We start from the raw sequence: 72,089 nt of genomic DNA, 5'->3' as shown, positions 1-72,089 counted from the left end.
CAGCTAAAAATTATTGGAGCATTTAGAGAATCCCTGTTAGCTTGGGAATCATTAACAGAACCGAAGATGTAAGAGGTAGCAAAAATGCCGATAATGCTGTGCCTTTGCAAAAAAAATTAAAACAAGAAAAACACTTGCTTTTCCATAGAATGTAGTTTCAGTCTTTCATCTATTGTGTGTTCTCTGCTGGCAGGAGTGTGGTGTATAGACATTGAATGGATTTCCTTCTTTATGGTGACTTGCACCTGATGGTTCTGCAAAAGGATAGGGCTGAGCTAAAATGCTCCCCATTCGCTGCACCAATCCTGGCTGAAAGAATGGCATCTTTCTGGATTTCAGAGGTGGGTGCACAATTTGTGGGTAGCTGGCAGAAGTCTTGTCCTAGAGGCTGCAAGCTAGTGGCTGCTATCCCCAAACAAGTGACACTAAATTAGGTATAATAAACCTCAGGTCCATCCAGGTGTCTCTGTTTGACCCAGTTCACACATCTGCCTAAGCCACACACTAATAATAATAATAATAATAATAATAATAATAATAATAATAATATATTATTTATACCCCGCCCATCTGGCTGGGTTTCCAACCACTCTGGGCGGCTTCCAACAGAAATATTAAAATACACTAATTTCTTAAAGATTTGCACCTTCCTTGTGTGTTTCTGCCAGGCTGGAATGTGTCCTTGAACTCTGGTGATACACCTTACTTGTTTGGATTGGAGGACAGAGAGGGACACAAGCATCTATAGAAATAATCCTACTGTAAGGAGGTAAAATCTTTGCTGTGCCCAATCCCTACACTGGCACATGGCCCTTGAGCTGAAAAAAGTTTTATTATTATTACTTTACTACATTCATATCCCACCTTTTTCTCCAAAGAGCTCAAGGTGGCACATGTGGCTCTCCCCATACTCATTTAATCCCCGCAATAATCCTGTGAAGTAGGTTAGGCTGAGAGGCAGTGACCGGCCCAAGGCCATAGCTTCATGGCTGAGTGGGGATTTGAGGTGACGCTGTGGGTTAAACCACAGAGCCTAGGGCTTGCCAATCAGAAGGTTGGCGGTTCGAATCCCCGCGACGGGGTGAGCTCCCATTGCTCGGTCCCAGCTCCTGCCCACCTAGCAGTTTGAAAGCACGTCAAAGTGCAAGTAGATAAATAGGTACCGCTACAGCGGGAAGGTAAACGGTGTTTCTGTGTGCTGCTCTGGTTCGCCAGAAGTGGCTTTGTCATGCTGGCCACATGACCTGGAAGCTGTACGCCAGCTCCCTTGGCCAATAACGCAAGATGAGCGCCTCAACCCCAGAGTCGGTCACGACTAGACCTAATGGCCAGGGGTACCTTTACCTCACAGGTTCTAGTCTGACACTCTGACCACTGCACCACACAAACTGAAAAAGGCTGTCACTGTGTGATGGTGTCTTAGGGTTATTCTGCTTCCAGTGCGAGACGTTTATTGCCAACCAACAGCACCGAGTACCTCTCCCCACATTTAACAGGTTTATTGGACCAAAAAGACTGGCTGATCCCACTTGCTGAAGCTTCATATTTTCTGTAGCTGGGTGGGAGTCGTTGCTTTCATCTGCATGCAAGGTTAGCAGCATCTCTTTCATCTTGGCACACCACCAAGCCTTCTGGGTAGGTCTGCCTTGAATATGAAGCTATTTGAGCATCACCTGTTCCCACACAGTCCCCCTTGATTTCCTTGTTTGGCAGGGAACCTATGGTCCTCCAGATGTTGCTGGACTCCAACTCCCACCATCCCACCATTGGCCTCAGTACTGCTGCATGGGGCATACCTGCCAAGTTGCTGTCAGAGAAATAAGGGACCAGGCCGGAAATAGCAGACTGGAAGTAGCGCTGCCGCCATTTTGGAACTGGGCGGAGCATGCTCAGAAGTGACTTTTGATGCTGCTTTGCCCAGTTCCAAAATGGCCGTCGCGCCAGAAGTCGCACTGCAGCCATTTTGGAACTGGGCAGAGAAGCATCAAAAGTCGCTTCTGAGCATGCTCAGCCCAGTTCCAAAATGGCTGTCGCGCCAGAATAAACCGGGGAAAAAACAAAAAAAATCTGTTTTTCAGCTAGGAACAGCTGGGAAAATGGGGATTTCCCGGGGAAAACGGGAAACTTGGCAGCTATGGCATGGGGTACCATTATTAGGAAGTGTGGCCTTGCTAGCCAGACTGCACTACTTTATTGAATCGTGTGATATTTCTGAAAAGGTAGTTTGGCTCTTAGCCCCAAGAAGCAGATTTAGTTTGCCAGCAGTATCTTCTAGGCCTGGCAGTAGACACATTGAAGCACCTGAAGATGTAAAATGGGTGTGCTAGGGCACTTCTCTAGATGACCTATTTGTTGAGCATTTTTCTTGATTGCACAACACTTTTGCAGAGGTTTGATTACCGTATTTTTTCGCTCCATAAGACACACTTTTTTCCTCCTAAAAAGTAAGAGGAATTGTATGTGCGTCTTATGGAGTGAATGCGTGGTCCCTGGAGCCGAATTGCCCAGGGGCGAATAGCAGATTGTGCTTTTTTTTAAAAAAGAAAGAGCTAAAGGCTAACAAGAGGGAAAGAGAACCTGCTCAGCAGCTGATTGCAAGAGATCGGGAGGGAGATAAGAGAAGGGAGCTCCCTTTCCGGCCTCACCCCCTTGCCCAGGCCTCAATTGTTGTGTTTCCCCAGCGACATGTGACTGGCTGATTAGATTATCGGTCTGGAAACTGCAGAAATGACTCCCTTTCCTTTCCTTTCCTTTCCTAAGGAAGCTGCAGAACTGTGAGTTGAACTCCATAAAAACAGGATTCCCCCCCCCTTTGCAAGGTAAGTTGCACAACTTTGAGCTGATGCTCAAAAAATGGAGCTTTCCCCCTTTACAAAAAAGCTGCACAACTGTGAGCTGATCCCAAAAAAACAGGGCTCTCCCCCTTTCTTCCTCTAAAAAATTAGGTGCGTCTTTTGGTCAGATGAGTCTTATGGAGCTAAAATTATGGTATACCTGACCTTTATCAAGCATTTATCCTAATTTGGTTGTGGTGTGTTTAGAAGTCTTCTTGTTGATCACATCCATTCCAGAAATTTGAGCTCATTTCCTCATCATTTCCCCCAACCACAAAAAAGTCCATTTCCTTTAAAAAGTGGATTTGTAGTGCTAGGGCAACAGAGCACTTTAATACACTTCTATTGTGCAAACCTGAATTTCCTGGTAGCATAGCTGCCAAGTTATCCCTTTTTTAAAGGGATTTTCCCTTATGCTGAATAGGCTTCCTTGCGAGAAAAGGGAAAACTTGGCAGCTATGCCTGGTAGGCACTCGAATCTCTCCTACATCATGCTGACAGTCCTAAGGTGCCCACAGTTCTTCAAAAACAACAAATGAGGACAAACTAAGGTAGCCTCCCTAGGGGCTGTTGTAGCACTTCAGAAGGGATTTTTCCCTTCAGCTTGAACTCTTTCCTTTCCCAAGCAAAGCATTTAAGGTTCAAATCTCAGCAAGGAGCATATTTTGAAACTCTAAAAGAAACTCACTGGAGAGACTAAATGCCCCTGCTTCGAGAGTGATGAAATAAAATGAAATAACTGCTTCTCAAGGGATGCCTGGTGTGTGTGTGTGTGTGTGTGTGTGTGTGTGTGTGTGTGTGTGTGAAGAAGCTTTTGCAAACTGTAAAAAAAGTAAAAAGGTGGCAGCTTTGTACGTCTCATGGCATTGGAAAGAAAGGAAGTGTGAGTCATACTTCTGCCCTCTCTGCTTCCAGATCTTGTGAGAAGACCAAAGATGAAGGAAAAAACTGTTCACTCCGCATTTTAAAGTGAGGCAACCTAGTGGCAAAGCATCTGTTTTGCATGCAGAAGGTTGCAAGTTCAATTCCTGGCATCTCTAGATAGGGCTAGGAAAGACTCTGGGCTTATCCATACTTAGCTTTTGCCTCATGCTTTCTAGGTACAAGTGTTGGAGAGCTCCCCTCCCCGCTTTATCCAAGAAAAAGCACTCTTTTGTGCTGAATCAGAACAAATGACAATTCAGGCTTTCTGTGGATTGCCCTTTGCTCTGATTAAGAGGTAAAGAGCAGGTTATCATGGGGAAAGCACTGGGGCAAAACAAACACACAGAAAGCACTTGGACAGCCAGTTTCAAATCACAGAAATGTGCCTAGAAATGTGGAGCCCTCCATGCTATTTTCCTGGGAGAATAATGGGAGAACAGAAGCACACATGAGCATGAAGTGGGTGGCGGTGGTGGAGGGACATGCCCAACAATGTTCACTTTCACTAGCATTATAACCAGGAAAACTAACACAACAGTCCCCAATGTCAGAATGCATCCTTTGTATAAATTCTGCTATTAAAAGTTCACCAGAAAGTAAATACAGCTCACTCAGAGGTGAAGGAAGGAGAACCAACAACTGATGCGGGTGTCAGGGGTTTGTGGTTTGTGGATGGTGCCGCTCGAGTGCCGTACGGACGACGGTGGGGTGAGCCCCCTGTGGGGTGCCTTGGCACCATAGCTGCCAAGTTTTCCCTTTTCTCGCGAGGAAGCCTATTCAGCATAAGGGAAAATCCCTGTAAAAAAGGGATAACTTGGCAGCTATGCTTGGCACCCCCCTCAGAGATGGCACCTGGGGCATACCGCCCCCGCCCCCTTCCTCCACCACTGAGCTCACCTGGATTAGGATGAGATGGAACTTCAGCCCGATCCAACAACCATATTCTCCTATTATTAATAGTATTACAGTGCATGATTTGCTGCCCCATAAACAGTCATTACCATTTACACCTAAAGGACTGTAGGCAGCTGGTGATGGAGAAGATCCCTCTGCCTGAGATGGTGGAGCGCTGGTGCCCATCAGACCTGGCAGTGCTGGAAAATATGGATACGTAATCTGATTTATGAGAAGGCAGCTGCAGAGGTGTCATTTTTAGTTCTTCCAGCCTTGATACTGTACCTACACCCCAGCTGCAGTATACATTTAAAGCAGTATCGTACCACTTTGAGCAGTGGTGTCTTTCCCCCACAAAATCCTGGAAACTATAGTTTGCTAAAGTTGCTGGGTGGTGTTAGGAGGCCCCTATTCCCTTCACAGAGCTACAGTTCCCAGAGTTTTTTTTTCAGAAGAAGGATTGACTGTTGAACAAACCATGGTTCCCAGGATTTTGTTTGTTTGTTTAGAAGCCATGAAAGTTTGAAGTAGACATGTGTGCGAGAAGGTGTGTTTTGAAAACTCACTTTTTATGGCTGGAATACAGATTACTGTGCCAAGCAAGAGCCAAATCTGTTGCTTCTCCCACTTTCTGTCTCTGGCCCCACCATAGCTGTCAAGTTTTCCCTTTTCTCACGAGGAAGCCTATTCAGCATAAGGGAATTCCCCTTTAAAAAAGGGAGAACTTGACACCACTGGAATGTGCCCCCCCCCAGTATCTGCAAAGTTGTAAACATGGTTTGCCTGTTTGCAAGTGTTTTTTTCTTTTTCTGTTTATATATATTTATGCAAATGCGTGCATCTCCCATCCTAGCAGAGAAGAAAACAGCAAGCAAGAATTCAGCTAGGAGCAACTGCACCCTGCCAAGTAATTGAAGAGTGATTAATTATTTGTAGGAAGAACCTCTATGCTGGAGATGCCTGTCCCTGCTCTCAGGTGACTGACCCTCCCATGGAGATAAAAGGAGCAATCTCATTAGTTTAAGACAGCAGGGACTCTGTTAAACTCAAGCTCACAATCCCTCACAATCATGTTTTCCCACCTGTTAAGCCAGAGAACGTTATTCAGAAGGTCAGAACCAAAACCCTCATATTGAGCTCAGAATATGGTGATCTTTCCATACAAATAGGCACAGCTGGAACTCAGAACAAGCTTAGGGAGCCGACACGCAATATATTACCTGCAGAGAAAGAGAGGGAGCGAGAATGAATTATTTCATCAGCCATGCATGCCCTGTGCTCTTCCTGCCCAACAGATCACTAGACTGAAAAGAGACACAGCAGGAAGAAGCAAGGTAGGCCAGTGGCCATGGAGAGACATCACCAGTGAAGAGGTACACTTGGTTTTGATCTCCTTTGTCATCCATCAGAAGCAAAATGGGTCTCATTATGATGAGGACATGCAAAAGATGGGGTATGGAATGAAGATAGAGAGTGGAAGGCAGGAGCAGACCACAATAGGTGAGTGCTCCAGGTGGACAGGTCTCTCATGCACCATTAGGAATGGATGGACCTGCTAGTTTCAGTTATCCCAGCTTCTCACTTTTCCAATCTTTAATTCAGTTCTCCTCATTTCTGCAGCAATTCACAATTCTTAATTAACCATAATCATAATTTTTATTCTCACATATTTTCTCCAAGGATCTTGAGGTGGCATACGGACTTCTCCCCCTCATGACAACCTTGTGGGGCAGGATAGTCTGAGAGGAAGTGTTTGGCCCAGGTAGGTTTATGGATGAGTGGAGATTTGAAACCTAGTTTCCCAGGTCCTAGTCCAGTGGAATAACCCTAATACCACACTGGCTCTCATAAAAATTAATCAGCATTATAGTGCAAATTTCTCCACATAAACACACTTTTTATCTGCAATTTTGCTTAATATGTAAGGTAAAGGTAAAGGGACACCTGACCATTAGGTCCAGTCACGACCAACTCTGGGGTTGCGGCACTCATCTCATGTTATTGGCCAAGGGAACTGGCATACAGCTTCCAGGTCATGTGGCCAGCATGACAAAGCCGCTTCTGGTGAACCAGAGCAGCACATGGAAATGCTGTTTACCTTCCTGCTTGGAGCAGTACCTATTTATCTACTTGCACTTTGATGTGCTTTTGAACTGCTAGGTTGGCAGGAGCTGGGACTGAGAAATGGGAGCTCACCCCGTCGCAGGGATTCAAACCTCCGACCTTCTGATCAGCAAGCCCTAGGCTCTGTGGTTTAACCCACAGCACCACCTGCATCCCACTTAATATGTACTTTCCCTCAAATTAATATATCCCAACATGTTTGCACATTACTTTTGAGGAAACAGTTTGCTGCTTCTGGAGTAGTTTGTCTACCTTTGGTCCCCATCCTGCACTCAGCTCTCACCTAAGACTCCTAGAACTTGCAGCATGTGACAGCTGCCACACTCAGGGAAAGGCTTCAACAGGCTGGCTTAACAAGGTGAGGGTAGTCAATGGGTCTCAAACCCTTGGTGAGTTAGGGACTTACCCTGCATGCAAATACAGGCTCTGGTGGATTGAACAGACAAGACCGATCATGGGTCCAAGGGTCAATAAGGCACTTACTGCACATGCTGTAGAGGGAAGCAAGGGGAAGATGGGGCTCGTCCACCTGGGAAGGTAGCCCCTCTAGAAGAAGGAAAACTCTGATTCTAAACCTCCGCTGCCTTGTGAGAAATCTTTGTTAGAAGAAAAGGCTAAGGAGTAAACCCTACACAAATCAGGAGTCCCTAAGATGTTTGGGTGGCACCTTGTGCGTCTCCTCCTGGCAACTCCTGAAGCCAAGCTGGTGCCAAATGGATTGCACTGCTTTCATTTGGACCACATCAACAAGGCCAAAGAGGGGGGGGTTATCATCTGGACATCCCAGAACTTGGGTTACAAATGCTTCGGGTTACAAACACTTCAGGTTACAGACTCTGCTAACCCGGAAGTAGTACCTTGGGTTAAGAACTTTACCTCAGGATGAGAACAGAAATCGGGCAGCAGTGGCAGCACAGCAGCAGTGGGAGGCCCCATTAGCTGAAGTGGTACCTCAGGTTAAGAACGGTTTCAGGTTAAAAACGGACCTCCAGAACGAATTAAGTTCTTAACCCGAGGTACCACTGTACTGCCCAGGCTTGCACCCTGGGGAGGTCACTTCAGTGCTGCCAAAGCAGAAGTTTGACTTCACCCCTGGAGGCCCACTTCATTATCTCTCAAGACAGATGAGTGCCAACAACAACTTATTTTTGTGAACAAAAAAGGACACCTCCCCAAGTACATTACTTGGCTGAAGTTCTGCGCTGCAAAATGTGGAGAAATAGGATTTTTTAAAGGACATCTATGTGTGGCTTCAGATATTGTTTCAGAAAGTGTGAATTTAAAAGCCAACTGAATAGTATTTCCCCCTATCCCCGTCTACCACAGGGTCATTTATCTGCAAGTGGCCTGTGGGGAGGAACAGGAGGAAGAAGCAGCTCCAGGTGAAGGTGATTCCTGATGCTGCTCATGCCCCAGTAAGGGATAGAGAAGTAATTTGTTCATCTTAATTCTTGAACCAACAGGTAGACCAAAACACAGTTGCCCTTTGAAATCTCTACTTCTTTCAGTTTTGTAATACGGCCCCCTATTTTAAAATGCCTAAATTAATGAAAATATCATTCAAAAGTGAAATTCTATTAGGGAAAATTGCTTGCAAAAATGTATCTGCTGAGGGAAAATGTGTGAGAAAATGAATTCCCATGCAGCCTGTTAACAAAACAAAACAAAATCAAATAATTAGCTGATGCATAGATGGGGTAAACTGAATGTAAGATGGAGAAAATGGGAAACAGAGAGAACCCAGAACTGACAGATTCATCCATTCCGACATCTTGATGTCACTGAGTATTGAAAGTTTGGAGATACAGATATCTGTTAAATTAAATCAATGCATCTCTTCATTGAATAATTGCTCATTGATTCATTTATTTATATTTAATCAATGACTCCCTTAAAAGACAGAGGATTAATCAATGGGCAATTCTTTAATCACTTGACAGTCTGGAGAGCCTATTCCTCCACCATAGGTGTCATCTATCACCACCTGCCCTGTGGGAAGGAACAGGAGAAGCAGGGAGGGGCAGATGGAGGAAAAAAACTAGATTGAATTTGTGGTGCTGTGTGTCTACTTTTAATGAAACTTTTGCGTTTTGCACATGCAGTTGCGTTCAGGACTCCTTTCAAAAAGCAAGACATTGATCTGTTAAATTCTGGGCATATAGAGGCAACCAATAGCTGGGATTAAGCAGACCGGTATTAAACATGTTTGAAGGAACATGCAGGGGTGGAGAAAGGGGTGTGTGGTGTGTGTGGTCCGCCCTGGGTGTCACCACTGAGGGGGGTGACAAAATGCTGGGTGGCACTCACCGCAGGGCCTGCAGCATGCCTGAGCCATGTGCCTCTCCTAGGAGAGACACCGGTGGCTTGGACGCACGCAGGATACGCACTGCCCAAACGGTCTGCCCACTGCCTCCCCCCGAGCTGCAGGGCAGCTGAGTGGGAGGAGGCAGGCAGACTCTGGAGGCCCCTGCTATGGGCAGCTCGCTCCAGGTGCCCAGGCGGCTTCCTGCACAGCTGGGAACATGGTAGAATCAAGCTGTTTGTTATCTTCAATGAGACTGAGATTGGCATGGACAGCCAGCTGGGACTGACCATTTCAGCTCACGCAGGAGTTGCTCCTGATGAATTTTGAGGGAGAGAGGTGCTAGGTTGGCCCACAACTGAGCCACTTGAAATTACTGGTTGTATCATCCATTCATTTGTCACAGACAGTTCCCCCCCCCCCAATTTGTAAGCTGCTCAAACTTGAGAGTAGCTTGTTATTTTGCTTCAACACAATCAAGCTGGCCTCTCTGGTCATTTTCTAATACATGCTGATGGTCCTCCCCAAACATACCCATACATTCATTTTCAATTTTTCCATTCATTTCAACAGTGACTCCCTCTTCTGGTTTTCTGCTGCCTGTCTTTTGTTCACATGGCTTGAAATTCACTGGCTTTGTAATACTCCCCCAGGGCATCAGACCGCTCAAAGACAGGCTGGAAAAAATGAATGAATGAATTCACATTTACTTGCAAAAATATGTGGCAGCACTCACACTTTCGAACTCCTTGCCTATCGACAACAGGCAGATCCCTTTACAGTACTCTTTTCATCACTTGATGAAACCATTTTTGTTTAGTCAACCCAATCCTGATAGGTAGAAGATTTACATGTGTTTTAAACTTATAATTGATTTTAATTATTTTTGAAGGTTTTAAATTGTATGGTGTTTTTTTTTAAAAAAAAACCTTCTCTCTCTCTCTCTCTCTCTCTCTCTCTCTCTCTCTCTCTCTCACTGATAATTGCATTGTTTTATTCCTTTGAGGTTTGTTTTTTGCACTCAAGTAGTATAAAATTTTAATGAAATAAATAAATTTGTTCCTGTTGTTCCTGTAAAATTCTGTCCCCCCACCCTTTCTATGCACATTTATTTTAACTGACACTTTTGTTCCTGCTGGGAGTCATTACTTACCAAAACATATTAGATTTGGGGTAATTATTCTCTCCACTGATAAAGTAGTTGTGTTGTGATAATGTTTGTGTTGTCAACCTTAAAAAGCAAAGAAGGGAAAGGGAGTGAAAGTCTATTTATATCACAAATCCTTTTTTAGTATTCAGGAAAGAAATGGGATTGGATCCATTACTTAATGTAATTAATTGTTGGTGTCACAAAGCCTAGACAAAGATTTACTCAGCCCAGAAGCGTACTTGAAACTTCTGATTGTGTCTAGATCTGTAAATAGAAATCTTTTAGCAAACCCAAAAGTAATTATAAGAGAGAAGTTAGTCAGCTAACGTTGATGGAAACTCAGTTGGTGGGATTTTAAATCACTAAGCCATCTCGCCAATGGAAACTTTGCTTTGAAGATCTTAAAGCTCTTGCCAATGAATAACATTTGACCAACAGATAGTTTCTTTTCGGCAAGTTTTGATAAGAAATATGGAAATAGCTTGGTGGTCACTGGCTTTATCAATGGGTTGCACTTCCATTTGCCTTGTATAGTAAAACTGTCCTACTGTGGTTAAAAGATACATGTAAACTGTATAAACCAATAAACTGACAACTAAAACAGCAACAATTACAACACAGAAGCCATGTTTTCATACATGTATGGCCTGTTGTTGGACTTTCTGCTGCCAGCATGATCAACAGAGGACAAGATTTTGGGATCCTTGCAAATTATTTTTATCATGGAACATTGGTATGGCTTAATTTGTATATGATCTACTTGGATCAGGACAGGATGGGGGGGGGGGGAATCACAGGAAAGAACCACAGCAACACGTGGCCGGGTCAGCTAGTAGGATGATAAATATCCTACATTACATGTAAGCCCTATAAGATATCATTATCAGTATGGGCTACAGAAAAATAATTAAAGCATAGGAAAACCTCTCTTGAATTGGAATTGGACTCATATGCTCTTACAAGGTCTGGGACCCCATCTTCTCAGTCATATTTGATAGGAAGATATAAAATCTTCCTGTGGGCCTACTTCCTTGCTTCCCACACCAGCTGGCATGCTACGAGTAATTTCAGGCAACTCTCGTAAAGAAATATAGAATGGTTTTCAGTAATAAAATGTGAATCAAGGCACCTGTAATATTAAAGCACTGTTTGCCTGCACAGGGATGGCTACATCGACAGGAACTGCCAAGCTGCATTAGGATTAATGTTAAAAAAGTAGAAAGAAAACACCCCTCAGTAAGGTATATGGTTTTCCCTGTGCATCTTCATTTTAAGCAGCAGAATTGCAGGTGTTGGCCTCATAAGAGACATAAAAGAAAAACTGAAAATTTATCACATTAGAGGGAACACTTTGAAGTCTGAAATCTCTGGAATTTTCTTCAAAGTATCATTGCAAACTGCCCTGGCATAATATTCTCCCTCTGTTACAAATCTATACACTTCATCAGGCAAAACAATTCTAGACAGATTCCTCTTCTCAAATGTCCATTACTTCTAATAGCTTTGTGCATTAAACATTTTTTGCGTTTACTACGTTATTCAAGAGAAAATGCTATAGATGCCTTAGAGAAAGAAGATAGGATTTCCCCTGTCCTCCCTAATCAGTAATGTTTCTCACGCTTAGCACCTTGGCTCTGAATAGCTGGGGGTTTTCATGGGGTCTGTTAACTAACTGAGAGCAAAAGGGTAGCGTTATCAGCTCTATCCATGCCTCTGGTTCCAGGTGGGCTCAGAAGCCCAAGTGGTCTTCCTCAAGGAGTTTGGTTGCCCCCTTTCATACCAGGACAGTGCTCTGTTTTGTTTTACATATAAGATTTTCTCTCCTGTCTGTCTCCCCTCACTTTCTCTATCTCAGTTTTAGATATCTTTCTTCCTTTATAGATATCTTAATCTCTCAACTTTCCTGTAGTTTCCTCTCCTGCCTGTGTTTTCACTTCCTTCTTCTTTTTGGTTGATGCCCCAGACTCTTCCATCCTATTATTCTTCCTGTTACCCCTCCTTAGTTGTCCTCAAGGAGGCAACACAAATTCACTTTGCAGTTCATTTCTTTTCACTTGACTTCCTCTGCTTTCTTCCCTTGTAGATCTCTCCTTGTCTTCCAAACCATCTTGGTTCTTTTGCCTATTTTGTCTTCCTTCTCTGTTGCCCCTGTCCTTGTCTCTGTCCTCCTCCCTACCAGGACCTGGTCCAGGAACTCCTACGTATCAACCTCTTAAGAGATGCTGGGCACTCTCTGAGTTCTCGTGACTTGCAGCATTTCCACCCATCCGGATTCTGTCCCAACATTCATTCTGCCACAGCTCTTTACAATAATTAGTGGACTAAGTTATACATTACTTTTCATTTGTGTTCATTGTAAATCACCTTGCAGCTCCGTATGGCGGAAAGAGTCTCTAAAATATAATAAATAAAATAAGTACATATGAAAGTCACTACTAACGGAAGACTGACAGGAGCATCTGGGCATGATAGCTGATGTAACCCAAGGAATTTATTTTAGTGCATCTTATCAACTGTAAAACCATACAATTCCATTCATTGATCCCTTTAGCAAATTGAGAACCATTCATCCCCCTCCCACACTTGGTACTGTTAATACAAATCAAAAATGCTGCTTTCAATTCATGGTTGATGTCTTAACTTAATTTTCCATATGACACAAGTAGTCACAGTTTAAAAAACACTGACTTTATCTTCTCTGCTAGGAAAGCTACTTAGTTCCATTGTCAGTTAATTCGTCTCTAAATCCATTTGTGATGTGAGCTGTAACAGGAATTTTCAGTTACAGGTAGGTAGCCGTGTTGGTTTGCCGTAGTCGAAACAAAATAAAAAAGTTCCTTCCAGTAGCACCTTAGAGACCAACTTAGTTTGTCATTGGTATGAGCTTTCGTGTGCATGCACACTGAAAAAGTATCTGAAGAAGTGTACCAATGACAAACTTAGTTGGTCTCTAAGGTGCTACTGGAAGGATTTTTTAAATATTTTGTTAGGAATTTTCAGGAATGCTTTATCCCAAGGAGACTAGCACAGCTGAATTGTGGGTGGTCATGTGGTGAGAATCTGAGGAGTTGAAAGTCATGAAATAGCATTAGGGATGAGTGATCTTACCTTACAGTCCTGTGGAAGGGCTGTAGCTCAAAGTTAGAGTATCTGCCTTGCATGCAAAGGGTCCTTGGTTCAATATTATAACTGTAATTGATTAAATTTCCATACCACCCTTCATCTGAGGATCACAAATCACAAAAAATGCTTAACATAGTAAGAAACAATCCCTCCACACATAGTTTAAAAGGCCACAGGGCATGTAATTTGCCAAAGGTCCGGGAGACAAGGAATTATTTTGCCTGGCACCTAAAGATATGTAACAAGGGCAGCAGGTGAGCCTCCCTAGGGACAGCATTCTATAAGTGGGGAGCCACCTCAGAAAAGGCTCACGTTGCCTCTTCTGATGCCAGAACCTCTGAGGAGGGAGGATATTGAAGTCTAGTTCAGAGGACACATTCTCCTCCCAGTCCAATATGTTCTATAAATCCATAGCCATCATCCCTGAGGCAAGGAGGTCTACAGTAGGTGGAGTCAGAGCCAATGATTGGCAGAGCCAATCAGTTATGGTTTATGTCCCCATCTTCCTCCCTACAAAAGCAACATGGAGAATGAGGGGGAGGAAGCTGATTGGACTTCCTGGACTAGATGTAATTAAAGAAGGCAGGAAAGTTGGTAGGTGAAGGCAGGCTGAGATTTGTGGCTCTCTGCCTCATTTACCCTAACCCTAACTAACAGAACAGCCTCCACTGTCATTTGGTGCTATCCAAGGTGCTACTCATCACACTTATTTGCCTTTTGACATTGACCTCTGCTTTGCCTTCCCTTGTTTAGCCAGAGTTGCTCTCTGCTGCATTTGACTCTGCCCCCCTGGAATCTGACCTATTCCTGGCCTGCCTCCTCCCCATGGATTTGGAACTGGTGCTAGCGTTATGTGTTTCAACATTCTTAGACTCTAAACATAGCAAAATCCCCCACTTGTTCAATTTTGTTAAAAACAATAGAACAATAATTACAAAAATAGATAGATGTAAAATGGTGCACATTTCTCAAAGTATCACCGGGGTCATTTTAGTCAATCTGTTGCTTCAGATACATTTGCCTGGTTTGTGTGTCACTGAACTCTTTTGTTTGTGCCATTTCCCCAGCTGTTAAAGTATAGTTGTTATTGACACATTTGATTTTAATCTATCAGAAGTTGGTTTTATCACTAACAGTGGCAAATTAGCAGCCCTGTTGCTGCTTGAATCATTGATCCCCAGTTAATGGAAGGATTAGCACTATTTTAGCAGCTAGTGTTAGGGACCCAGGTGGCGCTGTGGTTAAACCACTGAGCCTAGGGCTTGCTGATCAGAAGGTTGGCGGTTTGAATCCCTGTGACGGGGTGAGCTCCCGTTGCTTGGTCCCAGCTCCTGCCAACCTAGCAGTTCGAAAGCACGTCAAAATGCAAGTAGATAAATAGGAACCGCTACAGCGGGAAGGTAAACAGCGTTTCCATGTGCTGCTCTGGTTCGCCAGAAGCGGCTTTGTCATGCTGGCCACATGACCTGGAAGCTGTACGCCGGCTCCCTCGGCCAATAATGTGAGATGAGCGCGCAACCCCAGAGTCGGTCACGACTGGACCTAATGGTCAGGGGTCCCTTTACCTTTAGCAGCAAGTGTTAATGTGTTAAAAAGAACAAACAAGGTGTTCACTCTAATCTGAATTTTCAGTTTCATGGCATGTGCAATACAAATGGTTGTTCAGTAAATCTAGAGCGTCTTATGGAACAGATGGCTCTCAAGACAATGGCAGAGGGATGCATTTTGAACATCATTTCAGAATGTCGTTTGCCAAAGTGTTAACCTAGCAATTATGTCTTTCAACAGTGGTAAAAAGTGAGGCATGGCTGGGTTTGTAGGCTAAATGAAACTGTTTGGAAAGCTGGACCTGCAGTAGCTTCTTGTAAACACATAGAGAACCAAGTAGTAATTTGGATCTTTGGGGCTAGAGGCCATCAGTTTGCTCATGCCACTCCACACAATTTCTCCATAAAATCTGAATCAGGAGAGGCTGTTTAGGTCCTGGACAGTTGCCTGTATGAAACAATGGGCTGGATGAGGGTAGAGGGAACTGAGCTGGAATCTGGGCAGTGCACAAGCTCTGTAGGTTAGTGGCTCTTATGTCTGGGAGAATGGCCAATTGCCTGCTCTAGGTGAGATTTATCTCCATCTGAAGAATGATGCATGAAGCTTGGGGGTCAAGATTTTCCACTGGAGGCTTAGATGGCCTAGTGCAGAATGCTGTTGCATGATTGCTGACAATAAATATTAGTGAAAATAATGTACAAAAAGTGCAATATATTACAGAAAATCCATTGAAAAAATGTGCACATTGAACAAAATTGCAAATAAAAATGTGCATATAAGGAAATGAATACCTTCAGGTCGTTTCACACCCAGCAGCTTTTTCTTTGTTTAAAAGCAGGATTCCCTTGCCGGAAGAAAGCAGCAAGAGGAGGGGCTTGCCTGTCTTGCAGGAGGGGGCATGAGGGCTCTGACAGGCTCCTAAAGCCCACCCACCACCTTCCAAAAGCACTAACAAGGCTTTGGGAAGGAGCCCTCATGCCTCTTTCTCAGTGCCTCAGTCGTGGCCCCCATCTGCTGGCTGGGGAAAATCAGGGTGCCCTGGGATCAAGGCAGAATCCATGGTGCCTTTCTGGAAATCATGGCGGCCCCAGCCAAAATGGGACTGTTGAGCGGTATGCTACAGTTTTAGATTACCTCTAAATAAAAGTAACCAGTTTCACTTAAAAATAATTATAATAATAACAATTCTGGAATATATTTTAAACCAGTGGATGGTGTGGAAAAAAGGAGAAGAGGCTGAAGTAGTACATGAAAAATAATTGTTTTGGAAGATTTTTGGCTGTCTCCAGGGGATGATTCAATTTGCAGAGCCTTTGGACAGCCATTTAAATGTGAAGCTGAATAGCTTAATTAGCAAAACATATTGCACGGCTGGTCTAGACTTGCTTGAAGAACTTGATGTTCCTGCGCTCCTTTTAAAATAATATTAGTTCCTTAATTAAAACAGGCCTACTGGTAAGTGTTCCATCTTAGTCGAAAAGGCCAGAGAGATGCAGCTGAACAGATATATTGTATTTCTTGCAAAGCAGCTTTTCTTTATCATTGGCATACATTGTGTTGTTTGGTTGCAGGAGTCAAAAATTAATGTGCTTGGGGTTTAATTTATATAAAAAAATAATTTCCCAAGTGGAATTTATATGGTTGGATTTAACTGAAAAACTTCAAAGCAGGGAAAACATAATCCTGTCAAATCAATTGGTTATCTGAAATTCTAAGGTGCCCAGTCTTTAACTATGAAGCTAGACCACAAAGCACTATTCCTTTTAAATTTTTGCAAGTGCTGTTGTTATGCCAGGCAGAATTCTACTTCCTGATTTATGGCTGCTACCCCAAAAGAACAGAAGAGACAATACACTGATTCTCAGGGGGAAAGCCTGCTTCAGTAGAAAATAGCAACTGAACAAAGCTACCACGTTTTAGTAAGCAGAATGTTGGAGCTGAGCCGGGATGGGATGTCTGTGTTCCTCCAGATGTTGTTGGATCCCAATTCCTAATATCCCCACCTGGCAAGGCCAATGATCAGAGATGATGGAAAGAGTAACCCAGGCCTGAAGTAGCTCAGCTGGTAGAGCATGATTCTCTTAATGCCCCACAATGGTGGTGGGGGTGGAATGCTTGCATTTCAGAGGACTGGACTAGATGACCCTTATGGTCCCTTCCAACTCTACAATTCCTGTTTCTATAATATATCTGTAGGAATTGTATTACAGAACATAAAAAGAGCCTGCTGGAACAGGCCAGCGGCCCATCTAGTCCAGCATCCTGTTCTCTCAGTGGCCAGCCAGATGCCTCTGGGGAGCTTGCAAGCAAGACTGGAGGGCAACAACACTACCCCTGCTTGGAGTTAACAGCAACTGGTGCTCATAAGCATTATGCCTCTGACAGTGAAGATAGAACATAGTGTCACACAGCAGTAAATTAATCAATGCAGAGTCTTCTTTATAAATCGGGTTCTCCCTTAAAGAGGGCACATGTTGTGGTGAGACCTAGCAACCAAACCCTTGTGTTGTGGGTGGGTATGTTCTCGAAGCTAGCAACATGAGTTTGACCAAACTGCGGGAGGCAGTGGAAGACAGGAGTGCCTGGCGTGCTCTGGTCCATGGGGTCACGAAGAGTCGGACACGACTAAACGACTAAACAACAACAACAACATGATTGGATAGCTACAACACCAGATTGGTAGGTCCCTTGATGCTGGGTTCAATCAGGCCAATGGGACGCAGGCTAATCGGATCAAGGGACCTACATATACCTATGTACGTGACCCAGAGCTTCCTCTTTTGGCATTTTGCATCGGAACACCCGCCCACCTCTCCCTACTTTTAGGGCTTGTGTGCTTGACCTTGCTATGCCATCGTGTGTCATCTGTCATTGGGACAGGGGCACAGCAGGAATTTTCCCCTTGGCTGGTGCCATTTGGGTTTCGCCTGCCACATAGCAAATCATCACAACTTGTAAGGTTGTGGATAGGCTCTGGTGCAGGTGCTAGGGATGGGGGAACAATCTTACCATCCCTATGTGAAGGGTATTCTGTTATAAGAACCCAGGGACCCAATGGTTTGGTCAACCTTGAGAGGGGTCATGCCCATGCCTGAGTCGAGGGGGACATCTGGTTTGTGGACATAGCATGTCCTCGGCTTTCTGCCTATCCGAGTGTTCACCCTAGACCTATGCTGGAACCCTGGGTCAGCGCTACGTGCAATGGTGCAGGGAGCTAGTTGAACCAGAGCCTATGCAACCACTCACTTGCTGTAATCAATAAAGTTTTGGCCTAAATTCTGCCAAAAACCAAACCAAAATTTGAGTCTTGTCTGAATTTATTTAAGGGGGAGGTTTAAAGGTCGTTACACGTAAACAGAATAAAACTTTTACTGAAGAAAATAAAGTTGTTCAGAAACAGCATAGTTAAAGAGCATACACAGAGTGCTTATAGCAGCTACCTGACTCTTGATAGATGCATAGTTACTGATTAACTAGAGTCCTGGAGCCACTCTGTCTGCAACAATACACATATTGGCTGAGACACACCACTGACTGACACTGGGGCCCACAGAGAGGCTGGCTGCTTTTATAGGGAAAATTGAGTCATCACCCAAGTCACAGTGACTTTGCAGTTTGCTGTTAACAGTTACAAACAGCAGGTTTGAATGATTGTGTAGGCCTTGTAGGCCTTCCCTTACTGCTTCTGCTCTTAAGAACCTTCGTCTCATGACACATAGAACTCAGTCAGGGTCAGCCTTTATCTCCATTATAAGAACAGGCCCTAACAACGAAAGGGATTTGGTATGTGTGGGAATTTCCTGAGGGTCTCACTTTTACATTTAAAGACAGAAGGAAAACTATAAAGAGTGTAGAAGACGCAGAAGCCTTTTTGGAGAGATCAGGGAAAGAATTGCTGGGAGGGGGTGAGGAGGAAGAGAACTAAGATTGAAGTTAATTGACAAGAAAAGGTTTGCAACTGAATGTAATCCTTATTGATGGGTGGAGGTGAGGTGATTATAATATTGAATTATAGAAGTTTGTGTAATAAGTTTATGTACTAAGTTTTCTTTATCCTTCTTATTGAAATAATAAAAGTCGACAATCTTAAGAAAAAGAAGCAAATTATTAAAAGGAATATCTATATGTATACGTAAGTAGGTATACATATAGATATATAGAACGACAGCAACTTTAATAGTATAAAAGTAATTATGGAATTAAATATAGTGTCATGGAACATAAATGGGTTGAACTGTAAGAGGAAAAGAAATAGAGTGGAACATGTTTTGAAAAAAGGAAATTGGAATGTGATATGTTTACAGGAAACCCACGTGGTAAAAAAACACGAAAGAGTCTTAAGGAACGAACGATTGGGGATAGAATATGTATCAGCTGACAAGAAGAAGAAAAAAAGGAGGAGTAGTAATATATGTAAAAGGGAATTTAAAATCAGAAAAGGTATTTCAGGATGAAGAGGGGAGGGTGGTAGGGGTGAGAATCTACACTCCGAGAGGGAAAATAATAGTGATAAATATATACGCACCCAATGGATGTAAATCCAACTTTTTTCAAAAAATTGAACAAAATCTAAATGAGGTTATCGATGGGGAGGAGATAATATTTGTGGGGGATTTTAATGGTGTTGTATCACCAAATTTAGATAGATCAAGCAATACTAAAAAAGGAGGTAAGCTGCCGAAAACATTCTTTCAAATAATTGAGAATTACGAGTTAAAAGATATGTGGAGACTTAAGCAACCAACGGAAAGAAAATATACGTTCTTCTCCGAAGCTAAACAATCAGCTTCAAGGATAGATATAATTTGGGTCTCCACAGGTCTAACGACATTGGTTAAAAGATGTGAGATTATGGCCAAATCGGTAACGGACCATAACCCAGTGATGGTGCAGATTAAAGAAGTGAGGGAAAGTATTAAAAGGTGGAGAATGGACGATAGGATGCTGGAAGATGAGGTCTTTGCCAGAAAATTGAAAGAATCGGTTAAGGAATTTTTTCAACTCAACATATCGCCAGAGGTAAACATAACATCTGTATGGGATGCTAGTAAGGCCTTTATTCGAGGATTGTATATAGAACAAAAAAGTAGATATAAAAGGGATAAACAGGCAAAATTAGAGAAACTAAAATTAGAGATAGAACTCAAAGAAAAGGAATTGGGGAGAAATCCGAAAAATGTTGATATAAAGACACAAGTTAAAATGCTACAGAATAATTTAAAACAGTTAATGGATGAGGAGATAGAGAATAGAATTATGTGGGCAAAACAAAGAACTTTTGAATTTGGAAATAGATCTGGCAAATTATTGGCCTGGCAATTAAGGAAAAGACGAAGTCAACAGCAAATTATAGCTATAAAGGATGGGGGTAAAATTAAGACCAACCCGGATGAAATACAAGATTGTTTTGTGAAGTATTATAGTAAATTGTATAAAGGGGAAAATATTAATAAAAAGAAATTAGAAAAATATTTAGACAAATTTAATGGAATTAGTATTAGGTCAGAAGAATTGGAGAATTTAAATAAGCCAATATCATATCAAGAAATAGAAGAAGAGATAAATAAACTCAAATTGGGGAAATCACCAGGCACGGATGGCCTTTCAGGAAAACATTATAAAGTGCTGCAGGAGGAATTAAAAGAAGTGTATAAGATAATGGTAGATGGGATTTTAGAGGGAGGTGAATTTCCAAGAACATGGCAAGATACATATATTACCCTGATACCCAAGGATATAGAGAGAAAAGAGGAAATAGGGAATTACAGGCCAATTTCATTGTTAAATATTGATTATAAAGTTTTTGCCGGAATTCTGGCCAATAGGATTAAGTGTGTTTTAAACAGAATAATAGGGAAGGAACAACAAGGATTTTTGCCCCAAAGGAAGATGTCAACCAATATTAGGATTCTGTTGGATATGTTTGAATATGTGGAATGGAATCCTAGTAAGAAGGCTGCCTTTATATTTTTAGACGCCGAAAAGGCATTTGATAATTTGGCGTGGGAATTTATGAAGGGGGCGTTGGAAAAATTAGGAATCAAAGGAAGATTTATGGAAGGAATAAAGGCCATATATAGCAAACAAGTGGCGAGGTTGATTATTAACGGGGACATAACAAATGAATTTGAAATAACTAAAGGAACGCGGCAAGGATGCCCATTGTCCCCGCTACTATTTATATGGGCCCTAGAATTCTTAATAAAAGATATTCAAATGGACAAAGACCTCAAGGGTATATCGGTCGGGAGAACTGAGTTCAAAATACGAGCCTTCGCTGACGACTTGATAATAATGTTGGAAGACCCAGTGGAGACCCTACCTAAATTGAAAAGAAAGTTATTGGATTATGGGAAAGTAGCTGGATTAAAAGTTAACAATCAAAAAACTAAATTGATGATTAAAAATATAAGAAAAGAAGAAGGAGATGAAATACAAAAGATCAGTGGGTGGGAGATAGTGAAGAAAATCAAATATTTGGGAATCAATATTTCTAACAATAAAGTGGAATTATTTGATAACAACTACGCTAAAATTTGGAGGAAAATAAAAGAAGATATGGATAATTGGAAGGGTTTGAATCTAACACTTTCTGGCAGGATTGCCGCAATTAAAATGATGGTTCTACCGAAATTGATATTTTTATTTCAAATGCTGCCAATAAAATTAAAAAAAGAAACATTTGACACTTGGAAGAAAGATCTAAATAATTTTATTTGGCAAGGAAAGAAGGCAAGAGTACAATATAGATTATTAACGGATGCAAGAGAAAGAGGTGGGTTAGGAGTTCCGAATCTCAAACTGTATTATGCTGCATCTTGCCTGTGTTGGATGCGGGAATGGTTCATGTTGGATGACTTGGAGCTACTCAAATTGGAAGGTTTCAAAAACATTGGAGGTTGGCATGCACATCTACTAAAAGAAAAAAGAGGTGAATACACATCATTTACAAACCATGTATTTAAAAAACCCCTACTAGATATATGGGAGGAATTTAGATGCCTATTGGAGCCCAAAATTCCATGGTGGGCCTCACCTGTAGAAATGTCAGCAACAAGTAAGGAACCCAAAGGGAGTAACTGGCCGACATATAAAGAACTGCTTAGAAAAGTAAATGACCAATATGAGCTAAAACCATACAACCAAATCGAACAATATTGCCAAAGTTGGTTGCATTATCTTCAATTGCAATCGATTTTTAAAGGACATAAAGTAATTGGATTTGAGGACAAAAGATCAAAATTACAAGAATTATTATTGGAAAATCAGGGAAAACCATTGGCAAAAATTTACAAATTTTTATTAGAATGGGACATGAAAGATGAGATAGTAAAAGATGTAATGATAAAATGGGCTAAAGATATAGGGAGGGTAATCTATGTTAAACAGTGGGAGAAGTTATGGACTGAGGATATAAATTTTACAGCATGTATGACAATAAGGGAAAATATTTGGAAGCTGGTTTATAGGTATCACCTTACACCAGCAAAATTGGCAAAAATCTACAGAAACAATCAAGATAAATGCTGGAAATGTAAGGAGAAGTTGGGAGACTTCTTCCACTGCTGGTGGAGTTGTAGTAAGATTAGCTCATATTGGTCAAGTATATATGAAGAACTGAAAAAAATGTTGAGATTTACATTCGAGAAAAAACCCGAGACCATGCTGTTAAGCATGATCCCGGAGAACATACCATCGGATAGGAGGAATATACTACTCTATGCGTGTGCAGCAGCTAGGATGCTGATCGCCCCAAATTGGAGAGGAGATAAGATCCCAACCATTCAAGATTGGTATTTGAAATTGACTGAATACATGACACTAGCAAAGTTAACCGCAGCGATTAGAAGGATATCCAAACAAAAAGTCAAAGAGGAATGGAAATATGTGGATGAATATTTTTATAAACAAAAAATAAGCACAAAATTAGTGATATGTTTAGATTGAGAGACACAAGAGAATAAGAAATAAGGTGATGGGAATAGAATAAGATATTTAATTAAAAAGAAAAGGAAAAGCTTAATAGAATATAATAATGAGAGGGAACCGATGACAAGTGTTTGGAAGTCATATCTTTACTCTACTTTACATCATACTTACCTTTACTTTCCTTACTTTTACCTTTCCCGCTCTCTTTCCTCCTCCCCCCCTCCTCCCCCTGTCTTCCCTCCCCTTTTATTCTATCCTACCCCCCCTTGTCTTACCCCCTCCTCTCCTTCCCTTATCATTGCCTTACCTGGGATCTTCTCCCCCCCCCTCCTTCCCCTGTCTTCCCTCCCCTTTTATTCTATCCTATCCCCCCTTGTCTTACCCCCTCCTTTCCTTCCCCTATCATTGCCTTACCTGGGATCTTTCCTCTCCTCTTTCTTTCCGCTCCTGCTTTCTTCTTATTTGGCTTTTATATTTCGAGCCTCTTGGTTCAAGATTATAAAAAAAAAAAACTGTAAAGATCAAATCTCAACCATCGAGATTCGGAGGCCGACCTTATAACGGTACAATTCGAAAATACTGTTTATTTGTTATATGTATTTTGCTTTGTTTTTGTAACTGAATAATATGTGCTTTGTATGTATTTTCTTATGTATTTTACCTTATGTAATTTTATAAGTAAATAAAGGTTTTTCAAAAAAAAAAAAGAACAGGTCCTGGAGGGTCATGGGTGCCCCTGTCCTTAAGCACATCCAGCTCCATGGCACAAAGGTCCCTCCAGCGCCCCCTCCCTTTCCCAAAATTTAGTCTGGGGCGGAAACCATGTGTTGGACACCCACACTAGTCTCAGGCGATCTCCGCACTGCAGTCGGTCCCTCGGCCTTCTTTCTGGCAAAGATGGCCTTATCAGCTCACACAAGCGAAAGAAACTTCCCCAAGCCAAGAGAGACCGAGGAGGAGCCATTTCCCATGTGTAAGGAGATGCCTTCAAGTGGCCACGGTGGCAGCCCAACAGCGCCGCGTCCACCAGGGCCACCCGTCAGGAGGAAAGGGGAGCTTGGCGCCCGTCCCGCGCTCGCTTCCACACGGAGCCTGCCGCTTTCCGGGTTCGCACCTGGGAAATGCCACCGAGGGAGAGGCGGCCTGAGCACCTGCTGCGAGCACAGCCAACCCCCGTCGCTGCTAAGCAGCAGCAGCACGGAAGCAAGTCCTGAGCCTTCAGGGACGTTTCCGCAAGTCCTGTCAGGGGCGCTTCTTCCCACCGCGGCCCCGGGAGCCCCCCAGAGCCACCATCCTCACCTCCTCATCCTTCCCACCAGGCTCCTCCTCACACACAGACTTGCATCCCCCTCGCAGCACCCGGCGGCCCCGGCTCCTCCTCTCCGCGGCCATGAGCGCGGCTGAAAGAAGGCGGAGGCGGAGTGGGACACCTTCACGAGAAGAAGCCTCACACCTTTGGGACTGCCTGATTCCCGCAGCCAAGGGAGAGGAGGTGGCAGAGGAGGAGCCATAGGGCTTAGTGGCTCATTGTACCCCACCAATGCTGGGGCACCCCTGAGATGCCTGGCACCCTGGTGAAATGAGCCACTAGCCCCTATGGGAAGGACGCCTCTGCCTCTGTCCCTGAAATGGCTTGCGAATGATGTACGGCCAGCCTGTATTCCTTTCAATGTTTTGGGATGGATACTGGACTTGTGGGTTGTCAGATGATAGGCTCACAAGGGCTATGAATGCTAGAAAGCTTTTATCAACCAGGGTGGTCATGTATCCTACTTTACAAGGGGCAGCCATGTATTTGAAGATGCTCACTGTTGAAAGGCTGTCCAGTCCAATTCTGGTTTACAGATGAAGAATTGCAAGAAGGGAGAGCAGAAGCCTTGATATTGCCCATAAATAATTAGCACCTGGAAATCAGACTGCAAAGGCAGAGAGGTCACCAGGGCAGTCTTTTTCGCTATGGTGAGATGCATTTCTGTTTAACAAAGATAATTATCTCTAAATATCTAGCCTTATATTAGCATATGTAAATTTTATGTAAATATGCGACCTCTTCTGCACCACCCATTTTTCTGGTGATCATTACATGCAACCCTATTTCCGACTGAATCAATATACCAAATCAGAGATTTATGTGACCAAGGTGGTTGTTCTCCCCTACATGGTGCCCACAGTTGGACCACAACTCCCATCACTCCCAATCCATTAGCTATGCTGGCTAGGGTTAGTGGAAGTTGGGAGCTTGTTGAAATCACCTGGTCTAGGGATTCTGGATAGAAATCTCAGAGGTTTGTGTGAAGTCCCAGAGGAAATGAGAAAATGATGGTGGCAATTAACTCTCTGATTACCCCAAAAGTTTGAAAACTAGGAGAGAATGCTAAGCTATTCTCCTAGATTCAACATTCCTCTATAAATTCTCCAACCAGCCCTTTCCCAGTCAACAGCTATAAAATTCAGTTGTCTCTCCATGGCACCCCCGGCCCCCACACCCCTGTTTTTCAGTTGCCATCTAATAATGTTCTGTTTGCTCTCCCTTGCTTTAAGTGAAAGTCACCTCTTTCTCTTCCCTCGGTCAGCTATATAACCCGCTCATTTAGTAGGAAAATAAGTCCTGTTGCTTGTCTTTTGCATGTGCAAAGCAGCTTTTGCAGAAGGAAAGCTGTTCTTAGTTGTATACCAGTCTGTTTTCGCATTGGTGCCGAAATTGAAAAGCAGATGGTAAGAATGCCTCCCAGGGTTTATTCTACAAAATCACTGTTCCCCTAACACACCTTGATATAAAATGACAGTTCAAACATCACTGATCAGGCCTCCCCATCCTTCCATGGTGGCCTCTCCTGCTGCTTTACCTAGGTTTTATGTAACAGCTGATACCCAGTGGATCACATTACTCATACTGAAGGTGTTTTGAACTGGTGCCTACACAACCAGGTGTCTGGTTCCATGTCAGGTGCCCATATCATGGATAGTATGGAATGGAATGGAATGTTTTAATGACTAGAGGAACTTCAGGTGCTCCTTCTTAGCCCATCTTTGGATGGTTGTTGTTGTTGTTGTTGTTGATTCCAGCCAGCTTATAATGTTTGATCTGCTCTTTTAAACCTTAAATACTGTTTGCCCAAGTTCATGTGCATTTCCATTTATTAGCACTTTAACTGTTGTCTGATCATTACTGTTTATTTTTAAATTTAATTGCTATCCTTTTACGTTTTCCCATTCTACTCATTTTGTATCTTCTTTTTCTACCTACCTGCTGCATTTGTTTGTTTGTTACACAACACCGGTATTAAACTAAACTAAACTAAGCTACACTACCCAAGGATTCCAGACCTCCCTGTTCCTTTGAGATCACCCTGGAAGGCTTAATTTGGCTTAATATTGGACTGGTATGGGATGTGTATTGTTTGTTTATTTATTCACCTCACAACTTCCTCCTCCCATCTTTCAGACATCAAATGCCACAGGAGCATTTTAAAATGTCTTCTGAAAGTCAATAATGAGAGAGAGAGAGAGATGCACTCAGTAGGGAAAGCATTCCACAAATGGGAACTGCCACTGAAAAGGCCCTGCCATGGGTCAATGCCAACAAGGAAGCCCATGGTGGTGGTAAGTCATAACCTGTCAAATGTAGAGCCTAAGATTTAACCAAAGCCTGAATTTATCAGTTAGCCAAAAAGAAGGAGGTTTGCACTGATACTCACAAATAGCTGGGTGTGTTATATACACTCTGCAACATACATATCATTCCCCCTTGTCCAGTCACTGCTGTTAGATTAGATTAGACTGGTGATTGTGGCCAGTCAGACTGAATTGTTGATGAATGCCACTGCTGTATAACGTCCAAGCGTCCTGATTTTGCTAGGATAGTTCTGGAATTCATGAAGCTATTCTGGCTTCTAACATGATCATGGAATGCCTGCTTTCTCCCACCAGTGGACGGGGACCATGTAAGCAGTTCTTGGGATGGCAGGAAGTTTGTGTGCTGTGGTGCCTTTAAACATAGAAGGCCTGTTTCTTCCCATGTGTGTCTGCCTCCCTCAATCAACAGCTACCATGCTGCTTACTCACGCCCTGTGCTCTGCCGCCCTCTCTGCCGAAGTGAACAACCCTCCCCAGCCCCAGCTGGTGCAGTCTTTGCAGCCAAGCTCAGTAGCACCTCCTGGCCCTACTGCCACCTTCACCACCATCTCCTGGCCCTTCACCTGCTCACTCTGGGTGCTGCATCAGGGGCGTAGCCAGGATCAAAACTAGGGGGGGGGCAAGCCATGGTCGTTCAGGGGCGGGGCCAAGGAATGGGAGGGGAGGGGCCACAAAGTGGGAATATGGGCGGGGCTACAGGGCCAGCGGGCCCAAGGACATCGTGGCGGCGGCAGCGGCCATCTTGTGCTTCTGGGGCTGGCAGCGTTGGCGGCTACCCTGCTTGGCTGGAGAGGACGGGAGGGTCGGGCAGGCGAGAGGGGGTGGCAGGGCGGGCGAGGGCGAGGCAAGGCACGGCTGCAGCCACGACGGCTCCGAGGCGTTGCTGCATATCAGCAGGATATTTCAACTATGTCGTGGGTTCATAGTTGATATTCATATTTGTGGGTGCCTCTGGTTGACGCTGTGATGCTGGAACTCTGCAGCAAGAGGAAGATACCGGTACGCCTGTACAGGAGCCATGTAAGCAGCTTTCTCTCTGCTTGATTTACAGCAGGCACGTCCAACAGGTAGATTGTGATCTACCAGTAGATCACTGGATGTCTGTGGTAGATCACTGGTAGGTCACTGGCACCCCAGGTTGTTGGCGTACATTAAAACAGAGAGTTTCTGATCAAGAATTGTGGCAGGGGCAAATTGCAGGCCCTCCAGTTCTTTAACTATGTCATTAATATAAAAATTAAACAAGAAAGAGGCCAAAATGCATCCCTGTTTAACACCAGTAGCAGGGGCGTAGCCAGGATCAAAACTGGGGGGGGAGCCATGGTTGTTCAGGGGCGGGGCCAATGCATGGGAGGGGAGGGGCCACAAAGTGGGAATGTGGGCGGGGCTACAGGGCCAGTGGGCCCGAGGAAATCGTGGCGGCGGCGGCCATCTTGTGCTTCGGGGGCTGGCAGCGTTGGCGGCTACCCTGCTTGGCTGGAGAGGACGGGAGGGTCGGGCAGGCGAGAGGGGGTGGCAGGGCGGGCGAGGGCGAGGGAAGGCACGGCCGCAGCCACGACGGCTCCGAGGCGTTGCTGCATATCAGCATAATATTTCAACTATGTCGTGGGTTCAAGTCCCACCTTAGGAAAAAATTCCTGCATTGCAGGGGGCTGGACTAGATGACCCTTGTGGGTACCTTCTGACTACAATTCTATGATTCTATTGATATATTACCATAAACTGCATATCAGCATAATATTTCAACCATGTCGTGGGTTCATGGAAACCCACGAAATGTCGTGGGTTCAAGGAAACCTTAGGACAAAATTCCTGCATTGCAGGGGGTTGGACTCGATGACCCTTGTGGTCACTTCCGACTACAATTCTATGATTCTATTGATATATTACCATAGCATATGCATCATTCTGCTTTCTTGAATTGTCCTACTCGTAGGCATAGCAGTCAACTCCTAGAGGCCTAGATGCCTCTCCCAACCCCAATTACTGGTAAATACCGTATGTGAAAGAGTCATCCCCCCCCCATGTTGATGGGCTTTCTATGTGGGGCTGATCTGCCCCCCCCCCGGCAGTATTTTATTAAGGATGGAAGAGGGAGGGAGGGAGGGAAGGAAGAAATAGAGAGAGGGATAACTCATATTTGTGGGTGTCTCTGGGTGATGCTGTGATGCTGGAACTCTGCAGCAAGAGGACGGGAGGGTCGGGGAGGCGGGAGGGGGTGGCAGGGCGGGCGAGGGCGAGGCAAGGCACGGCCGCAGTCACGACAGCTCCGAGGCGTTGCTGCATATCAGCATAATATTTCAACCATGTCGTGGGTCCAATGAAACCCACGAAATGTCATGGGTTCAAGGAAACCTTAGGAAAAAATTCCTGCATTGCAGGGGGTTGGACTAGATGACCCTTGTGGTCCCTTCCGACTACAATTCTATGATTCTATTGATATATTACCATAGCATATGCATCATTCCGCTTTCTTGAATTGTCCTACTCCTAGGCATAGCTGCCAACTCCTAGAGGCCTAGGTGCCGCCACCCCACCCCCACCCCAAATGGTAACTGGTGAATACCGTATTTGAAAGAGTCATCACCCCCCATGTTGATGGGCTTTCTATGTGGGGCTGATCTGCCCCCCCCCGGCAGTATTTTATTAAGGATGGAAGAGGGAGGGAAGGAAGGAAGAAATAGAGAGAGGGATAACTCAAAGCTACAGCCCCCCTTTCTTATTCACTTCCTTTTAGCCTTGCAGAGCCACCTTAGTCAAATTGAATCCTCTGCACCCTCATTAAATCGCCAATAGAACTCTTAACGCGATTCCTGAATGCTCATTAACAACTCCCACTGAAGAACAATAGGGTGAAGTGGTTAGCTATCGAATATTGCCTGGGGATATCTGCTCCATTGTCTTAACTGCTTAACTACTGGTAAGACTTTGCTTTATTTATTTGATGTGTTTTTGTTACAGCTGTGTGTGTCCCCCCCCAGCAAGCGGAGACTTAGCTGCTCTTGCTAAAGCAAAGCCCTTTCCACTTCAGTCTTCGGAGGGGGAAAGTGCTGGTTATGGTCTGTAAAATACATTAATTTTTTGCTTCTGGGGGGGGCAGCTGCCCTCTCCTCCCCCCCCTGCCTACGCCCATGACCAGTAGTGGCCTTAATTCTTGTAGTGAGATGGCCGGCAAGATCCACCTTTACTTGTATCGATGTATCAGTATACAATGTTCTGATAAGAAATAATAGACGGCGATCTCTATTTGTCTTCCCCAATTTCTGCCACAATGCGTGTCTCAGAATCGTATCAAAAGCTGATTTTAGATCAATAAAAGCAACATACAGTTTTTGCTTCAAATTATGGATGTATTTACATAGCAGAAAGTCCATCACAAAGCACTGGTCCAATGTGGATTTCCCTCTTTGGAAACCTGCCTGGGCTTCAGATATCACCTTATTTGTATTTGCCCATTCTTCCAGTCTCCCAAGGAGGAGTGTGGCATATAATTTAGAGGCTACATCTAGCAAACTAACAGGTCTATAATTGGCGGGAATTTTCTTATCACCCTTTTTATATATTGGGGCAATTATGCTCAGCTTCCACCCTTCTGGTATGTGACCTGAGCTGTTAATATATGAGAACAGTTTTGCAAAAATGGGTGGCCAGAAATCCAGTCTTATTTTATAAATCTCCGCTGGGATCATGTCTTCTCCTGGGGCTTTATTGGCTAGTTGGCTTATGATTAGCCTCTTAATCTGGTTGGGCATGGCGTCTGGCCATTCTGGCAGTTCTGATAACTGAATGTGGTCAACTTGTGAGGGTGGGTGGGTTCGGGGGCCATATATTCCTGTAAAATATGTAACCCAATCCTTTCCTTGGACTGATGCTTCTAGCGAGTAGCCCAGCCCATTTGTACCTTGGGCGACCAGATGCCCAAATTTCCGTGAATACTTTTGAAGTGCTGCATCTCCCAATGCTTTCCACTGTTGCTCATAATGTATTTGTTTCTTGCTTGTAAGTAGTAATTTATAATCATAACGTAATTGGGCTACCTCAGCTTGTATAACAAGATTGTGCTTATCATGTTTTAACTTCAATGTTCTGAGTTCCCTAGATAAGCTTTTTTTTTTTACTATTCTGACACTCCTTATCAAACCAGGTATGTCTTTTAAACTTTTTATTTTTAGACATACTAGTTGTGGTCATCAATGGGCGCATTCTGTTAATTATGTTCTCATACAGACCAATTACGTTTCCTGTTTCTAAAAACAATTCGCCCTTTAATGAAACAAATTCATGGGAATCCAGGATCTGAATGGTTTTTTCTTGGACCTGTGCATTCCATTTTCACCTCTTATTTCCAAGTATCAGATATTCCGTTTCATCCAATAATTTAGGAAAAGCAGGAGAAACGAATGATATCAGAGATAACTCAAGTGGGAAGTGTTCACTTTCAGCTCTGGGAATTATCCTAAAGGTGTCTCGGTTGCTGTAGGGGAAATGCTTGGCCGTGCCTGACCCTACAATGCTGCTGCTGCTGCGTGGGGAATTCCATTAAAGGAATTCTGGGGCTGGCCATGCTTTCGTCCGTACCCCCTACAAGGGGCTAGGGCCACGGAAGAGCCCCTGGGAGCAGTTGAGGAGAGGAGAGTCTCTGACCCCCGTCTCCATTCTCTCCTCAATTTCTGTTCCTCATCCTGACTTTCACAGGCGGGCGGATGTCAGATAGTCGTAACCAATGCCTAAGCAACCACTCACATTTTATATTTGAAATAAAGTTGTGGCCAAAATCATGCCAAAACCCTCAAACTTAAATTTCTGTGTGAAGTGTGATTTATTTGGGGGGGGGGGTGTTTTGGAGACCTCTACACGCAAAATCGATTTTAAATCACGGACACCTTGGTTCTGAAAATAGTGTTGCCTGTATTGGTGTGACTGATGGTTTCCCATGGCACAAATTTCATGTGGTCCCAGTGCAAAGGAAAAGAGCTAAGATCTTGTCCCTTACTATAATGTCCAAACAAGTTGTGATAGCCAAGAAGAATGATAGGTTTGTAAGGAGTCTTCAATAATTTTGCCAAGGAAATTCTGATTGTTCAGGGCCTAATGCTATTAGCCTCTCTTGTAAATGGAGGTCCTTTATGATTTTTACTCCTGGAACTGCTCTGAATCTGACTTCAGGAAAAACGTGTTTGAACTGCACAGTGTCCTGCATTCGGAAAGAAGGGAACTGAGTTCCCTCCCATTTCCCACTTTCCTGCTGTTCCAAATGACCAGTACCCTGGAGTTATGATTTGTCTTGCTGTCAGGATTCTAACTGGACTGTAACTGACCTAAGAATTCTGCAGAGCAGTTGCTGCTGTGGCCGGCTGCTCAGGTGAACGTCAGCCCAGTGGCCAGCAGCTGAGTCTTTTTGAGGCTCAGGAGCACCTAGCAAATACCTGCTCTATTCCTGGCCCGCTAGACTCTAGCTGAGGAACGCATTTCACGTAAGTGTAGGGATTAAACATTCCTCACTATGCCATCAGGTGTGTTTCTGCTCTGTGGGAAAGGATAGCTGCCGTAGCTTATAGCAAAACAGCAAAATCATGAGCAGATTCCCATCCACAACAGGTTGCTGTGGTTAGGGCCATTTTCACAGGAACAATGCAACAGTATATTCAATCAGGAGCAGTGCGCTGGAAGAAAGTATGTGTGTCGGCTTCTCTGGATCAGATGTCTATACCTAACCAGGGGGTGGGAGAGAACAGGGGAACTCTTTCTTTTGCTGCTTCTTTCTGGCCAGGAGGGAGGATGTCCTTCAATGACTAGACATGCTTGTTATTCCCTCACTCACTGTATGTTGTCTTCTCTTTTGTTTCCAGGATGTCTGCCAAAGTCTCCCTGGGTCCTCTATTCTCCAACCCCCCCCCCCTGCGGGTGAGAGAAGGCTCCCTGGTGGGGAGATTGCTGAGCGTAGTTTCTTGCCTCCAGTTCTGTGGGTTCTTGATGAGTATTTTGGCCTGCATTCTGTGCATTGCAACCACAGCCAGCGTCAACTGGAGAGTGTGGCGTGGAGAGAACGGCTCTGGAAACGTCTGGATTGGGATCTGGAATGTCTGTTTTTGGAGAAACCCTTCTGACGACGGCAACTCATTTTGGCATTGTGAAGGTCTCACTGAGCGATATCCAACCCTCCCAAGGGAAATTTTTATTGCTCAGGACTTAATGGCCTTAGCTTCCACTATGAGTTCAGCCGCCCTAGTATTAATATCATTTGCCTTGTGCAATGTGTTCGAGCCCGGAAAACACGAGGATTTCCTCTTAACCTTTTTTAGACTTGGAGCATTCCTGAACATACCTGCAGGGATCCTTGTCCTGATTTCTGTGATATGGAACACGTCTTCCGTCTTGCAGAATGGGAAAATTGACTTCCCAGAAACTTTTGAATTGCCTCCAATTTCCAGCGAGCAGCATATTGGACCTTCAATTTATCTTGGCTATATCGCTGCAGGTCTCCAGCTGCTGAGTGCAGCATTGCTTGGGATGGAGAGATTTTGCATCAGGACCACCACAACAGATCCATATCGAATAGACATTGCAGTGGAGATTAGCCCAAGAAATTCGGTAAAACGCAAGAGACTAACTACTTGTACAAAGTGTGGTTCTCTACTGGATCTGATAATTAAAGAGAAATCCTCCACAGTTGAGATACAGGAAAGCCAGGCAGAAGATCTGGACACTCGAAACGAATCCTGCATCATAGAGATACCGGAAAGCCAGGCAGAAGATCTGGACACTCGAAACGAATCCTGCATCGTAGAGATACCGGAAAGCCAGGCAGAAGATCTTGACACTCGAAACCAATCCTGCATCGTAGAGATACTGGAAAGCCAGGCAGAAGATCTCAACACTCAAACCGAATCCTGCATCATAGAGATACCGGAAAGCCAGGCAGAAGATCTTGACACTCGAAACCAATCCTGCATCGTAGATATACCGGAAAGCCAGGCAGAAGCTTCCTCCCCTTCTGGATATCTTTCCTGTGTCTGCTCATAGATTTACATTTTTTTATCAGCTCTTTCATTTCCTAAGCAACCAGTCACATTTTGTATTTTAAATAAAGTATTTTAAATAAAATTGTGGCCAAAATTATGCCAAAAACCTCAAACTTACATTTCTGTGTGAGGTGTGATTTATTGGGGGGTGTTTTGGAGACCTCTAGACTCAAAAGCGATTTTAAATCACGGACACCTTGGTTCTGAAAATGGTGTTTCACTCCTTGCATTTATTTAATATATGGTTGATTCATCACCAGGGGGCTTGCAATTCCTGGAAACTCACTCCTTGCCTTTATTTAATATTTGAAGATGCCTTCTTGCCCCAGCTCTGGGTTTTTATTTAAGCTGTTGCGTTTGACCTTGCTATGCCTGCCATGGGGTCGTCTGCTTTTGGGGCAGGGGCCTGGTCGGAATTTTTCCATTTGGCTGATTGGCTGGTGCCACTTGGTTTTCGCCTACTGCGCCTACAATTCGTCACAACTTGTAAGGTTGCAGTTAGGCATTGGTTAATAAATTGGTTGGTGGAGGGGCCAGGATTGGCTGTGCCGGCCCCTCCAATGGTTGCTGTAGGTATCAAGTTTATTGCTTATAGCCAAAGGCTGCTGTAATGTATACAATGTAATTCAGTAATATATATACAAATTTGGTAGAAACCTTAGGACATTTACATTATCAAAACATGACCTAATCAGCACAAAGCTATGGAAACACTTTAATATACCAGTTGAAACATTAAATAATAAAAAATAGTTCTGTGGGGGGTTCCAGACCAGAAATGTTTGAAGTGCCCCAAACCTTTGCACCATATAGAATCTGGGCCATTGATTTTGCTTTGTACACCGATAGAGCTGGATTGACTAGGTTTCCCCCATTGCAAGCAGCAAATTTCAAAATAGCTTTTACCGATTTAAAGGCTTGCAATTTAATATTGGACAGCTGTGCAATCCAAGATGCCATTTCTGAATAAACCAGTCCCAGGTATTTGAACCTCTTTACTTGGTTCATGATGTGTTTGTCCAGGTGCCAAACATGCTTTTTAGGGCGCTTCCCAAATACAATGACCTGCGTTTTATCGTAATTTATGGATAAGGCATTCCTCGTGCAATATGAGCTTATTTTTGCGAGCAATCGCCTCAGGCCCAACTGGGTTCTAGATACAAGTACTAGGTTGTTGGCGTACATTAAAACAGAGAGTTTCTGATCAAGAATTGTGGCAGGGGCAAATTGCAGGCCCTCCAGTTCTTTAACTATGTCATTAATATAAAAATTAAACAAGAAAGAGGCCAAAATGCATCCCTGTTTAACACCAGTAGCAGGGGCGTAGCCAGGATCAAAACTGGGGGGGGGGAGCCATGGTTGTTCAGGGGCGGGGCCAATGCATGGGAGGGGAGGGGCCACAAAGTGGGAATGTGGGCGGGGCTACAGGGCCAGTGGGCCCGAGGACATCGTGGCGGCGGCGGCGGCCATCTTGTGCTTCTGGGGCTGGCAGCGTTGGCGGCTACCCTGCTTGGCTGGAGAGGACGGGAGGGTCGGGCAGGCGAGAGGGGGTGGCAGGGCGGGCGAGGGCGAGGCAAGGCACGGCCGCAGCCACGACAGCTCCAAGGCGTTGCTGCATATCAGCATAATATTTCAACTATGTCGTGGGTTCAAGTCCCACCTTAGGAAAAAATTCCTGCATTGCAGGGGGCTGGACTAGATGACCCTTGTGGGTCCCTTCCGACTACAATTCTATGATTCTATTGATATATTACCATAAACTGCATATCAGCATAATATTTCAACCATGTCGTGGGTTCATGGAAACCCACGAAATGTCGTGGGTTCAAGGAAACCTTAGGACAAAATTCCTGCATTGCAGGGGGTTGGACTCGATGACCCTTGTGGTCCCTTCCGACTACAATTCTATGATTCTATTGATATATTACCATAGCATATGCATCATTCTGCTTTCTTGAATTGTCCTACTCGTAGGCATAGCAGTCAACTCCTAGAGGCCTAGATGCCTCTCCCAACCCCAATTACTGGTAAATACCGTATTTGAAAGAGTCATCCCCCCCCATGTTGATGGGCTTTCTATGTGGGGCTGATCTGCCCCCCCCGGCAGTATTTTATTAAGGATGGAAGAGGGAGGGAGGGAGGGAAGGAAGAAATAGAGAGAGGGATAACTCATATTTGTGGGTGTCTCTGGGTGATGCTGTGATGCTGGAACTCTGAAGCAAGAGGACGGGAGGGTCTGGGAGGCGGGAGGGGGTGGCAGGGCGGGCGAGGGCGAGGCAAGGCACGGCCGCAGTCACGACAGCTCCGAGGCGTTGCTGCATATCAGCATAATATTTCAACCATGTCGTGGGTCCAATGAAACCCACGAAATGTCATGGGTTCAAGGAAACCTTAGGAAAAAATTCCTGCATTGCAGGGGGTTGGACTAGATGACCCTTGTGGTCCCTTCCGACTACAATTCTATGATTCTATTGATATATTACCATAGCATATGCATCATTCCGCTTTCTTGAATTGTCCTACTCCTAGGCATAGCTGCCAACTCCTAGAGGCCTAGGTGCCGCCACCCCACCCCCACCCCAAATGGTAACTGGTGAATACCGTATTTGAAAGAGTCATCACCCCCCATGTTGATGGGCTTTCTATGTGGGGCTGATCTGCCCCCCCCGGCAGTATTTTATTAAGGATGGAAGAGGGAGGGAAGGAAGGAAGAAATAGAGAGAGGGATAACTCAAAGCTACAGCCCCCGTTTCTTATTCACTTCCTTTTAGCCTTGCAGAGCCACCTTAGTCAAATTGAATCCTCTGCACCCTCATTAAATCGCCAATAGAACTCTTAACGCGATTCCTGAATGCTCATTAACAACTCCCACTGAAGAACAATAGGGTGAAGTGGTCAGCTATCGAATATTGCCTGGGGATATCTGCTCCATTGTCTTAACTGCTTAACTACTGGTAAGACTTTGCTTTATTTATTTGATGTGTTTTTGTTACAGCTGTGTGTGTCCCCCCCCCCAGCAAGCGGAGACTTAGCTGCTCTTGCTAAAGCAAAGCCCTTTCCACTTCAGTCTTCGGAGGGGGAAAGTGCTGGTCATGGTCTGTAAAATACATTAATTTTTTGCTTCTGGGGGGGCAGCTGCCCTCTCCTCCCCCCCCTGCCTACGCCCATGACCAGTAGTGGTCTTAATTCTTGTAGTGAGATGGCCGGCAAGATCCACCTTTACTTGTATCGATGTATCAGTATACAATGTTCTGATAAGAAATAATAGACGGCGATCTCTATTTGTCTTCCCCAATTTCTGCCACAATGCGTGTCTCAGAATCGTATCAAAAGCTGATTTTAGATCAATAAAAGCAACATACAGTTTTTGCTTCAAATTATGGATGTATTTACATAGCAGAAAGTCCATCACAAAGCACTGGTCCAATGTGGATTTCCCTCTTTGGAAACCTGCCTGGGCTTCAGATATCACCTTATTTGTATTTGCCCATTCTTCCAGTCTCCCAAGGAGGAGTGTGGCATATAATTTAGAGGCTACATCTAGCAAACTAACAGGTCTATAATTGGCGGGAATTTTCTTATCACCCTTTTTATATATTGGGGCAATTATGCTCAGCTTCCACCCTTCTGGTATGTGACCTGAGCTGTTAATATATGAGAACAGTTTTGCAAAAATGGGTGGCCAGAAATCCAGTCTTATTTTATAAATCTCCGCTGGGATCATGTCTTCTCCTGGGGCTTTATTGGCTAGTTGGCTTATGATTAGCCTCTTAATCTGGTTGGGCATGGCGTCTGGCCATTCTGGCAGTTCTGATAACTGAATGTGGTCAACTTGTGAGGGTGGGTGGGTTCGGGGGCCATATATTCCTGTAAAATATGTAACCCAATCCTTTCCTTGGACTGATGCTTCTAGCGAGTAGCCCAGCCCATTTGTACCTTGGGCGACCAGATGCCCAAATTTCCGTGAATACTTTTGAAGTGCTGCATCTCCCAATGCTTTCCACTGTTGCTCATAATGTATTTGTTTCTTGCTTGTAAGTAGTAATTTATAATCATAACGTAATTGGGCTACCTCAGCTTGTATAACAAGATTGTGCTTATCATGTTTTAACTTCAATGTTCTGAGTTCCCTAGATAAGCTTTTTTTTTTACTATTCTGACACTCCTTATCAAACCAGGTATGTCTTTTAAACTTTTTATTTTTAGACATACTAGTTGTGGTCATCAATGGGCGCATTCTGTTAATTATGTTCTCATACAGACCAATTACGTTTCCTGTTTCTAAAAACAATTCGCCCTTTAATGAAACAAATTCATGGGAATCCAGGATCTGAATGGTTTTTTCTTGGACCTGTGCATTCCATTTTCACCTCTTATTTCCAAGTATCAGATATTCCGTTATATCCAATAATTTAGGAAAAGCAGGAGAAACGAATGATATCAGAGATAACTCAAGTGGGAAGTGTTCACTTTCAGCTCTGGGAATTATCCTAAAGGTGTCTCGGTTGCTGTAGGGGAAATGCTTGGCCGTGCCTGACCCTACAATGCTGCTGCTGCTGCGTGGGGAATTCCATTAAAGGAATTCTGGGGCTGGCCATGCTTTCGTCCGTACCCCCTACAAGGGGCTAGGGCCACGGAAGAGCCCCTGGGAGCAGTTGAGGAGAGGAGAGTCTCTGACCCCCGTCTCCATTCTCTCCTCAATTTCTGTTCCTCATCCTGACTTTCACAGGCGGGCGGATGTCAGATAGTCGTAACCAATGCCTAAGCAACCACTCACATTTTATATTTGAAATAAAGTTGTGGCCAAAATCATGCCAAAACCCTCAAACTTAAATTTCTGTGTGAAGTGTGATTTATTTGGGGGGGGGGTGTTTTGGAGACCTCTACACGCAAAATCGATTTTAAATCACGGACACCTTGGTTCTGAAAATAGTGTTGCCTGTATTGGTGTGACTGATGGGGTCCCATGGCACAAATTTCATGTGGTCCCAGTGCAAAGGAAAAGAGCTAAGATCTTGTCCCTTACTATAATGTCCAAACAAGTTGTGATAGCCAAGAAGAATGATAGGTTTGTAAGGAGTCTTCAATAATTTTGCCAAGGAAATTCTGATTGTTCAGGGCCTAATGCTATTAGCCTCTCTTGTAAATGGAGGTCCTTTATGATTTTTACTCCTGGAACTGCTCTGAATCTGACTTCAGGAAAAACGTGTTTGAACTGCACAGTGTCCTGCATTCGGAAAGAAGGGAACTGAGTTCCCTCCCATTTCCCACTTTCCTGCTGTTCCAAATGACCAGTACCCTGGAGTTATGATTTGTCTTGCTGTCAGGATTCTAACTGGACTGTAACTGACCTAAGAATTCTGCAGAGCAGTTGCTGCTGTGGCCGGCTGCTCAGGTGAACGTCAGCCCAGTGGCCAGCAGCTGAGTCTTTTTGAGGCTCAGGAGCACCTAGCAAATACCTGCTCTATTCCTGGCCCGCTAGACTCTAGCTGAGGAACGCATTTCACGTAAGTGTAGGGATTAAACATTCCTCACTATGCCATCAGGTGTGTTTCTGCTCTGTGGGAAAGGATAGCTGCCGTAGCTTATAGCAAAACAGCAAAATCATGAGCAGATTCCCATCCACAACAGGTTGCTGTGGTTAGGGCCATTTTCACAGGAACAATGCAACAGTATATTCAATCAGGAGCAGTGCGCTGGAAGAAAGTATGTGTGTCGGCTTCTCTGGATCAGATGTCTATACCTAACCAGGGGGTGGGAGAGAACAGGGGAACTCTTTCTTTTGCTGCTTCTTTCTGGCCAGGAGGGAGGATGTCCTTCAATGACTAGACATGCTTGTTATTCCCTCACTCACTGTATGTTGTCTTCTCTTTTGTTTCCAGGATGTCTGCCAAAGTCTCCCTGGGTCCTCTATTCTCCAACCCCCCCCCCCCTGCGGGTGAGAGAAGGCTCCCTGGTGGGGAGATTGCTGAGCGTAGTTTCTTGCCTCCAGTTCTGTGGGTTCTTGATGAGTATTTTGGCCTGCATTCTGTGCATTGCAACCACAGCCAGCGTCAACTGGAGAGTGTGGCGTGGAGAGAACGGCTCTGGAAACGTCTGGATTGGGATCTGGAATGTCTGTTTTTGGAGAAACCCTTCTGACGACGGCAACTCATTTTGGCATTGTGAAGGTCTCACTGAGCGATATCCAACCCTCCCAAGGGAAATTTTTATTGCTCAGGACTTAATGGCCTTAGCTTCCACTATGAGTTCAGCCGCCCTAGTATTAATATCATTTGCCTTGTGCAATGTGTTCGAGCCCGGAAAACACGAGGATTTCCTCTTAACCTTTTTTAGACTTGGAGCATTCCTGAACATACCTGCAGGGATCCTTGTCCTGATTTCTGTGATATGGAACACGTCTTCCGTCTTGCAGAATGGGAAAATTGACTTCCCAGAAACTTTTGAATTGCCTCCAATTTCCAGCGAGCAGCATATTGGACCTTCAATTTATCTTGGCTATATCGCTGCAGGTCTCCAGCTGCTGAGTGCAGCATTGCTTGGGATGGAGAGATTTTGCATCAGGACCACCACAACAGATCCATATCGAATAGACATTGCAGTGGAGATTAGCCCAAGAAATTCGGTAAAACGCAAGAGACTAACTACTTGTACAAAGTGTGGTTCTCTACTGGATCTGATAATTAAAGAGAAATCCTCCACAGTTGAGATACAGGAAAGCCAGGCAGAAGATCTTGACACTCGAAACCAATCCTGCATCGTAGAGATACCGGAAAGCCAGGCAGAAGATCTCAACACTCAAACCGAATCCTGCATCATAGAGATACCGGAAAGCCAGGCAGAAGATCTTGACACTCGAAACCAATCCTGCATCGTAGATATACCGGAAAGCCAGGCAGAAGCTTCCTCCCCTTCTGGATATCTTTCCTGTGTCTGCTCATAGATTTACATTTTTTTATCAGCTCTTTCATTTCCTAAGCAACCAGTCACATTTTGTATTTTAAATAAAGTATTTTAAATAAAATTGTGGCCAAAATTATGCCAAAAACCTCAAACTTACATTTCTGTGTGAGGTGTGATTTATTGGGGGGTGTTTTGGAGACCTCTAGACTCAAAAGCGATTTTAAATCACGGACACCTTGGTTCTGAAAATGGTGTTTCACTCCTTGCATTTATTTAATATATGGTTGATTCATCACCAGGGGGCTTGCAATTCCTGGAAACTCACTCCTTGCCTTTATTTAATATTTGAAGATGCCTTCTTGCCCCAGCTCTGGGTTTTTATTTAAGCTGTTGCGTTTGACCTTGCTATGCCTGCCATGGGGTCGTCTGCTTTTGGGGCAGGGGCCTGGTCGGAATTTTTCCATTTGGCTGATTGGCTGGTGCCACTTGGTTTTCGCCTACTGCGCCTACAATTCGTCACAACTTGTAAGGTTGCAGTTAGGCATTGGTTAATAAATTGGTTGGTGGAGGGGCCAGGATTGGCTGTGCCGGCCCCTCCAATGGTTGCTGTAGGTATCAAGTTTATTGCTTATAGCCAAAGGCTGCTGTAATGTATACAATGTAATTCAGTAATATATATACAAATTTGGTAGAAACCTTAGGACATTTACATTATCAAAACATGACCTAATCAGCACAAAGCTATGGAAACACTTTAATATACCAGTTGAAACATTAAATAATAAAAAATAGTTCTGTGGGGGGTTCCAGACCAGAAATGTTTGAAGTGCCCCAAACCTTTGCACCATATAAAATCTGGGCCATTGATTTTGCTTTGTACACCGATAGAGCTGGATTGACTAGGTTTCCCCCATTGCAAGCAGCAAATTTCAAAATAGCTTTTACCGATTTAAAGGCTTGCAATTTAATATTGGACAGCTGTGCAATCCAAGATGCCATTTCTGAATAAACCAGTCCCAGGTATTTGAACCTCTTTACTTGGTTCATGATGTGTTTGTCCAGGTGCCAAACATGCTTTTTAGGGCGCTTCCCAAATACAATGACCTGCGTTTTATCGTAATTTATGGATAAGGCATTCCTCGTGCAATATGAGCTTATTTTTGCGAGCAATCGCCTCAGGCCCAACTGGGTTCTAGATACAAGTACTAGGTTGTTGGCGTACATTAAAACAGAGAGTTTCTGATCAAGAATTGTGGCAGGGGCAAATTGCAGGCCCTCCAGTTCTTTAACTATGCCATTAATATAAAAATTAAACAAGAAAGAGGCCAAAATGCATCCCTGTTTAACACCAGTAGCAGGGGCGTAGCCAGGATCAAAACTGGGGGGGGGGAGCCATGGTTGTTCAGGGGCGGGGCCAATGCATGGGAGGGGAGGGGCCACAAAGTGGGAATGTGGGCGGGGCTACAGGGCCAGTGGGCCCGAGGACATCGTGGCGGCGGCGGCGGCCATCTTGTGCTTCTGGGGCTGGCAGCGTTGGCGGCTACCCTGCTTGGCTGGAGAGGACGGGAGGGTCGGGCAGGCGAGAGGGGGTGGCAGGGCGGGCGAGGGCGAGGCAAGGCACGGCCGCAGCCACGACAGCTCCAAGGCGTTGCTGCATATCAGCATAATATTTCAACTATGTCGTGGGTTCAAGTCCCACCTTAGGAAAAAATTCCTGCATTGCAGGGGGCTGGACTAGATGACCCTTGTGGGTCCCTTCCGACTACAATTCTATGATTCTATTGATATATTACCATAAACTGCATATCAGCATAATATTTCAACCATGTCGTGGGTTCATGGAAACCCACGAAATGTCGTGGGTTCAAGGAAACCTTAGGACAAAATTCCTGCATTGCAGGGGGTTGGACTCGATGACCCTTGTGGTCCCTTCCGACTACAATTCTATGATTCTATTGATATATTACCATAGCATATGCATCATTCTGCTTTCTTGAATTGTCCTACTCGTAGGCATAGCAGTCAACTCCTAGAGGCCTAGATGCCTCTCCCAACCCCAATTACTGGTAAATACCGTATTTGAAAGAGTCATCCCCCCCCCATGTTGATGGGCTTTCTATGTGGGGCTGATCTGCCCCCCCCGGCAGTATTTTATTAAGGATGGAAGAGGGAGGGAGGGAGGGAAGGAAGAAATAGAGAGAGGGATAACTCATATTTGTGGGTGTCTCTGGGTGATGCTGTGATGCTGGAACTCTGAAGCAAGAGGACGGGAGGGTCGGGGAGGCGGGAAGGGGTGGCAGGGCGGGCGAGGGCGAGGCAAGGCACGGCCGCAGTCACGACAGCTCCGAGGCGTTGCTGCATATCAGCATAATATTTCAACCATGTCGTGGGTCCAATGAAACCCACGAAATGTCATGGGTTCAAGGAAACCTTAGGAAAAAATTCCTGCATTGCAGGGGGTTGGACTAGATGACCCTTGTGGTCCCTTCCGACTACAATTCTATGATTCTATTGATATATTACCATAGCATATGCATCATTCCGCTTTCTTGAATTGTCCTACTCCTAGGCATAGCTGCCAACTCCTAGAGGCCTAGGTGCCGCCACCCCACCCCCACCCCAAATGGTAACTGGTGAATACCGTATTTGAAAGAGTCATCACCCCCCATGTTGATGGGCTTTCTATGTGGGGCTGATCTGCCCCCCCCCGGCAGTATTTTATTAAGGATGGAAGAGGGAGGGAAGGAAGGAAGAAATAGAGAGAGGGATAACTCAAAGCTACAGCCCCCGTTTCTTATTCACTTCCTTTTAGCCTTGCAGAGCCACCTTAGTCAAATTGAATCCTCTGCACCCTCATTAAATCGCCAATAGAACTCTTAACGCGATTCCTGAATGCTCATTAACAACTCCCACTGAAGAACAATAGGGTGAAGTGGTCAGCTATCGAATATTGCCTGGGGATATCTGCTCCATTGTCTTAACTGCTTAACTACTGGTAAGACTTTGCTTTATTTATTTGATGTGTTTTTGTTACAGCTGTGTGTGTCCCCCCCCCCCCAGCAAGTGGAGACTTAGCTGCTCTTGCTAAAGCAAAGCCCTTTCCACTTCAGTCTTCGGAGGGGGAAAGTGCTGGTCATGGTCTGTAAAATACATTAATTTTTTGCTTCTGGGGGGGCAGCTGCCCTCTCCTCCCCCCCCTGCCTACGCCCATGACCAGTAGTGGTCTTAATTCTTGTAGTGAGATGGCCGGCAAGATCCACCTTTACTTGTATCGATGTATCAGTATACAATGTTCTGATAAGAAATAATAGACGGCGATCTCTATTTGTCTTCCCCAATTTCTGCCACAATGCGTGTCTCAGAATCGTATCAAAAGCTGATTTTAGATCAATAAAAGCAACATACAGTTTTTGCTTCAAATTATGGATGTATTTACATAGCAGAAAGTCCATCACAAAGCACTGGTCCAATGTGGATTTCCCTCTTTGGAAACCTGCCTGGGCTTCAGATATCACCTTATTTGTATTTGCCCATTCTTCCAGTCTCCCAAGGAGGAGTGTGGCATATAATTTAGAGGCTACATCTAGCAAACTAACAGGTCTATAATTGGCGGGAATTTTCTTATCACCCTTTTTATATATTGGGGCAATTATGCTCAGCTTCCACCCTTCTGGTATGTGACCTGAGCTGTTAATATATGAGAACAGTTTTGCAAAAATGGGTGGCCAGAAATCCAGTCTTATTTTATAAATCTCCGCTGGGATCATGTCTTCTCCTGGGGCTTTATTGGCTAGTTGGCTTATGATTAGCCTCTTAATCTGGTTGGGCATGGCGTCTGGCCATTCTGGCAGTTCTGATAACTGAATGTGGTCAACTTGTGAGGGTGGGTGGGTTCGGGGGCCATATATTCCTGTAAAATATGTAACCCAATCCTTTCCTTGGACTGATGCTTCTAGCGAGTAGCCCAGCCCATTTGTACCTTGGGCGACCAGATGCCCAAATTTCCGTGAATACTTTTGAAGTGCTGCATCTCCCAATGCTTTCCACTGTTGCTCATAATGTATTTGTTTCTTGCTTGTAAGTAGTAATTTATAATCATAACGTAATTGGGCTACCTCAGCTTGTATAACAAGATTGTGCTTATCATGTTTTAACTTCAATGTTCTGAGTTCCCTAGATAAGCTTTTTTTTTTACTATTCTGACACTCCTTATCAAACCAGGTATGTCTTTTAAACTTTTTATTTTTAGACATACTAGTTGTGGTCATCAATGGGCGCATTCTGTTAATTATGTTCTCATACAGACCAATTACGTTTCCTGTTTCTAAAAACAATTCGCCCTTTAATGAAACAAATTCATGGGAATCCAGGATCTGAATGGTTTTTTCTTGGACCTGTGCATTCCATTTTCACCTCTTATTTCCAAGTATCAGATATTCCGTTTCATCCAATAATTTAGGAAAAGCAGGAGAAACGAATGATATCAGAGATAGCTCAAGTGGGAAGTGTTCACTTTCAGCTCTGGGAATTATCCTAAAGGTGTCTCGGTTGCTGTAGGGGAAATGCTTGGCCGTGCCTGACCCTACAATGCTGCTGCTGCTGCGTGGGGAATTCCATTAAAGGAATTCTGGGGCTGGCCATGCTTTCGTCCGTACCCCCTACAAGGGGCTAGGGCCACGGAAGAGCCCCTGGGAGCAGTTGAGGAGAGGAGAGTCTCTGACCCCCGTCTCCATTCTCTCCTCAATTTCTGTTCCTCATCCTGACTTTCACAGGCGGGCGGATGTCAGATAGTCGTAACCAATGCCTAAGCAACCACTCACATTTTATATTTGAAATAAAGTTGTGGCCAAAATCATGCCAAAACCCTCAAACTTAAATTTCTGTGTGAAGTGTGATTTATTTGGGGGGGGGGGGTTTGGAGACCTCTACACGCAAAATCGATTTTAAATCACGGACACCTTGGTTCTGAAAATAGTGTTGCCTGTATTGGTGTGACTGATGGGGTCCCATGGCACAAATTTCATGTGGTCCCAGTGCAAAGGAAAAGAGCTAAGATCTTGTCCCTTACTATAATGTCCAAACAAGTTGTGATAGCCAAGAAGAATGATAGGTTTGTAAGGAGTCTTCAATAATTTTGCCAAGGAAATTCTGATTGTTCAGGGCCTAATGCTATTAGCCTCTCTTGTAAATGGAGGTCCTTTATGATTTTTACTCCTGGAACTGCTCTGAATCTGACTTCAGGAAAAACGTGTTTGAACTGCACAGTGTCCTGCATTCGGAAAGAAGGGAACTGAGTTCCCTCCCATTTCCCACTTTCCTGCTGTTCCAAATGACCAGTACCCTGGAGTTATGATTTGTCTTGCTGTCAGGATTCTAACTGGACTGTAACTGACCTAAGAATTCTGCAGAGCAGTTGCTGCTGTGGCCGGCTGCTCAGGTGAACGTCAGCCCAGTGGCCAGCAGCTGAGTCTTTTTGAGGCTCAGGAGCACCTAGCAAATACCTGCTCTATTCCTGGCCCGCTAGACTCTAGCTGAGGAACGCATTTCACGTAAGTGTAGGGATTAAACATTCCTCACTATGCCATCAGGTGTGTTTCTGCTCTGTGGGAAAGGATAGCTGCCGTAGCAGATAGCAAAACAGCGAAATCATGAGCAGATTCCCACCCACAACAGGTTGCTGTGGTTAGGGCCATTTTCACAGGAACAATGCAACAGTATATTCAATCAGGAGCAGTGTGCTGGAAGAAAGTATGTGTGTCGGCTTCTCTGGATCAGATGTCTATTCCTAACCAGGGGGTGGGAGAGAACAGGGGAACTCTTTCTTTTGCTGCTTCTTTCTGGCCAGGAGGGAGGATGTCCTTCAATGACTAGACATGCTTGTTATTCCCTCACTCACTGTATGTTGTCTTCTCTTTTGTTTCCAGGATGTCTGCCAAAGTCTCCCTGGGTCCTCTATTCTCCAAACCCCCCCTGTGGGTGAGAGAAGGCTCCCTGGTGGGGAGATTGCTGAGCGTCGTTTCTTGCCTCCAGTTCTGTGGGTTCTTGATGAGTATTTTGGCCTGCATTCTGTGCATTGCAACCACAGCCAGCGTCAACTGGAGAGTGTGGCGTGGAGAGAACGGCTCTGGAAACGTCTGGATTGGGATCTGGAATGTCTGTTTTTGGAGAAACCCTTCTGACGACGGCAACTCATTTTGGCATTGTGAAGGTCTCACTGAGCGATATCCAACCCTCCCAAGGGAAATTTTTATTGCTCAGGACTTAATGGCCTTAGCTTCCACTATGAGTTCAGCCGCCCTAGTATTAATATCATTTGCCTTGTGCAATGTGTTCGAGCCCGGAAAACACGAGGATTTCCTCTTAACCTTTTTTAGACTTGGAGCATTCCTGAACATACCTGCAGGGATCCTTGTCCTGATTTCTGTGATATGGAACACGTCTTCCGTCTTGCAGAATGGGAAAATTGACTTCCCAGAAACTTTTGAATTGCCTCCAATTTCCAGCGAGCAGCATATTGGACCTTCAATTTATCTTGGCTATATCGCTGCAGGTCTCCAGCTGCTGAGTGCAGCATTGCTTGGGATGGAGAGATTTTGCATCAGGACCACCACAACAGATCCATATCGAATAGACATTGCAGTGGAGATTAGCCCAAGAAATTCGGTAAAACGCAAGAGACTAACTACTTGTACAAAGTGTGGTTCTCTACTGGATCTGATAATTAAAGAGAAATCCTCCACAGTTGAGATACAGGAAAGCCAGGCAGAAGATCTGGACACTCGAAACGAATCCTGCATCATAGAGATACCGGAAAGCCAGGCAGAAGATCTGGACACTCGAAACGAATCCTGCATCGTAGAGATACCGGAAAGCCAGGCAGAAGATCTTGACACTCGAAACCAATCCTGCATCGTAGAGATACCGGAAAGCCAGGCAGAAGATCTCAACACTCAAACCGAATCCTGCATCATAGAGATACCGGAAAGCCAGGCAGAAGATCTTGACACTCGAAACCAATCCTGCATCGTAGATATACCGGAAAGCCAGGCAGAAGCTTCCTCCCCTTCTGGATATCTTTCCTGTGTCTGCTCATAGATTTACATTTTTTTATCAGCTCTTTCATTTCCTAAGCAACCAGTCACATTTTGTATTTTAAATAAAGTATTTTAAATAAAATTGTGGCCAAAATTATGCCAAAAACCTCAAACTTACATTTCTGTGTGAGGTGTGATTTATTGGGGGGTGTTTTGGAGACCTCTAGACTCAAAAGCGATTTTAAATCACGGACACCTTGGTTCTGAAAATGGTGTCTCACTCCTTGCATTTATTTAATATATGGTTGATTCATCACCAGGGGGCTTGCAATTCCTGGGAACTCACTCCTTGCCTTTATTTAATATTTGAAGATGCCTTCTTGCCCCAGCTCTGGGTTTTTATTTAAGCTGTTGCGTTTGACCTTGCTATGCCTGCCATGGGGTCGTCTGCTTTTGGGGCAGGGGCCTGGTCGGAATTTTTCCATTTGGCTGATTGGCTGGTGCCACTTGGTTTTCGCCTACTGCGCCTACAATTCGTCACAACTTGTAAGGTTGCAGTTAGGCATTGGTTAATAAATTGGTTGGTGGAGGGGCCAGGATTGGCTGTGCCGGCCCCTCCAATGGTTGCTGTAGGTATCAAGTTTATTGCTTATAGCCAAAGGCTGCTGCAATGTATACAATGTAAAAATAGTTCTGTGGGGGTTCCAGACCAGAAACGTTTGAAGTGCCCCAAACCTCTGCACCATATAAAATCTGGGCCAATGATTTTGCTTTGTACACCGATAGAGCTGGATTGACTAGGTTTCCCCCATTGCAAGCAGCAAATTTCAAAATAGCTTTTACCGATTTAAAGGCTTGCAATTTAATATTGGACAGCTGTGCAATCCAAGATGCTATTTCTGAATAAACCAGTCCCAGGTATTTGAACGTCTTTACTTGGTTCATGATGTGTTTGTCCAGGTGCCAAACATGCTTTTTAGGGCGCTTCCCAAATACAATGACCTGCGTTTTATCGTAATTTATGGATAAGGCATTCCTCGTGCAATATGAGCTTATTTTTGCGAGCAATCGCCTCAGGCCCAACTGGGTTCTAGATACAAGTACTAGGTTGTTGGCGTACATTAAAACAGAGAGTTTCTGATCAAGAATTGTGGCAGGGGCAAATTGCAGGCCCTCCAGTTCTTTAACTATGTCATTAATATAAAAATTAAACAAGAAAGAGGCCCAAATGCATCACTGTTTAACACCAGTAGCAGGGGCGTAGCCAGGATCAAAACTGGGGGGGGGGCAAGCCATGGTTATTCAGGGGCGGGGCCAAGGCATGGGAGGGGAGGGGCCACAAAGTGGGAATGTGGGCGGGGCTACAGGGCCAGCGGGCCCGAGGACATTGTGGCGGCGGCGGCAGCGGCCATCTTGTGCTTCTGGGGCTGGCAGTGTTGGTGGCTACCCTGCTTGGCTGGAGTGGACGGGAGGGTCGGGCAGGCGAGAGGGGGTGGCAGGGCGGGCGAGGGCGAGGCAAGGCATGGCCGCAGCCACAACGGCTCCGAGGCGTTGCTGCATATCAGCATGATATTTCAACTATGTCGTGGGTTCAAGCCCCACCTTAGGAAAAAATTCCTGCATTGCAGGGGGTTGGACTAGATGACCCTTGTGGGTCCCTTCCGACTACAATTCTATGATTCTATTGATATATTACCATAGCATATGCATCATTCTGCTTTCTTGAATTGTCCTACTCCTAGGCATAGCAGCCAACTCCTAGAGGCCTAGGTGCCTCCCCCAACCCCAATTACTTGTAAATACCGTATTTGAAAGAGTCATCCCCCCCCATGTTGATGGGCTTTCTATGTGGGGCTTATCTGCCCCCGCGCATTTTATTAAGGATGGAAGAGGGAGGGAGGGAGGGAAGGAAGGAAGAAATAGAGAGAGGGATAACTCATATTTGTGGGTGTCTCTGGGTGATGCTGTGATGCTGGAACTCTGCAGCAAGAGGACGGGAGGGTCGGGCAGGCGAGAGGGGGTGGCAGGGCGGGCGAGGGCGAGGCAAGGCACGGCCGCAGTCACGACAGCTCCGAGGCGTTGCTGCATATCAGCATAATATTTCAACCATGTCGTGGGTTCATGGAAACCCACGAAATGTCGTGGGTTCAAGGAAACCTTAGGACAAAATTCCTGCATTGCAGGGGGTTGGACTCGATGACCCTTGTGGTCCCTTCCGACTACAATTCTATGATTCTATTCTATTCTATTCTATGATTCTATGATATATTACCATAGCATATGCATCATTCTGCTTTCTTGAATTGTCCTACTCCTAGGCATAGCAGCCAACTCCTAGAGGCCTAGGTGCCGCGACCCCCCCCCCCCAAATGGTAACTGGTGAATACCGTATTTGAAAGAGTCATCCCCCATGTTGATGGGCTTTTTATGTGGGGTTGATCTGCCCCCCCCCCCCGGCAGTATTTTTATAAGGACTTACATTTCTGTTTGAAGTGTGATTTATTGGGGTTGTTTTGGAGACCTCTAGACTCAAAAGCGATTTTAAATCACGGACACCTTGGTTCTGAAAATGGTGTTTCACTCCTTGCATTTATTTAATATATGGTTGATTCATCACCAGGGGGCTTGCAATTCTTGGGAACTCACTCCTTGCCTTTATTTAATATTTGAAGATGCCTTCTTGCCCACTGCTTTTTATGAACATCACTGTGTCTGTCAAAGCTACAGCCCCCCCTTTCTTATTCACTTCCTTTTTGCCTTGCAGAGCCACCTTAGTCAAATTGAATCCTCTGCACCCTCATTAAATCACCAATAGAACTCTTAACGCGATTCCTGAATGCTCATTAATAACTCCCACTGAAGAACAATAGGGTGAAGTGGTCAGCTATCGAATATTGCCTGGGAATACATGCTTCATTGTCTTAACTGCTTAACTACTGGTAGCCACTTTGCTTTATTTATTTGATGTGTTTTTGTTACAGCTGTGTGTCCCCCCCCCCCAGCAAGCGGCGACTTAGCTGCTCTTGCTAAAGCAAAGCCCTTTCCACTTCAGATTTTGGAGGGGAAAAGTGCTGGTCATGGTCTGTAAAATACATTAATTTTTTGCTTCTGGGGGGGCAGCTGTCCTCTCCTGCCCCCCTGCCTACGCCCATGTGCTGCATGGCACTTGCCAAGCCTCCCCCCACCCCGCACCTGGGTTCACCCTCCATCTCCTGTGCCTGTGGTGGCCTCCACACCGATGGTGAGCTACACACAGGAGCAGGAAGAGAGCAAGATCTCCATACTTTGCTCAGAAGAAAGGGGGGGTTCTATGCTGCAATTACCCATGCTCCCTTGGTGCTGTAGGGATTGCTTCTGAGGAAATGGATGGCTGCAAGTGAAGTCCTCTGGGGCTAGCAGGCTTTTGTCCTAAGAAAAATGCTTAAGGCTGGGCTGTGACCCTGCACACTCTTACTCAGGAGGAAGACTCAGCAGCACCAGATAGCTCAGGGGTGCCCATGTGGCTGCCATCCCACAAGGGCCTACACCTAGGTGTAGGCAGACTTTGTGGCAAATGGGTAGAATCATAGAATCATAGAATCATAGAATCATAGAGTTGGAAGAGACCACAAGGGCCATCCAGTCCAACCCCCTGCCAAGCAGGAAACACCATCAAAGCATTCCTGACAGATGGCTGTCAAGCCTCTGCTTAAAGACCTCCAAAGAAGGAGACTCCACCACACTCCTTGGCAGCAAATTCCACTGCCGAACAGCTCTTACTGTCAGGAAGTTCTTCCTAATGTTTAGGTGGAATTTTCTTTCTTGTAGTTTGAATCCGTTGCTCCGTGTCCGCTTCTCTGGAGCAGCAGAAAACAACCTTTCTCCCTCCTTTATATGACATCCTTTTATATATTTGAACATGGTTATCATATCACCCCTTAACCTTCTCTTCTCCAGGCTAAACATACCCAGCTCCCTAAGCCGTTCCTCATAAGGCATCGTTTCCAGGCCTTTGACCATTTTGGTTGCCCTCTTCTGGACACGTTCCAGCTTATCAGTATCCTTCTTGAACTGTGGTGCCCAGAACTGGACACAATACTCCAGGTGAGGTCTGACCAGAGCAGAATACAGTGGTACTATTACTTCCCTTGATCTAGATGCTATACTCCTATTGATGCAGCCAGAGTATAGTATGGTATGGGTATGGTAGGGTTGTCATATTTCAAAAAGTAAGCAACTGGACACAAAAGTTGTTAAGATTTTATTAATTTTGCCCAAAGATGAGCTGGAGGTTTTTAAGGTTTTTTTTTCAAAATCCTTTTTAAAAAGGAGTTTTTGGTGATTTTTTTAATGAAATTCATCAGAATCTACACTCCCGACATGGCATAGGCCCGGATTTCCCCGAACATTACAGCAATTTCTGCCCAGGCGCTGTTTACAAGGGAAATTTTGGACGTATTGCAACCCTAGGGTATGGGTTCACCACAATCTCCTGGCCTAAGGGCAACTGGGCAGTTACTGAATTTCTACCCCACCTTTCTCCAAGGAGCTCAAGGTGCTGTATGTGATTTCCCCCTCCCTCCCTCATTTAATCTCCATAATCCCCTTGCAAGGTACCGTGTTTCTCCTAAAATAAGACACGTCTTATATTTATTTTTCCTCTAAAAAAACACATCACGGCTTATTTTCGGGGGATGTCTTTTTTTTTTATTACCGGTAAGCATGGTACAGCATTATTAAGTATGGTACGGGGCTTTCTTGCGCCGCCCGCTGAGCCTGCTGCTGGGTCCCAGGGCTTCACGCGGCACGGCTGAGGCTGCTGCCGGGTCCTGCAGCTTCGCGCGCCGCCTGCTGCCGGGTCCCTGGGCTTCACACGGTGCGGCACGGCGTGGCTGGGGCTTTGCCCCGGCACCTGAAGCATTCGGATCATCGGTCGACCGCATCGCTGGTCGATTCCCTCTCCCCTTTTAGCTCTCTCTCCTTCCTCCACCAGCCCTTACCTTCACCTCTCTTCCATTTGTTTTGTTTTTGCAGCGTTTTTTTTACAGGCATCCGTGGAGCAAGAGCACGGTGCCGCGAGCGCTCACGGCTTCTTGAGCACTGGCGGGGTGGCCGCGCAGGCAGGGGACTCCCAGCAGCTCGGAGCTGCTGCTGAAGAGAGCGCACACGCCGCACAAAAACGCCAGTGCTCGAGAAGCCGTGAGCGCTCAGGAAGCTGTGCTTGGAGTCCTCCCCTACATCGCCTGGGCGGGCGCTTCCCCGCCGATCAGCTGGAGAGCGGCGGTGTGTGCGGTGTGTGCGGCTTCAGCAACGAAGCTGCCTTTTCTCTGACCTCCTAGGGGGCTTTCTGCGGAGCTTCTTCTCGGTTGGAGACGCCTGGGGGCTAACTCCAGCAACGGCTGCGTTGGAGCGCTCACGCTCCCCCTTTCATTTGAGACTCCTTTCTTGCAGCTCCTCGTGGCGTCGGACGGCATCGGGGCCAGAAGGATCAGCCGCCGCTTACTTGTTTTTTGCGCGCGTGCCCGATTCTTCCACAGGGGAGTTCCCGGGTCTCCTGCTATGGCCTCACAGCAGGGTTGAGGCGGCTATTTCCTCCTGCCCAGGAGGGTCCCGTGAACGTCAGGGTCGGGTAGGTACCGGTACCCCCAACACGTCTTATTTTTGGGGGATGTGTTATTTTTTTTTGGCTTTAAAAGATCGTGCCATGGCTTATTTTAGAGGCACGTCTTATTTTAGGAGAAACACGGTAGTAACTGCCCTCCAAGGTCATCTAGTGAGCTTCATGTCTGAGCATGGATTTGAATCCTGGTGTCTTCCAGGTCTAACCACTACTACACCACATTGGCTTTCTGTAAGCATTTAAATTACCCACTTTCATGAATGGCTTAGGATCTAGGAAGGTCCCTGAGGGCAGAGATCTGAGCAAGGTCAGGCAGAAAGGGAAAGAGCATGTGTTTCCTCACTCCAAAAGAAACCCAGCAGTGCAATTCATTACTTGCTTACTCAGCTAAGCCCTCTTTAATTCAGTGGGACTTACTCCCAGGCAAAGTGTTATGGCCTTAATACACCTGCAAGAATAGTTCTTAAAAGTGTCTACAGCTATTGGTTGGATCCAATGGTATGGAACTTCCTTGTTTGTTTTCTCCTCCAACTCAGCTGTTAAACTAAATTGGCAGTTCTTGATCATTTCAAATAAAGGATACCAAGGGTGACATCATCATCTTCATCATAATCATCATCATCATAATCATCATCATCATCAAAACTATTGTTATGAATGTGTTGGGGGGGAGACCCCCCTAAACTTAAGAAATTAATGCATATCAGAATTTCAATAATATTTGGTATATTGGTGAATGTCCCTATTTTCATCTGAGGAATGTTGGAAGAGATGTAATATTTATTTAAGAGCTGAATGATGTCAACGAGGTTGTGTATAGTCAAGAGAGCATCTTAAATGACAAGGTGAACATTTCATACGCATTGCCAAATATTTTGCTGAAAGAACAGGTACAAAAAGAGAGAAAAAAGAATGCAAAAGGAATACACACATGCTTCTTTCTGAAGAACAAAAATAAATTCTAATGTTGGCTGTCCAAACAAACTGAAACCTTTTGATTGCCTTCCGAGAGAGATTGTGAGCCTAGACTTAGAACATTGACCTCAGTTCTGGCAAACACAGTGTTCAGTCCCTCTGCTCACACTTCACAAAGAAGTATGAGGAAAGATTCAGTAGAGTTCATACAAAGGTTGCCTAAAACAACATTAACAAAATAAAACATAAGTAGTTAGGCTGAAATAGCAGTGGATGGGATGCATGCAGGGGTGAAGGGATACAGCATTGGAATCAAGGCTTTAATACACAGTTTTTAAAATAAGACTTTGCACCAGTCCTATATATGGTACTTCCTGAATTACAAGGTGAATAGAGGTGACCTGAGTAAGGCTTTCACATTCCTGAGTCAGATAGCACCATTAACTGCCTAGAGACTGTGGATTTGTGTGCTCCAAAATGCAGCATTTGAAGGACACCACTGTGCACATGTGTGTGTGTGTTTGTGTTTGTGTGTGTGTGTGTGTGCATACACACACACACACACACACACATATTGTCACACACACAAAAGCAAAGTCAAGCTTCACTAGGGAGAGTGAGAAGGGAGAGAGGTCTACATTTCAATTTGGTTTTATATTTTTTGTTTGTGAATACTTTTGTTATGTTTCTAATTAAGCGTTGTTGCTTTTTATGTGGCAAGCTGCCTTGAACATGGTTTGAACTATGGAAAGGTGGCATACAAATAAAATTATAGATGTGGGTGTAAACACAGCAAATTATCTTGCCATGGCATTTGAGTCATTGTGATTTGAAGGAAAGTCTAAACACTGCATATATTTTTCAGGTGGACCCATTGTCTATTTTTTCCACCATGCTTTTCCCTATGGAAGTCAATGGATTTCTCCCTCCTAGGAAGAAGAGACAGTATCTAACAGCAAGGCAAACACAATGAAGGCCGATGGCTGTCTGTGTAAGTTGGGCCTAGAAGCCTTTTTGTTCTGTTAGCTCTACCGGAATGGAGGAAACAAATGGACTGTCTGGGTGGATGGAGTTGAGCTGTAGCCCAGGAGCACAATATTGCCCTGGAAACATGTCAGTCTCCAACACCAATGGTGCAATCCTTTACATTTCTACTCAGAACATAAGAAGCTGCCTTTCACCAAGTCAGACTATCAATCCATCAATCGAGCTCAGCCTTGTCAACAGGTTGACAGTAGCTCCTTTGGGTTTCCACAAGGGGTCTCTCCCAGCGATACCTGGAGATGCCATAGACTGAATCTGGGACCTTCTGGATGCTAACCAGATGGCCTACTATTGGCATACAGCTCCTTCCAAGAAGTCCATGGGGCTTACTCCCAGGTAAGTATGTATAGGATTGCAGCATCTAAGTGACTTACCACGAACAGAAAGCAAACCGAAACAATGTTTTGGTGCCACTGCCCCTATTTCCCTACAATTTTGCAAGTCTCCATTTGTCATCTACATAAGCTGTAAGTCAAAGACGGAAGATGAAGGAAGACTTCTCTTTTTTTAAAACCACTTTTGTTGCCAGAGGGCTGCAATCAGTTTTGTCAGCTGCAAAGGCACAAAACATACACTGCAGAAGTTTAATGGACCCATTAGCGTGGTCACTGGGGGCCCACCCATTCCAGGGGAGAAATTGCATTCTCTGCTTCAGCATGAGAAAAATCTTTTAGCGGAATTGCTTCCCTTCTCTTTCCAAGAGTTCCAGCTCTCCAGGACTAAAAATTGAATTTAAATGTGTAATTTGAATCTCTTGATGAATGATTTCATTCCAGGAGTGCCTAGGAAACTCTCCTTGACCCTTGAAAAAAAACTTATGCCAGCCAACATAGCTTAGTTTCATTTGTTTCAGATGACTGGTTTAGTGAAAGGGAATGGAAGGTGAATGAGACCTCTTACCATAGCATCTGGGATGTATAATTGCAATACTTGTATGGCCATTCGAAGGTTTTGAGAATATGCAGTATCAGCTAGCAGGCTTCTTCTTCTTTTTGCCCCCAGAATATTTATTTATTGAAAACTTTTTTATTCCAACCCTTCAAAACCAGGGTGGTGTGCAATAAAGCATAAAACAACAATATACATAACATTACTTTATGAGCACATTTATTGATGGTGAGCCTTACCTGGAGACATCAGGATTGAACCTGGGGCCCTTCCTCATGCAAAGCTTTGGGTGGTAGTCAACTAAATTTTACTCAGAGTAGACTCATTGAAGTTAATAGACCAAGCTGCAGTTGCATGTTTGGTTTTCCTGATTATCCATTTGTTGACCTCTGCAGGAAATAGAACAGATGATTGTTGGGAAATTCAAAATAGACAGAAGAAGAAGAAGAAGAAGAAGAAGAAGAAGAAGAAGAAGAAGAAGAAGAAGAAGAAGAAGAAGAAGAAGAAGAGGAGGAGGAGGAGGAAGAAGATTTGAGGATTTGAGGATTGTTGATATTTCTTCCAGCAATCAGATATGCAGATGGCACAACATGGATGGCAGAAAGTGAGGAGGAATTAAAGAACCCCTTAATGAGGGTGAAAGAGGAGAGCGCAAAATATGGTCTGAAGCTCAACATCAAAAAAACCAAGATCATGGCCACTGGTCCCATCACCTCCTGGCAAATAGAAGGGGAAGAAATGGAGGCAGTGAGAGAGTTTACTTACTTGGGCTCCATGATCACTGCAGATGGTGACAGCAGTCATGAAATTAAAAGACGCCTGCTTCTTGGGAGAAAAACGATGACAAACCTAGACAGCATCTTAAAAAGCAGAGACATCACCTTGCTGACAAAGGTCTGTATAGTTAAAGCTATGGTTTCCCCAGTAGTGATGTATGCAAGTGAGAGCTGGACCATAAAGCAGGCTGATTGCCAAAGAATTGATGCTTTTGAATTATGGTGCTGGAGGAGACTCTTGAGCAGGCATCCCCATACTGCAGCCCTCCTGATGTTTTGGCCTACAACTCCCATGATCCCTAGCTAACAGGACCAGTAGTCAGGGAAGATGGGAATTGTAGTCCAAAACATCTGGGGGGGGCCAAAGTTTGGGGATGCCTGCTCTTCAGAGTCCCATGAACTGCAAGAAGATCAAACCTAACCATTCTTAAGGAAATCAGCCCTGAGTGCTCACTGGAAGGACAGATCCTGAAGCTGAGGCTCTAATACTTTGGCCACCTCATGAGAAGAGAAGACTCCCTGGAAAAGACCCTGATTTTGGGAAAGATGGGGGCACAAGGAGAAGGGAACAACAGAAGATGTGATGGTTGGACAGTGTTCTCAAAGCTACTAACATGAATTTGACCAAACTGTGAGAGGCTGGCATTCTCTAGTCCATGGGGTCATGAAGAGTCAGACACGGCTAAATGACTAAACAACAACAACAACAACAACAACAATACGTGAAGACGTTCTTCCAGAGTTGAGAGCCAGTGTAGTCAAGTGGTCAAGAGCGGTAGACTCATAATCTGGTGAACTGGGTTCACGTCTCCGCTCCTCCACATGCAGCTGCTGGGTGACCTTGAGCTAGTCACACTTCTTTGAAGTCTCTCAGCCCCACTCACCTCACAAAGTGTTTGTTGTGGGAGAGGAAGGGAAACGAGAATGTTAGCTGCTTTGAGACTCTTTCAGGCAGTGAAGTCTTTATAGAATTGGTCAATTTCTGTGTTTCAGCACCGGAAGTTGGTGCATAAATTTGGATTACTGTGATGTTAAAAGGTCTGCTTTGGAATCGTATCGAGATAATTCTATCATCTTTGAGATTGCATCCCAGTACAGCTTTCGCCACTCTTTTGTTCAATATGAGGGCCACTCCATTTCTTCTATGGGAGTCCTGCCCACAGTAGTAGATATGATGATCATCCTATTTGAATTTGCCCATTCCCGTCCATTTTAGTTCACTGATGCCCAGGATGTCAATATTTATTCTTGCCATCTCATTTTTGACCACATCCAGCTCACCATTATCCATGGTTCTTACATTCCAGGTTCCTATGCAACATTTTTCTTTACAGCATTGAACTTTCCTTTCACTTCCAGGCATATCCGCAACTGAGCGACCTTTCGGCTTTGGCCCAGCCGCTTCATCAGCTCTGAATCTACTTGTCCTCCACTCTTGCTCAGTAGCATGTTGGATGCCTTCCAACCTGAGGGGATCATCTTCCAGCGTCACAACTTTTATATGCCTGTTGTTTTTGTCCATGGTGTTTTCTTGGCAGGGATACCGGAGCGGCTTGCTGGTTCCTGCTCCAGGTGGATCACATTTAGTTAAAACTCTCCACTATGACCTGTCCATCTTGGGTAGCCCTGCACGGCATAGCTCATAGCTTCTCTGAGTTATTCAAACCCCTTCACCATGACAAGGCAGTGACCCAATGATTCATGTACCGGTAGTGCATAGTAAAACTTGCTCCCACAGGACACAGTGATTGCCACCAAATTGGATGGTTTTATAAGATGACTAGGGAAATCCAGGCAGATAAGGTTGTCAGTGTCTGCTAGTTGTGATAACTATGGTTTGCTGTGAACCTCACGGTTATGTTGGGTTGGGCTGGCATGCCCTGACACAGGAGGAGAAGGAAGAAATGGGAGAGCGGGGCTGATTGGAGGAAACCGGTGCTGCAGAAAGTGGTCCCCCCGGAATACCTCAACCTCAGCCACTTTGTTTTTGTTTTTGTTTTAAAATAATTTTTATTGAGTTTTACATAGAAAAAAGAAAAAGAAAAAAGAAAAAAATACAAAGAAAAAAATGAAAAATAACAATATTGTCACATCAAAATTCCTCACTTCCCCTTCTTGCAATCCTTATTAATAATTAATTCTTGCCATTTCCAAATCTTATCTAAACATCGTAAAATTATATCTTATTTCCCATTTCATATTCTTAAAAAATTCTTAATCATACTATGTAAAAAAAGAAGAAGTGAAAAATAGAAAAACCAAAATAAAGATAAAAAGACATATCAAATTTTCTAATTTCTAATCTAAACCTTTCGGACTTCCCCATTTCCCCTTCTTGAGTTCCTTATTAATCACTAATTATTGCAGTTTCCAAATCTAATATTACATTCTTTCTTCCAATTTACAACCTCTTTTTATCCATTTACCCTTCATATTTCTCTTTACCTTTATTACCCAATATTCTCTAACCTTTTACCCCAAAATATTCATAATTAATTTTCAAAATATTTTCCCCCTTTTTATTCCCCCCCTCAAAACTAAAGCTACCCCCTTTCTTTGGAATCGATGTCTCCAGAGATCTCAACCAGCTCCTTAGTACATTCCGAGTTTAAACCGTGTTTTATCCACCTATAAAAATCACCCCATTTCTTCCTCACCCCACTCCTGCTCTGTCCCAGTCTAAACTTTGCTCAGCCCTCCCCCCCGCTGTATTCCCAACAAGTTATCTTCAATCTCATTCTCTTTCTGCCCCCCACCTGCTTCCTTCTCCCCCTCTCTCACTGGGGTAACAACCTTTTTATTTTTCCCCTTTTGGGGGGACTTTTGAATCAAACCCCTTCCCTGTTCCACCCCTCCCACCGGTGAAACAGTTATTTCTTCTTCATCCGCTCCCCCCCTTTTGGGGGGACTTTTGCATCAAATCCCTTCCCTGTTCCACCCCTCCCACCGGTGAAACAGTGATTTCTTCTTCATCCTCTTCTATCTCAAAGTTCAGTTCTGTTGGGTCAGCTGTCTCCTCTCCCGTAGTTGTTGTATTTCCTTCAGGGTTGCAGTTATCCTCTGTCTTTTCCAAAAATTTCCCTGGAATCATGTCACAGCATGTGTCTTCTTTTAGTCCTCCCCCTAGTCCTTCTTCCTCTTCTCCTTTTTCTTCCTCTCTAAATTCATATGGATCATCTGTTTCAAATTTCAGTTCTGTTAATTCACCAGTCCTCTCATCCATGCTTATTGCAGCACCTTTAGGATTACGGATCTCCTCTGTCATTTCCAAGATTGTTATCAAAATCAAATCCCACTGTGTACTATTCTTCTCACAGTCCAGAACCTTCTCTTCCAGCCTGTTGTTGCTCTCCGCCTCCATAGTTGTGGCAGGCAGGAGGTGGTATTGTTGTTATCTTTGTTTTATATTTCCAAATATAAAAAGAATAAATCCTGTCTGAACTGGATCAACCTGTATTTCTTTACTTTTCCTCTTAAATTCAATCTCAAATTCAGCACTGAGCAGCCTTGAGATTTATTTTAAAAACTTCCTCTTTTACTTGCCTGCAGCTCTCAGTCGCAGACTCATACAGACAGTCACATTCTTTTCTATTGTGACGTCATAAAGACGGCTAGCCGGTCCTTCCTTTGACCCGACTCCAAGTTCACAGGGGGGTTTCCCCTTATCAAATCACAGTCTTTTGCAGAGATTTATGCACACTTTCTCCTTTTCCCTTACTCTGCATCAGGAAAAAGTTTTTTTTAAAGGAATAAATTTCTGAGCTTTCCGTAGCTTTACTGCATCGTCCATTACTCAATTGGGGGGGGGGGGCTGACTTCCCTTTTAAGCCTCCTCCCAGCGCCAAATTTCTCAGTCCAATTCACCAATTTTGACTCATTTGGTCCAAATCTCTTCTTTTAACGGGAAGAATCCGCCGCTTTCAGGCTGTAGGCACGGAGCTTCGCTTCGTGGAGGTAACGATGGTGCCCAAAATGGCTCCCGCGACTGCTCTTGGGGCTCTGACGAGCTTGATGGGCAGTGGAGGAGTCGCCTTGGAGTTTTGCCAGGCTACTTCGCCCCCGGGACGCTCTACCCAGGGTTCTTACAGGGATCCGCGTGGCCCTCGCGGGATTCCCCCCTCTGCGTAGCCAGAAACCTTGGAGCTCGAGGTTTCTGCGCCTCTCTGCCAGCGCAGCAGACCGGAAGTCCAACCTCAGCCACTTTGAAGGGGTGGGGGGAGGTGTTGGCTCTTCCCTGATAAACTTCTGATAAAACATAGTCTCAGTGGAGGATGGGAAGGTTTGTGGGCAGCCAAGGAGGAAGGCACTTCAAGAACTGGCAATGTCTGATCAGGAGGGTGCCTTATTGTGACCTAGAACTAAGGACTCCCTTCACTGATGGCAGAAGACCCACCTACCCTAGAGGAACAGTATTTTCCAACCCTGACATTCTCACAAAGTCAGTGAGTGGCACTTCGTGTTTTAAAGCTTGACAGGTGGGGAGCTGAAACTCTTGGGATACCTTGGTTTTTTTCCCTATTTTGCCTGATTCCTGAACTTCTGAATTGTGAATCCTGAACTCTGCTGCCAAGCCTGTACCATCACTTGCTTGAATAAAGGTATCTTTTGTGCATTTGTTGGTCATGAGGCAGGACACAGTATGCCTCTGAATACTAGCTGCTGAATACCAGTGGGGAGAGTACTGTTGCACTCAGGTCCTGCTTCCAAGCTTTTGATATGCATCTAAGCCACAGGAGGGCATGCTCTTGTGCTATGGTCCAGCTTGTGGGTTTCCTGCATATACCTGGTTGGTCACAGTGAGAACAGGATGCTGGAATAAATTGTCCTGGTCTAGCAGGCTCTTTTTATGTTCTCAAGATTAAGACTAGCTGTGCCTTTGTTTTGATGCATGGGGATTGCATGTTCTTATGAATGGCAACAGCCCCATTTACTGTGTAGATGTTAGGGATTGAAGCTGGGACCTCTTGCATGAAAACCTTGTGTTCTTCCATGTGCTCTTCTATACCGGGGATTCCCAAACTTGAGCACACTGGGGAGTGGGGAATGAATATGCTGGTATTCATAATGTGTTAAAAGGTAAAGGTAAAGGGACCCCTGACCATTAGGTCCAGTCGCAGACAACTCTGGGGTTGCGGCGCTCATCTCGCTTTATTGGCCGAGGGATCCAATGACAGCTTCCAGGTCATGTGGCCAGCATGACTAAGCCACTTCTGGCAAACCAGAGCAGTGCACGGAAACACCATTTACCTTCCCACCGGAGTGGTACCTATTTATCTACTTGCACTTGGACATGCTTTCGAACTGCTAGGTTGGCAGGATAATGTGTTAGCAAAGCACAAATAAGCTGTACACACATTCCTGTAATCACCAAATGAACACCACCTGGAGTGATAATTATATTAAAATAATATACTGTGTTCATCATTCATTATGAGAATATAATTCACAGAGGTAAGTATGTGTCTTTTATGATAATGGGGAGTGGTTTTTTTTTTTAAATAACAACAACAACCCACAATTTGCATGTCCTCACATTATTCCTATGGCTTATAAAGTGTCTAACAAAAAGTAAGCTTGTAACACATTAATTTCATTTGCTGTAAATAACCACATTTCCTGCTCAAACAATTACAGTGCAATTTTTTGGGCTGTGTGTGTTTTCTTGCCTGGGTAGAGCATTATCTTTTTGAAATCTAATAATACTCGTAATCTATTTTCAACTTGGAAATAAAGAATGGCAACTGAAAAACAAGCACCAGACTTTTCCATGTCTTATTCTGTTGAGCGTGATGAAGTGTCTCAATGGTTTCTGAATGATTACAGTACAATTTACCTGGTACAGGCTAGACACAGTGGGAGAGAACAAGCTTTGCATGTATAACATAGATGGGGAAACCTGTCACCATCCAGGTGGTGTTGGACTGCAGCTTCCATAATTTCTGACCATTGTCCACGACGGCTAGGACTGATGGGAACTGGAGTCCAACAATGTCTGGAGGACCACAGGTTCCAAATTGCTGATGTATAAGACCCCATGTATCCAGATGAAGAATCCCTGACAGCAGGTGGAGAAGGCAGAATGAGAGGTATGCATTCATTTTAATAATTCATTAAATAACAAAGAGCCTCATTTGTTTCATTCATTTTAGTTGGAATAATAGTTAAGAATTCAAACACATTGCCATTCGAAGAGAACGGGTTCCTATGAATCCAAAGCACATGGAGGAAGCTATTCACTGCATTTTGCAGGAAATGCTCCTTTAGACTTGCCTCTTCCAAATCATCTTCCATTAAGGAACTCCAGCTCCTGCCCACCTAGCAGTTTGAAAGCACATCAAAGTGCAAGTAGATAAATAGGGACCGCTCCGGCGGGAAGGTAAACGACGTTTCCATGCGCTGCTCTGGTTCGCCAGAAGCAGCTTTGTCATGCTGGCCACATGACCCGGAAGCTGTCTGCGGACAAACGCCGGCTCCCTCGGCCTATAGAGCGAGATGAGTGCCGCAACCCCAGAGTCGGACACGACTGGACCTGATGGTCAGGGGCCCCTTTACCTTTTAATTCTAATACATCTGTACAACATTTGCCAAAGCATCTGCCCTGTCCTTCATTGGTCTCCCACTCACACAAAATGTCCTTCCAGACTAGAGAATGATTCCACTTTGATCTAGCAGGTCTAGAACTTCTTCAAGGCTGCACTTAACCTTTAAATGAAAGCATACAAGATGGATAGATTTGTGCATCGGTGCCTGTGGAAAGCCAGCTGGATTGCCTCTGAAGTATCTGGAACAGGTAGAGGTATCTTGAGTAAAAAATTCATTTTAACAAGTGGGGATGAGCAGCGGCTGTTAAGCTTGAATCCAAATATTGAATTCATCCGAATCTTTTGTAATACCACCTGCAGAAGTTTGAAATTATTTGATGCTTAGCTATCAAATGTCAAAGCTCTTGAAATGTTCATAAGTAAATATTTAATCTATCTGGTCAGTTACATATTAAATCTTGCTTGGTGCTGTTTAGACTTTCTACTCAATATATATTCCATTCCATTTGGTTCAAGTGTGCTTCAATTAATTCTGAAACCAACAAAATCCTCCAATTCGCTAAAGAATCCTCATTCCTTAAACTGCAACCCTAGATAATAGCAAATAAATCCAATTGATCTGAGAAGGACTTCTGCATAAGCCGTTTGAATGCATCTGCCTACCTAGAAGAAGAAAAAACTTTCACTGAAATTGTTTTTAATGCCTCCTTTCTTTTCAAAGTTCATACAGCTCTTCTTAAAAATAAATAAAACAGAAAATTACAGCTGTCTTTCTGCCCATCCATCACATACCCATCTTTTTAAAACTGTTATGTTACACATGCCTCATAATTAAATTTTGAAAGTTCAACTGTCATGCATATGTATCATTTGTTCAGTTCTGCTTTAAACATTCCACAAGGCTTTATACTAAATTAATCTCATTACTGCTCTGCAGAATCCATAATAGCAGTACTAGTGACTTGATGCCCATACCCTAAAAGTGGAGTTCAGTTGGATTTTTTCTTTTCAGGGTGACTAGAAATGATATTGTGTAGGTGGAAAAAGTTCAGACAAGATCAAGGGAACAGAGCAAGTTACATCAAAGGAAAAGGTTGCAGCATTTGGGGGATTTTTAAAAGAAAAAGTACTGGTATGAGTAAGAGGTATCATGATAGAATGTATAAAATTATGAAGGCATGGAGAAAGTAGATAGAGAAATGTTTTTCTCCCTCTCCCATCACATTAGAACTTGGGGACATACAACAAAAATGGATGTTTGAAGATTCAGAACAGAAAAAAGAAAGCACTTCTTCACACGTCATAGTTAAACTATGGAACTCACTCTCACGAGAGGAAGTGATGATCACCAATTTGGAAAGCTTTAAAAGACTAGGCAAATTCATGGAGGATATGAATGCTACTAACCATGTTCTCCCTTCACTGTAGGGGAAGTACGGTATGCTTCTGAATACCAGATGCTGGAAACCACAGGAAGTAAGAGTGTTATTGTGCTTAGATCCTGCTTGTGGGCTTCACATAGGCACCTGACTGGCCACTGTGAGACCAGGATGCTGGACTAGCAAGTTCTTCTTACCTAATGTAGTAACTTTACAGGATGTGCATGTAAGCACATTTGTCTGTATAGTCCTTCTAAGTGATGAAGAGGATTTGACCTCTTATTGGATGCCAGTTTTCTCTTTTGGCGACTTTCCAGGGGGAAAGCAGAGCAATGGATGGTAATTTTATTTTTGTATAGCAGGCTAGCTTATACACACATTCCCCAACCTCCAGCCGAGAACACATTCCAACCAGGCAAGAATATTCAAGGGTTTGAGAGCAAAGTAGGTGGTGTGGTATGGGAAGAGGGGTGTGTAGCTGAAGAGACAGCTCTAGACCAGGAAGCGGCAAATTCACTCCCAGACCTGAGGAGCTTCACTCCTGCAAGATACTAATGGAAAATCCATTATCACAATGTGGATCCTCATGCAACAAAAACAGCACCATCCATGCACTAGAGAGGAGATATTATCAGACTTGGGTGAACTTATTCTAGTCATTTCAAAGGAAGGTCATGGGCACTGAATCTGGAAGCTCCCATAGGGGTTCCTCCACATCTGGGGCCCCCATCTGCACTAAAGACTGAAAGCAGTATCATACCACTTTAAGCTATAATGGCTTCTGCCAAACAATACCAGGAGGTTGTTAAGTGTGTCGAGAGTTGTTAAGGAGACCTCTGTTCCACTAAGACAGCCACGGTTCCCAGATAAACCAACCTATCTTCCTAGGGAACTGTGAGGATTGTAACTCCTTTGGGGTGGGGTACAGGGGCCTCCTTGCAGCTCTCAGCACCCCTAACAAGCAACACTTCCCATAAATCTTTGGGGGGGGAGCCATAACTGTTTAAAGTGGTATGAAAGTGCTTTAAATGAATTCTGCAGATGAGCCCATAGTTACAGCCCTTCTTTGTAACACCTGACTCTGCAGTAACAGTCTGTAACCTGTTGCTCCCCCATAACTTGTCGGACAACAATTTCCAGCATTTTGGTGGGGCTGATGGGGGTTGTGGAGGTAACCAGTCTGGGGAAGTCTGCTCTGCAGCAATATAACTTGCCTAATTATCCTTAGGACCTTGTTGATTTGTCACTCTCTGCTTCCTCATTTTGCTTCTCTGACCGTATCACCCGACACCAGATCCACTTTAAACTTTTGCAGTTGCCATCTGATTTTGATAGGCAGCAGTGTGCTCCAATGCTAGGCCAGACCTAAAACTCCTTATTGCTATTTATAGCTCTCTCCTGGATGAGGCTAAATCTATCAGTGCTCAGCTGAGATATGTGCCTCATAAGTGCTATAAGGAGAAGAAAAAGCAAAAAAGCTTCCTTATCTTCTTAAGCTTTAATATAATGGATGGTTAATTTAGTCATTCTTTCTGGATGACTGAATTAAACAAGAGAAAGGAGTTGAATCTGTTTTAAGGAACAGGAGATCTTTGCATGCTTGCAAGCACCTGCTTAAGAATTTAAAATAAATCAATATTAAAGGAGAGAAAGAAAAGTGCACTCACTAGTCTTCAAATCCGCTGTAATGAGACCCTTTCAAGTATTTGTACTGGGAGAGTAGAGTATGGTCAAATGTAGGACCCAGCTGAAGTGTTCAGCCTAGCGCTGTGCTGACAACGGTGCCTTCATTTTTTCTTTGACAATTCTCCACCAATTAATGGGAAAATAACTTGTCTTTTAGAAGTATCAAAGGGGATAGAGAATTTTGGTGCAATTCACATGGCTGGGGTGCTGGGGTTTTGATGTGCCTGCCTTAAGCTTGAGGCGGTCAAGAGGTGTTTGTGAGTGTCCTTTCTTTCATTCTACAATTACAAGTATGGAAAAACCACATATACCACTCTTGGGCACCTACCAATGAAAATATGCTAAATAACTAGTGCCCAGAAAAATTCCAAATCACTTCTCAAGTCCTCTGAGAAGGAGATAGAAAGAAATGGCACCTTCCTTCACAGGATCAAGGGACCTACATGCATGTGACCCAGAGCTTCCTCTTTCGGCATTTTGCATCAGAACCTCTCCCTACTTTTGCATGTATAACATGCAGTTTCCTTTGAGAAACTGGACAGATTTCCACCCAGCACTAATTCAGGCCACTAATTCCTCACTACATTTGGGGAAAATGCAAAATGCAAAAAAATGCTCCTGGTGTTTTCAAGTGTTGATATGTGAGTGTGATGGTAGCAAAAGTTCAGGTGGAAGTACCTCACAATTAGATGAGGTGTTGAGAGTCATTGCCATCTCCCCCACCCTCACCAAGAAAGTGTCTTGGAATGATGCTACATCATTAAAACCTCAGGCCTTCCCTATCTGGTCCTGGATGGACACCCATCAGGTCACTCCCATGAGCAGCCCTAGTCCACATCCCTCATTGACTGGCTGAAACGTGTCTTCGCATTGTGAAATGCTTATTTATTTATGTATTTACTGTATACCCCACCTTTCTCCCAATGCAAAGCCCAAGGTACTTCACAGCACAAATTAAAACAGATACAACTAAAAACACACACAACAAACAGAAATATTTTTAAACAATTAAGAATATAACCCTATTAAAAGCAGCCCTGAAAGGACTCACAACCATTTAAAAGCACAATAAAAGAATAAAAGTACAATGCCCCCACCCCACCTCCACCTCAGTTTGCAGCCAAATGACTGTTGGAATGAAAAAGTCTTTTCCCACTGGAGAAAGGAAGCAGAGAGTAGGACAGTTTGGCCTCCTGCAGAAGGGTGTGCCACAATTTGAGAGCAGCCCCCGAGAAGACCCCCTTTCACATCCTCACTCAACATGCCTGAGAAGGTGGTAGTACTGAGAGAAATACCTCCACAGAAGATAGCAAAGCCTGCTGGGCATGTTCATGTAGGGAGATATGTTCCTTCAGAATATTGCTCTTGACTGCCTGTATGGAGAGATGTCAAAATTTCTGGTTTTTGCATGGCCAGAATGTAGTCTACCAGATCCTTTATTCCACTCAATTTTCCCTATGCCCTGCCTACCATGGGGCTGTGGTCCCTGGGAGATTGCCTGTTGTAGCAAAAACCTTTTTCACAAATCCTTCCCACATTGCTGGTTTTGCCTTTGGTTTGCTATAATCCATATATGGTACTTAAGTGGACATACCAACAAATATTTCTCATCTCCCCCCCCCCCCGGCCCGTTCTGCCTGAGTCTTACTTCTAAGCAAACTTGCTGTTTGCTGTGCTAATTAGAGCAGCTGCCTTCAGCTGCCTGGTTGAAATCCCAAGAGAAATCATGAAAAGAGGCCAGTGTTTAGAATTTCTTCTTGCTGTCTCTGAGATTTAAAATGAAAGCTTGGTGGCATAATGAGAAAATAACTGGGATCATTTTCATGGAGGGAGGGACACATCTTTGCTCTGGAGACATTGTATGAGCTTTTGGTTTAAGACAGACTTAGTCCATACATCCACAGAGCATTTAAAGCTGCATTTTATCAGATCATTGATCCCTCTAGATCAGTATCATGTACACAGACTAGCAGTGGCTCTCCATGGTTTCAGTAGGGGGTATTCCAAGTCATACCTGGAGTTGCCAAGGATTGAACTGTGGACCTTCTTCATGGAAGGCAGTGCTCAGTCAGTGAGCTGTGGTCCTTCAACTGAGAATATCAGAGGTGGAAGACCACACACAACCCCCCACCATTTGAATGGTTCACATCAAGGAGAAAGATCGTCTAATTTAATCCATTTAGAGGTGTGTGAGCTCAACATCAGGTATCTTTTTGCAGGGCCTAGGGCTGGAAGAATTGGTGAATTTTAATTTCTCTGTTTCTCATATTTCCAGACTTCAGGTCTTCTCGTTTCCTCATCATTCTATTTTTAATTCCGCACAGAAATTAATCAACATTCATGCATAAATTAGACTTAAGCATGATGATTATATAATTCTGGTTATCCCACGTCTTCTGTACCATGTTGGAAATCAGGCCTTAAGTGTTGTGGAACCTATCCTTTGGAATTCCCATTAAATGTAAGACAGGTACCATCTATTTTCCTTTTCAGCACCATATAAAGATCTTCCTCTTTCAACAAGCCTTTTAAGGTAGAGGTCTTCCCCAGGCTGGAATAGCTTTTAGATACTTTGGGAGGAAGGGTGAGATACAAATTTCAACAACAACAACAACAACAACAACAACAACAACAACAACAACACAGAAAAGCTATCTATTCACTTCAAGTACTGTACTTCCTTTTAAAAGCATATGGGAAGGTTAGAATAAAGAGTTGCCCCCTAGATTATTGCTGTGCTCTGTAGGTGAGTGCTTCCTGGAGATAAACTAATCTGACAACTAGCTCAGAAGTCAAAAGGATTTCCCACCCATGGGTCAGCACTGCATATTAATTAGTCCTCAAATGACAGAAATCATCCTGGGATCCAGTCCCCTCCTCGTCCTCCCCCATGTTAGAATACAAACCTCAGTGGTCTTTGAAGTGTTAAAATATATTGTTTTTGATGTGAAGAGAAAAGGGTCTACTTTTGTTTACTGAATATTTGGTGATATTCTTTCAAAATAATGTGTCAAGAGAAGCCTTGCTTAATGTTGTAAAAACCAGGAGGCTTTGAATGCTTTTGCTAAACACAGTCTTGGATAATGGAGAGAAAAGTACATGGCAGTTCGGGATGAATTATCAGCTGAAATGTAGCTTTCTCGGAGCTTTTAAATATCGCACTCCGTTGCCATGGTAATGCTACTTAACTCAAGTGCTTGCAGCAAGAAAAGGGTTGTAAATGCACCATGTTTTGGGGATGCTGCAGCCACTTAATTGCCGCGGATGTTAACAGGGACATGCCAGTGAAATATTTGTGATGCTATGTTGAGACCTCAAAGCTTCCTCTTTATATAAATATGGAGAACACACCACAATCTCCATCAGAACTGCACCACTGGTGACCTACAGAAGCAAAGATCCAGGATCATTTTCTAAGCCTCACAAGTACAGAACACAACATGGCAAACTGTAGCCATGATGGTTATATATAACCTTCATTGTTAGAGGCACTTTGCCTGTGTATTCCAGTTACTAAGACTCACAAGTGGAGACAGTGCTGTTTTACCCAGGTCCTGCTTGTGAGTGTCTCAAAGACACTTGGTTGGTCACTTTGAGAGCAGGATGCTGGACCAGAAGGGCTGTTGGCCTGATCCAGGAGGGCTATTCTTATGTACAGGCAAGAAAGGGATGGTTGGGGAAATGGTGGGGGGGCGGGCGTCTGAATGAAGTCTAGGTTAGTGAGTCACAGATTGTGCAAGCCTGCCCTCCATCAAGGACTCAGGCAGGTTATAAAATGAGGTGAGCTGCAATAGTACTAATCAGGGCTGTCTTAAGCATATGCGGCGCTTGGGTGCAAAGATCCACCCAGTCCCAGGTACACAGGAGGGCAGAGCCGGCCACCTGCCTCAGCATCTTGCTGGCTCAGTCACCCCCAAACTTGCGGCACAGAGTCGCCTACAGCAGAAGATCCCACCATGGTGCTCTCACCAACAGGTGGGCTCTTTCCTGAACTCAACTCTCGGGCCCTGGATTCTCGGCTTGGCGCACCTGAGAGCCCGACGCCCGGGTGCCCTGCATCCCTAGAGCCTGTGGGTAAGACGGACCTGGTACTAATACTGGAGTAGACTGAGGAGACCAAGGTTCTAATCTCCACATAGCCATAGAACTTGCTTGGGGGACCTCAGCCAAGGTTTAATCCTATGTCTGAGCCATTATGGCAAAAGGGGAGAGTATATGCCAGCTGTTGTTGTAAAGGGTGTTAGGGGAGTAGTAGCACTGGTGGGGGACATTTGTACTCCATCTTTGGTCCTCACCCTTCACTCAGCTCTCACCTGTGCCTCCTAGAAGCTGTCAGCATGTGACAGCGGCCACATCCAAGGAATGACTTGGACTGGCCAGCTAAACCAGATGAGGGTAACCCATGCATCTCAGACCTTCAGTGAGTTAGGGACTTGCCCTGCACGAGAAGACAGGCTCTGGTGGACTCAGGGGACATGACCAATAGTGGGTCCAATGGTCAATAAGGCATTTTCTGCATGTGGGGAAGTGAGGTGCAGATGGGGCTTGTCAACGTGAGAAGGTAGCCCATCCAATGGGAAACTCTGATCCTAATCATTCACTGCCTTGTGGGATATCTTCAAGAGAAGAAAAGGCTAAGGAGTAAACCCTACAAAAATCTGGAGTGGAGTCCTTAAGACCAGGCAGAGGGTGGGGGCAAGCCAGGTACACTTGCCCCAGACATTTGATGGTTAAGCTGTCTGGGGAACATGGCTGCCTAAGATGTTGGATGGTGCCTCATATGCCTCCTCCTGGCAGCTCATGCAGCCAAGCTAGTGCCAAACATATTGCTCTGCTTTTCCTTGTACCACATCAGTGAGGCTGAGAATGGGGTCTTGATGTCTGGGCAGCCCAAGACTTCTGTACACACTGCCCAGGCTTACACCCTGGGGAGGTCACTTCTGTGCTGGTGACACAGCAGTTTGATTTCACCCCTGGACTCCATTCTCTCTCAAGACGGATGGATGACAACTGTTGATAAGAGCTCTACTTCCATCACTGCCACAGGTAGAAATAAACAGCTACTCTAAAATATACTGAATGTCACTACCAAGGAGAAGTCACCCTAAAAAAAATCTCATTAAGAAACGTTGCTGTTCCTCCAAATATACTACCCTCTTCCAAAATCTCATCGCCTGATTTTTGAACTGAATGTTCTTCTTCTTTGAATGCTTTTAGAACTGTGCTTTTAGAACAGTTAATGAACAGTGGGTGAATGTGACCCAGACTTTTTAATATACCAGTTTCTTCTACTTCATTTAGGAGAAACCAAAGGAAGTCATTAGAATCTTGATTTGCAATTTAAAATGAAACACACAGAAACACACATACAAAGGAAAGTATCCTCCTCCCAAGATGATTAATACCCATGACTATGGTGAAACCGATGTTAGCTATGCAAGATTTACTAAAAAAACAACAACCCCACAATGTATATATTGATGAAGCAATATAATTTATTGTGATGATCATATTTTGCATAATATGTTTTCACTCTTTGATTTCAATTAAACAAAGTGGCAGCCTCTTCTGACAACTGTGGAACGCCTCTGGAAACAAACTTCTTGCGATGAACGTTAAATTTGAATATCAGAATGATGTTTCCTTGATCACTTGCAAAAGTTGCTGAAAGGCAAATATTATCAATTAGTACCAAGTTCGGCAGCTTGTCAAAGATGGCGCAGGCACAATTCATACCTTCGTCAACAAGAAAGTTATCCCAATTTAAACTCCTTGGCAAGCCTGATTCCCCTGTGAACTTTTTCTGAATTAAGCAGGATTTTCCAAATCACTTGTTT

General features: G+C 44.4%; 3 protein-coding genes across 3 annotated transcripts; all 3 read left to right on the top strand.

Moving 5' to 3' along the window:
- Window positions 1-32,153: 32,153 nt before the first annotated feature.
- LOC148686550 (uncharacterized) lies at window positions 32,154-33,582 on the top strand. Its single transcript, XM_088665418.1, has one exon. It carries the CDS (start codon window positions 32,315-32,317, stop codon window positions 33,485-33,487), a length of 1,173 nt encoding a protein of 390 aa, XP_088521544.1. The 5' UTR covers window positions 32,154-32,314; the 3' UTR covers window positions 33,488-33,582.
- Window positions 33,583-39,206: 5,624 nt separating this feature from the next.
- Window positions 39,207-40,532, top strand: LOC148686549 (uncharacterized). Its single transcript, XM_088665417.1, has one exon. It carries the CDS (start codon window positions 39,308-39,310, stop codon window positions 40,427-40,429), a length of 1,122 nt encoding a protein of 373 aa, XP_088521543.1. The 5' UTR covers window positions 39,207-39,307; the 3' UTR covers window positions 40,430-40,532.
- A 5,782-nt stretch (window positions 40,533-46,314) lies between these two features.
- On the top strand, window positions 46,315-47,587 carry LOC148686548 (uncharacterized). Its single transcript, XM_088665416.1, has one exon. The coding sequence runs from the start codon at window positions 46,315-46,317 to the stop codon at window positions 47,482-47,484; it is 1,170 nt and encodes a 389-aa protein (XP_088521542.1). The 3' UTR covers window positions 47,485-47,587.
- Window positions 47,588-72,089: the final 24,502 nt, after the last annotated feature.

The sequence above is a fragment of the Zootoca vivipara genome, chromosome Z2, assembly GCF_965207765.1.
Source record: "Zootoca vivipara chromosome Z2, rZooViv2.hap1.1, whole genome shotgun sequence".
NCBI lineage: Eukaryota > Metazoa > Chordata > Lepidosauria > Squamata > Lacertidae > Zootoca > Zootoca vivipara.
Note: the sequence above shows the minus strand (reverse complement) of the source record. Positions and strands in the feature narration are given on the sequence as shown.

What these genes read in the sequence shown, in the direction of transcription:
- LOC148686548 (XM_088665416.1), top strand. Translation starts at nt 46,315, where the DNA reads ATGTCTGCCAAAGTCTCCCTGGGTCCTCTATTCTCCAAACCCCCCCTG.
- LOC148686549 (XM_088665417.1), top strand. Translation starts at nt 39,308, where the DNA reads ATGACTAGACATGCTTGTTATTCCCTCACTCACTGTATGTTGTCTTCT.
- LOC148686550 (XM_088665418.1), top strand. Translation starts at nt 32,315, where the DNA reads ATGTCTGCCAAAGTCTCCCTGGGTCCTCTATTCTCCAACCCCCCCCCC.